The sequence below is a fragment of the Lithobates pipiens genome, unplaced genomic scaffold (assembly GCF_037356315.1).
Source record: "Lithobates pipiens isolate NorthernLeopardFrog02 unplaced genomic scaffold, aLitPip1_a1.2 Scaffold_13, whole genome shotgun sequence".
Classification (NCBI taxonomy): domain Eukaryota; kingdom Metazoa; phylum Chordata; class Amphibia; order Anura; family Ranidae; genus Lithobates; species Lithobates pipiens.
In genome coordinates, this window is record NW_027507718.1 from 200073184 (window position 1) to 200145272 (window position 72089).

The 72089-nt window shown below is 43.8% G+C and overlaps 2 protein-coding genes across 2 annotated transcripts; one reads left to right on the top strand and one right to left on the bottom strand.

Annotated features, from left to right (window-relative positions):
* Positions 1–4749: 4749 nt before the first annotated feature.
* On the bottom strand, positions 4750–58456 carry PRAG1 (PEAK1 related, kinase-activating pseudokinase 1). The gene is made up of 6 exons (XM_077476123.1): positions 58292–58456; positions 27065–27476; positions 24658–26180; positions 15855–16030; positions 10376–11115; positions 4750–8427 (listed from the first exon to the last, which is right to left on the bottom strand). Exons 2-6 carry the CDS (start codon positions 27401–27403, stop codon positions 7399–7401), a joined length of 3807 nt encoding a protein of 1268 aa, XP_077332249.1. The 5' UTR covers positions 27404–27476; positions 58292–58456; the 3' UTR covers positions 4750–7398.
* Positions 40861–46209, top strand: LOC143974581 (acyl-coenzyme A thioesterase THEM4-like). Its single transcript, XM_077476122.1, has 7 exons — positions 40861–41050; positions 41763–41869; positions 43539–43677; positions 43767–43920; positions 44056–44166; positions 44376–44500; positions 45803–46209. The coding sequence occupies exons 1-7, from the start codon at positions 41029–41031 to the stop codon at positions 45847–45849; spliced, it is 705 nt and encodes a 234-aa protein (XP_077332248.1). The 5' UTR covers positions 40861–41028; the 3' UTR covers positions 45850–46209.
* Positions 58457–72089: the final 13633 nt, after the last annotated feature.

A 72089-nucleotide genomic window follows, 5' to 3' on the forward strand; every position in this document is an offset into this window, starting at 1 on the left:
CCAGCACAAGAAACTGATAACTTTAATATACATTCTTTTTTAACTGTACATTATTAGCTTCTGTTACAGGATATAAATCAAGCCCTTTCTTTTATTTCCAGTAATCAATGCTATCTCATCACACCAGACTGACGTCCACTGCCGAAGACTGTAAAATACCTTGCGTACATGGTGTTTGCTCCGAGCCGTGACTCATTCAGGAATTTGTGTAGGAGGGTTTGGGAAAAGGAAGACACAGAAAGGTTAATAGTTGTGCTATTTGTCCCATGGAAACCTATAGGTAACACGCAGCATAAGACATGGAGGAAAAAAAAACAAAAAAAAAAACACAGTTTTCAGAGAATGTCACTAAGGTTCTGACTTGTCTTTCTGCACTTTCAATGAATTTGCACATGTACAATGAACTGGAAGGAAATGTATTCAGCTGTGACTGGAAGGCTATAACACCCACAGGAACCTCCTTTCCAGAACTTTCTATCTCAGCATCCTGCCGTGTTATTCACAGGCCGTAATTCCCACAGGATGGGGACAAATAATTTGTCACAAGCCAAAATTCTTCCACAATAGCTGATTAAAACTGACAAGAAAGCTCTGGAAGAGTCTGTAATGGAATAAATAAAGCTTAGCAATGCCTGACAACAGGGACTTTTACGTCAGATATTGTGTTATGCCTTGTACACACGGTCGGAAATTCCGACAGAAAATGTCCGATCGGATTATACTGTCTGAAAATCCGATCGTGTGTGGGCTCTATTGGACTTTTTCCGTCGGAAATTCCGACAACAAAATCCGATCTGACTTTTTCCGATCGTTTGTAGAGAATTCCAATCGGACAAAGTGCCACGCATGCTCAGATCAAATTACGAGACCAAAGCTATTGGCTAGTAGCCTCAACGTAGTCCCGTCGTAACAAACGAACGTCATCACGTTCCGAACGATCGGATTTTCCGACAACTTTGTCCACCCGTGTGTATGCAACACAAGTTTAGGACAAAATCCGTCTGAAAAAATCTGACGGATTTTGTTGTTGGAATGTCCGACCGTGTGTACAAGGCATTACAGTCTGGGGACAACTGAGTGATTAACTACATTTTTTCCCCCATTTTTATTTGGCGAGCCTATTCTTGTGTATGTGCCCTTACTGCGGTGGTGTATGAATAACTACATGTGTCGGCCATACCAATTTAACTAATTTGTTGGCAACTTAGGAGATTTCCACCAATGTTCAACAACTGCAATCTGTTACCCAGCCCTATGTTTACTTAGGGTAGCCATAGATATAAAAAAGCCTGGAAAATCAGACCATTAAAATAGAAAACAACAACTGTCGAAAGGTCTCCTGTGGTTTCTTATAAAAGGTTTTTCCATAAACTTGCACAACAGTTTTCAGCTAAGCCTGCATGTTTATACACTAAGCAGATACAGGTGGAATCATATCAAGTAAGCAATAGCAATTGTTAAAAAAATTATAACTTTAATTGAAGGAGGAGCAAACCATTATATCCAAAGACACATGATTATTTCCAGATCCAATCAATATCCCAGTTAGATCTGAATCGCATTATATCTATAGTTAGCCTTTATTCTGCAGCTTTGAGGGAATATATTCAGTATAAAGTGGGTGCATCTAAAAATAGTCAAAAGGCAGTGCGACATATTTGTAAATGTTATCTTAAAGTGAATGTAAGCCTTAATGTAAAAGAGAAGTATAGGTTTTCAGAATAAAAAAAATAATACCTCACCTAGGTTGATGCAGCATCGATCCAATGCTGCAGCTGCCCCCTGCCACTTTTAAGAGTGAGCACTGAGCGATCAGACAACTGACCACTCAGCTATTAGGCATCACTGGCGCGCCAGGCTGTGGGAGCGGTTGGCTCAGTCTCCCAGTGGGTCGCTGGGAGGCTGAGCCAGCTGCTGGTCCAGACATCTGGATGGATCCCAACTGTAAAGTCAAGATCTTTCATGAGCCTGGACTGGTTGAATGACTTTAGCCCGCTGTCAACAGGTCACAGGTCTACAGGAAAATAGCTTTGGCCATACTTCTCCTTTAAGAACCCTTTCACACCACGCTGCCCATAGCGTCGGCGGTAAAACGCCACTATTTTTAGCGGCGTTTTACTGTCGGATTTGCGGTGCATTTCGGCCGCTAGCAGGGCACTTTTACCCCCCGCTAGCGGCCGAGAAAGGATTAAAACCCCCTGCAATAGCGGTGTTATTACAGCGCTTCCCCCTCGATTTCAATGGGGAGCAGCGGTAAACACACCGTTCCTTCACCGCTCCAAAGAAGCTGCTGGCAGGACTTTTCCTGACGTCCTGCCAGCGCACCGCTCCAGTGTGAAAGCCCTCGGGCTTTCACACTACAGACAATGGTGTAGCTGTTTTAGGGCGGATTGCAGGCGTTTTTTTCTAATGCTATAGCGTCTGCAAAACCCCCCTGGTGTGAAAGGGGTCTAAAATTTACTTTTCCCAGTTTTTCTAAATTTCACATTTCTTCTCCCAGACATATCACAGGAAGACTTTAAAAAAAAAAAAAAAAAAACAGATGAGTGTAATGTTGTACAGAGGTGCATCTCATGCTATCCATCTTGAGTGACAACACTGCTCTTCCGCTGATACAGTACAGTGAGTGAGCGCTGTCAGCCTGAGACAGGAAATGTGACAAGATCACAAAGTGCATAATAAAAAAAAATAATAATTTAGACAACACTTGTAGTAACTGGTTTGCTGGAATAGATTACTTTTTCTTGTGTTAGGATTCACCACATACTGCATTGTGATGTAGGCTCTATGGCAGGGGTTCTTAGGCTTTTTAATTTGAAGCCCCAAATAAGAAAATGGTATACAGTACTGGGACCCAAGAAGAGACATTTTACAAATATTTCTGCAATTTTGTCCCAGAAAGGGGCTTTAATGAAACACTGCTATAGTGCTTTACTGAATAGAACTTGTCTACTGGGCACTTTTACCCTCTTCTTGCCCAGGCCAATTTTCACCTTTTGGTGCTGTCAAATTTTAAATGATAATTGCACGGTCATGCAACACTGTACTCAAATTAAATGTTTATTGTTGTTTTCACACAAATAGAGCTTTCTTTTGGTGTCATTTTATCACAACTAGTTTTTATTGTTGCTAAAATAAAATTTTTTCATAGTTTGTTATAAAATTTTGCAAACAGGTAATTTTTCCCCTTCGCTGATGTCCACTGATGAGCATTGATAAGGCAGCATTGATAGGCACCACCGATGTGCACCAATAGCCAGCACTGTTGGGCACTGCCCTGATTATCAGTGTACATGGCCCTTTAACCCAAGCCAGTTATTGATTCTCCTCACGCGGTGAGCGCGAGGAAAGGAATGCCGATAATCAGCTTGCGTTTACATTGTGTTTGTGATTAGACACAGCTAATCACGTGGTAAAGAGCTGCTGATTGGTTCTTTACCCCATTTGGTGATCAGGTGATGCCCTACCAGAACTGTCCAGACACTCTGTAGCCATCATTTGGCCATAGCCCGGTCAGTGAGTGGTTTGATATGTTTCATAAGCTTCCCTAGCCCTGTTTTAAAAAAAAAAAAAGAACTAAAGGCAAAACCTTTTTTTTGTTTCACGTAGAGTGGAGAGGGATTAGGCCCGTTTTACACTGGAGGACTGATCAGACTGTCCATTATCCTCTACGGAGTGGTGGCTGTCAAATAAACATGTGTCTATTTACACCCGCCAATATCCAATCTGATCCACTAAAAACAGATGGATGGGATCTGCAGGTGGTCCATTTACATCCGACTGTCCATAGAGGACAGCAGGCTGTGTCTGTGTCCACTCTGCATAAGTTGAGCGGACACAGACCAGCCACTTGCCTCCTCAGTGGATAGATTCCCTGCTGAGCAGGCCGAGGCCGCCCCTTCTGAAAGGGGCAGAAGAAAACCTGTCGGTTTTTATTTCGGTCTGTGGCCCTGGTAGGAAGAGTCACCCTCTTTATTTGAGCAGTTTACTGTTATCATTAAGCGTGAAAATGAAAAAAAGTCTGTCAATGAGGATTTTCATTTCAAAGGGATTTCCATTTCTGGTTTTGCCTAAGATACAGGAAGTTTAAGCCCTTGTACACACGGTCGGAGAATCCGTCACAATGTGTCCTATCGGACCATGTCGGATAATCCGACTGTGTGGTATGCATCGGACTGATTCCGTCCGAATATCCGTGGGACCCAATTTTCCAACATGTTGGAAATATTTTCCGACCAACTGGTTCGATCGGACATACTCCAATCATGTGTAGAGAATTTTGATCGGACCAAGTGCCACGCATGCTCAGATAAAATTCCTACATCAAAGCTATTGGCTACTAGCCTGAATGTAGTCCCATCGTAACAAAATTACGTCATCACGTTCTGAAAGATCGGATTTTTCGACAACTTAGTCCGACCGCGTGTATGCAACAGTTTTGGACACAATCCGTCGGACTAAATCCGACGGATTTGGTTGGCAGAATCTCCGACCGTGTGTACAGGGGCTAAGGAATTCTCCCCAATGGAACACAAATGGCAAATAACAAACCACTGACAAGAGTCAAAACGTTCTCCTACTCTATCCAAAGTAATAATAATAAAAAAAGTTTAATCTTTAAATGAATTCCAGTTTGCCATTTTATTTTGTCCAGCTTGATATCATTTCACAAAATGTCCTGGCTCAGTATAAACAAGTGAATTATGAAAACAATCCTAAACAAAAAGCAAGCGGCACAAAACTAGAAGCTCCGGTTTTCAAAAACATGTTTATTTTCATTTCTATTTTTGAACAATTGGCACATGAAAAGTACAAAACTCAAACAGTGCCAAATTTTTTTTTTTTTAAAACATCCTTCTTGAGTACGAAAAAAAGGTGTGTAGGTATAAGTGATTTGTAAACAATAGTTTTAATTGCCTTTGAAGCTACCAACCCATTGCACTGCAACTTGATTAGGCTCCTATGACAAAAACTTGACAGATAATTTTAATTTACAAAAAACAGTTGTACAAATATAATATACAAAATCTGCATAACTACAAAAGTGAGTTAGATCACTAATTTTAGCAACAGGCATATTGGGTAAAAGTAAAATTATGCAGCTATCCTGGCTACTTAGACTTTTGAATATATACATATTTACTAGGATCAGGATGGAACCACCTTGATAACAGCGATTAAAGGGAATCTGTTGGGATGCTGGTTTATTACAGCTGAGACTTCCAGCCAGTTCTGCTGCCAACCAGTGCCTGGAAAGCAAATGCTGTGCCAAATCAGCAGCAGAGCAGACCTATCAAACACCGTGACATGACGCTCTGGAACTAGCAATGCTGTCACAATTCCGTCAGTCTCCAGTACTGAATGGGAATGGAAAATTTGTCCTGACAGGTTGCCTCCAAATCTAATTTCACACGGTCATTCATACAGCTGGTGGCAAATGTGTCAAGTGTTTATAGAGACAGGAAATATAGCTGCTGAAATGTGCCCAACACCAGCATAAAGAGTAAGGGAAAAAAAAAAGGTCAAGAGGCAACCCATTTCAAATACAAGTCCACAAACATTTCACATCAATATAGGTATTAGGCTAATGTGAGCATCTCAAGGGCCAATTTACATTTTGCTGTTCTTGCGTCACATTATTGTGCATTGTGTTAAAGTAGCCTATTCAAATTCAAGTTACGAAGCATGTTACGGTGCCATTCCAAAAGAATGGTACCACACAAGACAAAGCATGTGTTGTTCTTTAAACATGCACTGCCATAAAGCGTACTTTGACAAAACACACCTCTATGGCAAAGTGTAAATAAGCCCTAAAGCAATCACATTTGTGAGTAGAAAAGAAGAACGGAGTTAAATTAATTGTTTATAATTTAAAGAAAAAAATTTGTGAAACAAACTGGTGACCTGGATGCACCTACTGCTGTTTCTGTGCTAAATTAATAAAGTCCATGTAAATGTACACTAGAAATTAAATATAGAAATGGCGGACTTGTGATTTAAAGTAACTGTTACTATAGGGTCACTTTTAACTAAGAGTTTTTTTTTAGCCTTTTTTATACATACCTAGTTTTTGTCCCCTATTATCTGAATACAAACTATAGGCCATTCACAGGAATCAGGCTGAACTTTTTAGTGGTATTTCCCTCTTTATACAACATGACCACCCAATGAATAAAATACAAAATGAGAAATGCTTAAGCAAAACCTACAATGTTAACTGTAAAAGGTACAGAGGCACAGATTAATAACTTCTTGCATTGCAATGAGGATAAATCTCCAAATATATGGAAAGTACAAATTGTAAAAGATTTGGCTGTTAATAAAATATTTCAGTCCCTATGTGTCCTTATCCAAAATTATGTATAAGCGTGGTGTTGGTCAGAATGCCAGCGAGAAACAGTGCCAGCGTAGAAGAGGGTTACCTTCGTTTGTGAAAATGGACTTCAATAAATGTTGGATGAACATATAAACTTATGCAATTTCCAACAAACTGCTATTCTAAATACTAATTGATGAATCGGGCACATGTCAGTTGCAGAAAGTAAACATATGAAATATGTAAAAAAAATATTGAAAATTCAAATACTGGTGTATCACTTGCATAAATTGCAAACATTTGGATGTTAAATCATAGACCAATATGTTAAACATCTATGGTTTATTTATTATTGAAATTGAACGCCTCAATCCCCCTACTAGGGCAAAATGCAGGTGCCCTGGGTGATGTTACAGTAGACGTTTCAGCTACCAAGAGGTATGCAATGACAGCTTATGTCTTTCAGTGACTGTTAATGTGTGTAAACTGTAAAGGATAACTGAGCCTAAACACAAGATAATTTACACTGAAAAATACACAGAAATGTTTCCACACTTTCAACGAACAAAGCAATTATTTAAAACAGTGTTATGACTTTATGTGTAGCTACAGCCTATTGTCTAAATGAACATCCTTCCAAATGCATGCATGTCAGGGGAGCAGTTACAGAGAAGCTGATGGCAATGAAAAAAATTGACAGCAGGTCAGGTTTGTGTAGAACCCCTACCGAATTTTTCGGTTATCCTAAGTTCTAATAACTTCCTGGAAATTCACAAAAGTATCTAGAAATGTCACCAATAAATCTCATGTAGGTTGAGTTTTGCATTAGTAATCTGTTATTTTTTCCATTTTACTCCAGCAGATACACAAGTCATTCATCACCAACAAAATACTGTATGGAACATTCCCAGCATGTTTCTCATAATAAACAGTAAGAGACCCTACAACTTTGTAATGGCATCCTACTTAACATAAAGCAGAGAAACAGATTCTGCTCCAAGGCTAAAAAATGAATTGTTCCACAACCCACTACTAGCCTTGCTGTAACCAAATTGCAGACCGATTCCATTATCTGGTTTCCATTATGTAACAAGTTTAATAAGTTTCAGTGTTTTATAAAGGTAGCATGGATCAGCAGATGCCAAGTACTGGCAGCAGAGCCAATCCTCCAGTGAAATATTATGCTCTGGTTCCAAAGCTCGCTCTGCAAATTTCATCATCAGGAGAGCTCTCTTCATATCAATCCAGTTCTGAAGGGCACAGTGCAAAGCTTCCTCGTGGCTAAATGGCTGGTCAGTTAAGTCTTTCCTTGGTCCCCACAACAGACACTGAAGGACACGCTTGGCTTCTGAAATGCGTATACGTTTGATTGGATCGGCTTCTAACAACAAATGTGCAAGATGCTGCAGCCCACGAGAATATACGGATAGGTTTTTAAGAGGTGGCAAGTCCTTCTGGCTATACTCATGCTCATGAAGACTTGTGCGGACCTCGAATGGGTTGGACTGGTGGAGAAGTTCATAAATAAGAATCCCTGTCTGGAACTCATCAAACTTTTTGTACTGGGAGGCAGCCATGATCTCAGGTGCCAGCCTGGTTTTATCCTTTTTGACTTTGGAGTCTTCAGATCCAGGTCTCTGCTTGGCTTTGGAAAAGTTGCTGACGATAAGTCTTGGAATATACTTGCCATCTTTAATCTTATCAGGTGTGGTTTGAAAGTGGGCTAACAGCAGATTATCTAAGCAGAGGTCTCGGTGAATAATAGCATGTTCCTTCAAGTGCTCCAAACCGTTGCAGAGTTGTAGTAACAAAAGGCAAACCTGCCGTTCATAAATTTCTGGCTGAGCTTTATGGCTGCACACAGATTCCAGAACAAAGTCTGCAGCTGTGCAATAAGGCACTTCTCGAGTAATGACTACCACACAGTCTTCCTCAGTTGAGGAAGCCTGAGAGGTATCCTTATTTGTACAGCCCCTGGGTGCATCTGGTGGACGTAATAAACTTGAAGGAACGGTGGCAAGAAAATGTCCACAGTCTTGCTGTATATTGAAGTGTACAGGTAATGATAGGTTGCTGTTTAGCGGAGTATTTGTGTCTTCTGCTCTACACATCTGCAAATTAAAACACAAGAGAAATATTGAATAAAATATTTTGGCAGAAAGATTAGCAGATGGGATGTACAGATGCATACATAATTCAGAAGCCAGTTAAAGAGTCTTTCAATATAACCATCTTTTTTATTTTTATTTAACCATGCAAGAATAATGAGAACTGATACAATTTACCAGGTCAAGAATAATGGGATAGCGCAAATTCAACTGCCAGTTATAAAGCATATTTCAACAGTCCTGGCTAGAGAATGCAGTTGGTTGGGCACTATGGGTCAATGCGCAACTTCTATACTCATTGCACTACTTTATTACCTGATGCCAATAATCTCATGATTCAAGTGAAGCTAAATGTAGCACATGGGAAAATGTCAGTTTTCATTTTAAAATAATGCATTTTCCAGACTCAGTTGAGCCATTTGCAAATGATCTCCTAGGCAGTGGCCAGATAATAATTCCTTGCATTTAAAGCATAATTATCCCTATTGTGGCAAAAGTAATGCTAGTAAACCCTAGAATTTAACACACAAGCTTTCATTGTCCTGATTTGAGATACTACAGATAATTTCTTACATACAGCATTTTAGTTTTCATTTAATGTAAAACCTTTTGTCATACAGAATGCAAAGCATAATCATTCTAAATTACAATCCTTGACTTTGGATGGGTTCTGGCCTTTTTAATGCAATGTCAATAGGTGAGGCAATTCATTATTAAAAAGATAAAAGATTTAAAAAAGTGGAAGTTCAGTCAAAAATGAACTCCAAATATTCTGGCAGCCACATTCTAAGCCCTTGTACACACGGTCAGAGAATCTGTCGGAATGAGTCTTATCGTACCGTGTCATCAGATAATCCGACTGTGTGTGGTATGCATCGGACTGATTCCGTCCGAATCTCCGTCCGACCCAATTTTCCAACATGTTGGAAATATTTCCCGACCAACTGGTCCGGACGGACCTAATCCGATCATGTGTAGAGCATTTTCATCGGAACAAGTGGCACGCATGCTCAGATCAAATTCCTACATCAAAGCTATTGGCTACTAGCCTGAATGTAGTCCCATCGTAACGAAATTACGTCATCACGTTCTGAAAGATCGGATTTTTCGCCAACTTGGCCCGACCGTGTGTATGCAACAGTTTCGGACACAATCCGTCGGACTAAATCCGACGGGCAAAATCCGACGGATTCTGTTGGCAAAATCTCCGACCGTGTGTACGTGGGCTAAGACTAAACTATGTAGCCATGTAAAAAGCAAAAATCGCATTATATGAGAGATAGATAGAGATATATATATATATATATATATCACACACACATTCATTTTCTGCAGCCGATCCGGTCTAGTCTCCAACAGCGGATGCTGCGTGGAAGAGAAAGCTGGGAGGCGATGCTACCCCATAGACTTACTATCTTACTATGGGGCTTCCGTTGGCAGCTGCCTCTCCTGCACACGCCTACACAGAGAAGCCACCGCTGACAGCTCAGTGTGGGACTAGAGCAGTTGCAGAAAAGGTATGTATATAGCGATTTACTTTACAGGGATAGATAGATTAGTTTTAGACTGTAAAAACACCTTCCTAGCATTGCTGGCTGCGGCCATCTTGGGCAAGGGCAGATGATTCATGTATCCATCTGCTCTTAGCTCAGGCATACAGGCAGGAGGGTGTGCTTAGCTCAGCAAGCCCCTCCTTCCCTCCTGAAGACTCTTGGGATATATGAAATCATTTGCCTAGGCATGGAAACCAGGGGGTAACTGAAGAAATAAAAAAAAAAAAGAAGTTTAAAAACAAGTAAATATGATATACGGTACTTTACTATCTATTTACTAATGCTAGCAGCATAAGGAAACCTTCTGCCTTTACATCTCCTTTAAGTGTGAATTCAGCCTAATGCTGAAATCGGTAGAAAAGCTGAACTTTTGCTAATTCTAAACATGTCACATTTACCTTGACTGCATAGTTATTTGTTGGGTCCTTGGCACATGTCGCACAATAATAAATAGCATCTCTAGCGCTGCAGCATGGCTTGTTGCTTGACAACTTAAAGAGTGACCAACTGGTCTCGTTGAAGTGCAGTTCCTTCTTTTGGTTTCGCATGAAGTAATCCTCACATTTATTCATTAAGCGCCTTGTAGACTGGGCATAAAGGCCACTAAGCTTAGCATACATGCCTTCTTTGCTGTCTATATTGCTAAGCAGATGATGGAGCTGCAGGCTTGATGCAGATGATGCTTGGCTGGAGACGCTCAGTTGAGAGGTAGAATGGGCTGGGGTTCCCCGGCTCTGAAGACAGTTCCGATTTCTAACCTCATTTCTGTGTCCACTGCCTCTGCAGCATTGTTCTAAGGATTCGGAGGAAGAAAACATAACATGCCTCTCCACAGGACTTAATGGATATCCATGTGATGCAGACTCTTCACCACAAACATTGTTTTCAGATTGGCTTTGATTGAGTCTTGGACTTTTGGGGCCAACTCCATTTTTTGATGGAAAAGCCCGTCCCCAGGAAGAGTTATCAGGAGCTGAAATAGCCCTGTTCATGGACTTCTTTATGGGCAATGGTGGAGGCTGCACAGGTCCATGTTGAGCTTCCATGCCAGAGTCCACAGAAAAAGAAACTTGGGCAAAATGTTTTTTCTCACCACTTGAGGAAACTGATGGTGAATTAATAATTTCACAAGACTGACCTAGGAAAAAAAATAAAAAGATTTTTTACTATGACTTTACTGAATGTGTATATTCAAAATGCAAAACTCATAAAAACAAGAAGTATCTGAATGTTGGTCTTTTAGAAAATAAGCAGTTGTTACAAATGACTTAAATTGGTTCCCCTTTTAATTTTTGTTCATTCAAAATTGTGACCACATAATATATTCTGAGAATCAGTCAACTCAAAACTAATAAGTAGTATATGCAATCCCCAACAAGGACCTTCATTTATTTGGTCCCCTTTGGTCTGTTAAATAAATCTTCCAAAGTGTTTGGTTATAGCTGTTTAATAAGTTCAAAAAATGACTTGTTGATCCTTCCAGAGATCTTATGAGCTGATAACTTCCTGTTACCAGTTAAATTGCTCTCAGCCATCTCTAAGGACTACAACAGCCCTCTTTAAGGAAGAATAGGAGAGAAGATACACAAAATTCCATGTTCTGATACAGAAGGGAGAGTGAGCACTATCATACTAGGACTGGAAGTGCGTTACTGGCAAAATCTCCAGGTAAAAAAAAAAAAAAAAAAAAAATTTTAAATTGCAGCTGCCGCTTTTAAGGACCAGCAAGCTGCACTATATTCCTTTTTTGGGGGGGGGGGGGGGGGACTAAAGCATCTGTTAACCCCCCCCAAAAAAATGGATCCTGTCCCTTTAAATCATTTTATACAGTACAGCACAGTGATTGTGGCATTTGGCCCCCTGTAACACCTGGTTGATCCTGCCTGGCTATTCCCTCCGCCCTGTAAACTGAATATGGTTCATCATGGCTGCTGAGCCCTGACACCGTGGTCAGTTTACGTGCCTACCGTCATCCGCAGCCCTCCTGTCCTCCCCCCTCCCTGCCTGTCTGCCCCTGTGTCAGCCCCTTCCGCTTTTGCTGCTCTCATAACTGTTAAAACTTTAAATAATCCCCTCTGTGTCCTAATAACAAGTGCTCCCGTCTGTGGGCTTTATATATATATATATATATATAAAATAAAAAAGGCTCCTTTACTGGATTTCATAGCGGGTCCCTGCGATCACATCACCAGCTGGCTCTCTCCTCGTGTCCTGGCTGACATCAGTGGGGAATCTTGGCCCCGCCCACTGCATCTGTCAGCTGGGCAGAGGAGAGAGCCATCTGCTGACGTGATTGCAAGGAACTAATGTGAAATACGGTAAAAAAAAAAAAAAGAGGTGGTTTTTAAATAAGACACACAGACAGGAACACTTGTTATTAGGACACAGAGGGGCTTATATAAAGTTATATAAGTGGGTGAAAAACCATTGTATCACCTAATTGCTACTTCTGCAGTAAGAGGTGTTTCAAATTAGCCCCAATTTCCTTATAGTGGTTGTAAACCCTTACAAACCACTTTGACCTACAGGTAAGCCTAGATTAAGGCTTACCTGTAGGTCCAAGAAATATCTCCCAAACCTATACGGTTTAGGAGATATTTGCCCGAAGACGGGCACCGCTGTCTACGGCGCATGCGCCGTAGACAGCGGTGCGCAGGCGCACTGAGCGTGCCATTCTCGATAACGAAGATGCCGCGTGTCTCGGCTCCCGTGCGCATGCGCGGGAGTGACGTCATCGCGGCTTCGCCGAATGACAGCGGCGGAGCTGCGAGACCCACCGAGAAGATGGATGCGCCGGACTACAGGGGACAGCAGTGACTTCGCTGGCTCCTGTGTCAGGTAAGTGACACATAATGGTCCATTATGCTTTGCCTTTGCAGGGAATGAAAGAGGAAGTAAACTCATCAGGGTTTACTTCCTCTTTAAAGTGGTGTTCCACCCAAAAAAAAAAAAAAAAAAAAAAAAACACCACATTTGGAATTTTTTTTTTTTTACTCACCTCTAAATGGCTGTTGCCAGGGGTCCCTCGTAGTCTGCCTCCTTCAGTGCTTGGACTCTTGACGTCACTTCCCCTCAGCACAGGAAGGGCTCAGCTCTGCCCCCTCCCTCTTGTCAATCATCTGAGACACGCAACAGGTCCCAGATGATTGCGTGGCCAATCACAGCGCACGGCCAACCACAGCTGGGCACCCACAATTACAATGTTGGCGTCGCCGAATGGAGGGGGAGATGAGCAGAGCTTCGATCCCCCACATCGCTGGACCCTGGGACAGGTAAGTGTCCAATTATTAAAAGTCAGCAGCTGCAGTATTTGTAGCTGCTGACTTTTAATTTAATTATTTTTTAAGTGGGAACCCCACTTTAACTTAGGGTTGCTCCCCTTGTGGCATTCTCCACCATATGAATTTTGTAAAACATAAATTAGTGATAGCTGTGCAATGGAAAACTAAAGCCCCATACACACGGGCCAAATATCAGGTGGTACCAGCTGGTTCAATAGAAACCAGAGGACATTTGGCCCATGGGTACGGCATCTGGTACGGGTTCTGCCGAAAGGGCATGACTGAAAAAGGTTTGCCGATCGGCATCTGATCGCTGACCAGTGTGTTTTGGCAAGGGGGTAGTCCCCTTGTCAGAACAAAATTGCACAGTGGGGGAGGTTGCTGTACTAACATCGCATAGTTGGTACATCAGCTCCTCCCGAACTCTTCAGTTTTTTTTTCATTCAGCCCGCTGGGTTGAATGGAAAACTGCTAGTGTGTACCAGGCTTAAGTCACTAAGTAAATTAAAGTCATTAGCGCAAAGCCTTATGACAGAATAAATGGACATTTTTGTATTTATCCAACAGACCAGACTGGAGCAAATAAGAGAAGATCGTTTACATATTTTTAAGGTAAATTGTGTAAACTGTATGTCTTTTTAATGATCTGAATTTCACTATAGCAGCACAGTTTTAGTAAGCTTATCAGTAGACCTGCTAGCAAACACTTCTTTGTGCCAGTACAGCAATCCATTTGTTTGCGTTGCTCAGGTAAGGAGAGCAAAACACATTCCATAGCTGCCTTGTGACAAGAGGTTCATTGGAATCAGATATTGAGTACAGACAGGGAGTGGCAGCTTGTTGAACACTGTTCTTGCAGCTTATTTTATTTTAAGCACATATTCTGAGGGCAGATGTTGCAATAGAATTAACGGAGGCTTAGAGGATCTTCAAATCGAAATGCTACCCCTTGCATAACCTTACAAAGTAAGATTTTCACCTTGTTCATTATCAGGAGACCAGAAGAAAAGTAGCTTACAAGGCTGGCTGACAGCTGTCAAAGCCTGAGCCGGCTAACACAAAGAATACAGTATACTATGGGAAGATAGCACCTGGTACTTACCTGAGCAAGAGATGAAAGAGACCCATTTCAGAATAGCAATAAATCCACGATTGTTTGCCCTTCACTATTAAAATGGTTGCAATATAAATCAATCCCATTAAGGCATAAGGGCTACATGCATTTTAAAGTACAGGGAGGTATAGGGCTGCAATACTGCAAATTCTGCATAGTAACACTCCCTCCAGACAAGCCCTGTCATATTTGTATTGCAGCTTCCAGCAGTCATTCATGTACACTCAAGGCAGCAAAGAGCAGATGGACTTTGGTCATTTCGCAACAGATAGGCAGGTATGAGACAATGTTTATATACGCCCTAAGAAGTATTAGATCACCTACACTAATTTCATTTTTAAAAAGGAAAAAAGTTGGCCATAGGACAAACTTTTGCAAGGTCATTAGCTCAAGTTATAATACACAGCTGCATTATGATAACAAATGCTGAAGTTGTAATGTTTATTTTAGATCCGTAAAAAAAAATAAAAAAAAAAAATAAATATTATATATATATATATATTACACGCCTAATGTGGCGAGGAGTGTTTAAAGCGTAAAATTTTCGATCTTAACCAGGAGCGTGATCTATGACAATATAAATGAACATCACTAAACTGACGTCTAAACTGCCCAATACAGGTAATGTTGTGAATGTCATAATTTCAGTGCTTGTAAAACAAAAAAAAATTGCCTGTGTGGGATTACTTTTCAGGAATGTTGCATGCTCAGACAGTGCAAAACATGGGTAATGTAGACTTTTGTGTCACAGAACTCAGAGTGAAAATGTATTTAGAGATTTCAGCTTATTAAACAGCTCCTCAAATGGTAAGTAGCATATCAGTATTGCCAATAAGCCTCTTCTCCATTCCCATTTAAAGGAAATCTGTACCAAGGGGAATATGTATGGTGCCACTAAAGAAGTCAAAAATAAAATGTATATGGTGCAGTAACCTAATGTAATCAATTAGGATTCATCTTGCATTGAATTACAGCAGTTGTTGCACTTGGTAAGCTGCACATTCAAGGCAAAGTGACAGATTTTCTTGAAATCTCATCTCCCACTGATACTCAGCTTTGCTACACAGCAATGCTGTTCATTTCTCCGGAAAAACCCAGTGCTTATGGTTAGGGAGGAGTACATGACCTTCCCTTTCACTTAGAATGCAATGCTGGGGCCTGAGCAGGCCAAAAACCAGGCCGCCACACATGGTGGAAGGGTGGAGATCATTGACCCTTTGGAAGCTAGGATGTTAGGATTACATAGGGTTTGGACTTATGGCTCCAATGGATGACCGAAAAGGTGTTCATTTTTCACACCGCAATACAGACAGCAATGACAAACGTACAGCTTAATCCAACACTTTCTTTTAAAGTGGGCTTAGAGACAGACAATGAAATTATTTAAAGGGATGAAAAAAATCTTACTCAATAATATGGTCTGCATTTTAAACCAAGCATTTAAATCAAGCATTTTATTTACTGCAAACAATACAAGCATACCTCCTTCACTGCATGTCCTGGAATCCAAGCTGTCCAAAGAACCTGTACTGAAGCTGGCGTTGATGTTCACATTTGAGTTGCTCACATTTGTGCCCTTAAAAGATTCCCCCAAGCTTTCCACTGAACCAAGACTTATATTTTCCAGTTCGGAGTTACTCTTTTTCAATTTCATTTGCCTTGAAGAAATAACATGGTAATGTCAATATAAATAATTAGGTTAGAGGTGGTAACAACAGTTAAATTAAGGCCATAAGGTATCAAAGGCTTAATGTGAACTTGTGCTTTCCCAGGCTCACTTTAATTCCCCCTCCACAGCAGCACCTACTCAGCTACCTTCCATTCCCCGTGGCTCTATTCAGCCACCAGAAGCAAGGAAGGCATTCCCTGTGGTTACTCCATGCAACAGTGCTGAGCCAATCACCATGCAGCAGTGCTGGGGTGGATGGGGAGCGAGCTGTATGCTCCTCTATACCTAGAAACGTGGGTATATTCTTTGCTCCAGTTGGCTGACCAAAATGGTGGGGGGCAAAGAAAAGGCAAGAGTGTCAGCCTGGAAAAGGGGGCATAAAAAAAAAAAAAATCAAAATTATATCATTATATATATATATATATATCACAGCTTTGCCTTAATAACAGATTGCATAGATCCACTACTCCAGTTAATAATTGCAGGTATAAAACACCATGTACAAAATGGACACATCCTTTGACTATAATGTCATGCTGGTAGGTTAATTGGCTTCTGTCTAAAATTGGCCCTAGTATATGAATGGGAGTTAGGGACCTTAGATTCTAAGCTCCTTGAGGGCAGGAACTGATGTGAATGTACAATTTATATGTAAAGCGCTGCATAAATAGACTGCGCTATACAAGTACCTTAAATAATAATGATAATAATAATAATAATAATAATAATAGGTCCAATTAATAGAAAACAGCAAAAGTATCTTATACATCCCTTCCCAATGATCTCTGCTGCTCTGATCCTCTGCTAAGCTCTGAGAATCTCCTATGCATGTTTCTGAAATATCGAAGCCTACCCAGGAGGAGGAAAGTTCTCTCCCATCCTCACATCATTGTATTCCGGCTTGACAACTGGCCACTTGGTGTGTAAACGTACCCCTTGTGGTCAAAAGTTTACAGTTTTTCTTTTTAACCATGTGCCCTTTAGGGCATGGAAAGGTAAGTACAGGATGCCTACTCTGCCTGGCCTTATCTGAAAAATACAGGTTTACTGAGCAGAAAAAAGGGACTTAACTTGCATTACTATAGCTGCTTCACTGGAACTAAAGGATTCCCTTGCAATCAAATTTTCTACGAAAAAGGACTTTGTCTAGAAGAAAGTCACATACGAGTATGAGTACAACACAAATTCCTAAACTGAAAAGAACAGGATGTGTAAATGGGCAGATCCTGCTCTCTATCCTGTAACTGCAAAATCAAGGAGAAGAAAAACTGGTTTTCCTTTTCTTAAAAATGCACTTTTCAAGCGAAGCAGAAAGAAAAGTATCAGTGGTGCCATGTTGAAGCCAATATAATGCACACCTGCAATGAACACGTTTATATCACAATAATACAGTACAGTAATACCTTGGTTTGCGAGCATAATTTGTTCCAGAAACATGCTTGTATTCCAAAGCACTCATATGAAAGCAAATTTTCCCATAAGAAATAATAGAAACACGGATAATTCATTCCACAACAATTTATTCATATAAAAAATTATGGAAATATGAGCGAAAGATCACATTAATACTGTACAGTAGTAAGAATACTGTAACTCTGTTAGAAATAAAAAACCGTTTTAATGTAAAAAAATAATAATAATAATTATACTCAGAATGTTAAGGTGTGTGGTGCTCATCCATGTAAAGCTGCAATGTATATTACAGTAAAGACGCTGGTGTACGGTATACAGCTTTGGGGGCGATGGTGGTTCCCAGCTCTTCCTGGAGAACTCAGAGACACTCGGGAACTGTTGACATCACTTCCGGGTGCTCCGAACGCACATTACGCCTTCCCCACCCAGCTGGGTATGTCTCTCGGTGTCTCCGACAGCCTTACTGTAAATATACACCAGCGGCTTTACATGGATGAACACCAGACTCCTTAACATTGTGAGTGTAATTCTTTTGTTTTTACAGTAAACTACTGCTCGTATAGCATGACAATTTTTTTTTTTTTTTTATGTTGCTCGTCTTTCAAATTGCTCATATAACTTGTTACTCGTAACTCAAGGTATTACTGTATATGGTATATATGCAACATATGATGTGGGTTAAATATTTTCGCAAATACTGCAGATGGAACTGGAGAACTTAGGAAAGCAATAAATTCCAAACAATATAATTCATGGTTGAGGTAAAGAGAAATCCAGGGACAGGAAAAAAAAAAAAAAGAGAAGAAGAGGAGAAGAGACACAATACCCCTTCAAAAACAAATCTAAACTTGTGCTTGGGTAATTATGTACATATTTTTGAGCGATTATACCTGGACCATGTACAAAATGAAAAGATAAAAAGCTAAAGTCTCTCTAGAAGTATGTTGTAATGTAATGTAGGCCTGGTACAATTAAAGCATAACTACACTGTATCTAATGCCCTATACACACACACACACACACACACACACACACACACACACACACACACACACACACACACACACACGCACAATAGGATTTTCCAACAACAAAATCCATGTTTTTTTCCCCAGGGATGTTGGCTCAAACTTGTCTTGCATACACACGGTCACACATAGTTGGTCGGAAATTCCGAACGCCAAGAACCGGGGTTGACGTACAACACGTACGACAAGCCAAGAAAAGTTCAATAGCCAGTGCTGCTCTTCTGCACGATTTTGAGCATGCGTGGCACTTTGTGCATCGGAATTGTGTACACACGATTGGAATTTCCGACAACGGATTTTGTTGTCAGAAAATTTGAGAAGGAGGTCTCAAATTTTGTGAGACGGAAATTCCCATGGAAAATGTCCGATGGCGCCTACAAACGGTCAGAATTTATGACAACAAGCTCCTATGAAACATTTTCCGTCAGAAAATCATATCGTGTGTACGGGGCATAAGGGCCACAAACCAAAAATGCTTAATTTAATTCATTTTTAATATTCATAGCAAACTTGCCCATCCATCCAAGTCTCCATGCTTCATATTGCTAAGAAATCACTTTGAAAAACACCCCTTATCATTTCTGGCTGTGGACATTTTGTTTAAGGGCAGAGAATTTATGGAGCATCTACTTCCTGGTATCCAGCTGTCCTTAGCTCAGGAATGCAGGCAGGAGGGTGTGCTTAGCTAAGAAAGCCCCTCCTCCCTCCTGAAGATGCCTAGGATGTAACATAATGTTGGCCTAGGCCAGAAACCAAAAGAAGAAATGTGAAAAAAAAAAAAAAAGTATATATATATATATATATATATATATATATATATATATATATATATATATTTTTTAGATATGAAAGTATATGATTTAAATTCCCTATCGATTTACTAATGCTGTCAACATAAGGATTAAAAACAGTCAATGTTGACTGAAAGAGTGATGTTTTGCTTAAGGCCGGGTTCACACTATAGCGATGCGGGAACGCCGCGAATCCGCGGCGTTTTCCCGCATCGCACACCTCCCGCCGGCAGTTCACACTGCCCTATGCGGACGGCTGGGAGTGTCAATGTTATGTTAATGACACCCCCAGATCCGTCGGCATATCGCAGTGCGATCTGCCGACTCGCACAGGAATCGGATCGCATGGTGTGAACCCCCAATGCGATCCGATTCTGTTGCGGACCCAAAAAAGGGTCCCGTGCGAGTTTGCTGCAGGAGCGCTGCGAATTCAGGCATACTATCTGTATGGCTGAACTCGCATCGCTACGGAGATCGGATGTGATTTGCTGTGCGAATCACATCCGGATCTCCCCCCGCAGCGGTGTGAACCGGGCCTTAAGGAGAAGGACTTCATGTCATGAAGGATGTGTGTTATCCTTGGAAAGCTATCATTAAACCTCCTCCTCATAAAGTTCCTTGATAGAGTATTCATACCCCTTGACATTTTCCACATTTTGCCATGTTACAATCAAAAACGTAAATGTAATTTACTGGGATTTTATGTGATAAACCAACACAAAGTGGCACATAATTGTAAAGTGGAAGGAAAACAAAAATTTTTTTTACATTTTTTTTTACAAATAACTAATTTGAAAAGTGTGGCATGCATTTGTATTCAGCTCTCTGCTCTGATACCCCTAACTAAAATCTAGTGGGATCAATTGCCTTCAGAAGTCACATAATTAGTAAATAGAGTTCACCTGTGTGTAATTTAATCTTAGTATAAATACAGCTGTTCTGTGAAGCCCTCGGAGGTTTGTTAGAGAACCTTAGTGGACAAACAGCGTCATGAAGGGAAAGGAACACACCAGACAGGTCAGGGATAAAGTTGTAGAGAAGTTCAAAGCTTGGGATATTTTTTTTTTAAAACCTAACCCTGCTTTAAAGATCTCACTGAACACTGTTCAATCCATCATTTGAAAGTGAAGAGTATGGCACAACTGCAAACCTACGAAGACATGGCCATCCACCTGAACGGACAGGCCGGGCAAGGAGAACCTTAATCAGAGAAGCAGCCAAGAGGCCCATGGTAACTCTGGAGGGGCTGCAGAGATCCACAGCTCAGGTGGGAGAATCTGTCCACAGGACAACTATTAGTCATGCACTCCACAAATCTGGCCTTTATGGAAGAGTGGCAAGAAGAAAGCCATTGTTGAAGGAAACCATTAAGAAGTCCCATTTGCAGTTTGCAAGAAGCTATGCGGGGGACACCACAAACATGTGGAAGAAGATGTTCTGGTGAGGCGAGACCAAAATGTGAAACATAGTTGTGGCAGCATGATGATTTTCTTCAGCAGGGACAGGGAAGCTGGTCAAGAGTTTTTTTGGAAGATGGATGGAGACAAATACAGGGCAAGCTTAGAAGAAAACCTGTTATGTCCCATACACACTATCAGGTTTTCTGCGTATTGTTTCCTTCATGTTCACCAAAACCATGTAGTGCAAGGGCCTGCCTGATTGCATACAAATTGAAACTCCTAAGGTTTGACCTTATATTATATGGTTTTGGTAAATCTGAAGGAAAAACTCAGCAGAAAAACTGATAGTGTGTATGGGGCTTTATAGTCTGAAAAAGACTTGAGACTGGGGTGGAGGTTCACCTTCCAGCAGGACAATCCTAAACATACAGCCAGAGCTAAAATGGAATGGTTAAGATCAAAGCATATTCATGTGTTAGAATGGCCCAGTCAAAGTCCAGACCTAAATCCAATTGAGAATCTGTAGCAAGACTTGCTGTTCACAGACGCGCTCCATGCAATCTGACAGAGCTTGAGCTATTTTGCAGAGGAGAATGGGCAAAAATGTCACTCTCTAGATGTGCAAAGCTGGTAGAGACATCCCCAAAAAGACTCGCAGCTGTAATTGTAGCAAAAGGTGGTTCTACAAAGTATTGACTCAGGGGGGCTGAATACAAATGCACGTCACACTTTTCACACATTTATTTGTAACCCATGTATAATTTTCCTTCCACTGTGCCACTTTGTGTTGGTCAGTTACATAAAATACATTCATGTTTTTGGTTGCAACATGACAAAATGTGGAAAATTTCAAGGGGTGTGAATACTTTTTCAAGGCACCGTATTTCTATGTTCTTACGGTAAAATGAACAGAAGTGATCATTGCATGGGTCAGAAATGAAGTCTATTTGCACAGAGTGCCTCATGGTCTACATACTGATGAAGCCTTTGGGAGCTATTGTTGAACAAAGGCCATGCTACTTGAAGGCTCAGGGCTACAAAATGGAATGTGACTAGGCCTCCTTCCAGGACCTTTCCATGGAGGCTGTGGGAAAAGGTGGAAGAGACAGTCCACACAGAAGGTAGTAGGTCATTGTAGGCCTCTGGATTCAAGGACACAAGACATTCTTTGCATAGCTCACATCCCCCTCTTACGCAGCTCTGCTACTGAGAATTATAAAACAAATGCCATGTAAGGCTTTGAAGTTGCTTGACACAAAAAGCACAGCCTGGACCCTGTAACTGGAAGAGGTTTTGTCTCTGAGAAGTGCGTCTCATTCAGTGCCAGGAAAAAGTGTGTAGAAAGGGCATGCCATCTCCATAGCAGCTACTGAGATCTAAAAAATGACTCATATGATGGATCACTTACACACTGCAAAAAGTACAAAAAGCAAAGCCAACGTATCTTAACAACTCATTAGCCGATGCACTAAAAAATAAACAGCTAGCTATGTTGCTACTAAAGAAAGATGTCAGAATAGTTTTAGTAGCTGTTTTGGAATAACATGTAAAAAGGAAAAAAAAAAAAAAAAAAAAAAAACTAAGAATGCATGGGAATTGAATATGCTTAGATTAAAAGTAATACAGCAAAAGGTGACAGAATGGAGAAGGATGTGCTACTATCCACCCATCATCTTCTTTGCCACTGAAATTGCTACTAACATATATTAAACAGGCAAATCTCTGTAGGTATATATTCCCTAACCCGAATTCCCCTTATAAATCTAATTATTACATTATATAAAACTATCAGTTTACTTCGCAGATCAAATTTCGATATTTTACCCCTTGCCTAAAATACAAGAACGTTGAATTTTCATAAACAACATAAAATAAGGTCAGAGGATAAAAAAAGTTCTATTTAAGGTACGGTCATTGTGAAGCCTGGGAGAGATGTGAGAAATTTAGATAGCGTTCACAGTCTTCTGTTGATTTAACCAAACAGACAACCTTTTGTGCCTTGGGAGTCAATGATCCCATTCATCTTATGACACAGGTCAGTGACAGGAGCTATCAAGTCACACACTTGTATATGGTGTATAGATATACAGCCAACCCCGCTGCACAATGCCTCTAAGGAATGTTGTGATGACTGTTGGGAAGAGGGTGATGAGATCTCCCATCAGACACCAAGTTACACACATCATTAAGGTGAAAGGACCTATTACATAATAACACAGCATTACAGACTTAGACGGCATAAGCTCCTAGTGGAAAGGAAAAGTGGAAGTGAGATTATAAATACCGTCTCTGTTATATAACTTTTAAGTACAGGCTACCTTGGTATAGCCTCGGTCATTAGGAGTAAAGCCTGTCTTGAGATGTACAAATACCAGCAACATACATATGACTTCAGCCAAAGACTGACTGGGATTAAGAAGTCTTTATTATTCTCCAACTAAAACCATTTAGGTCTAGAAGTACAGGTTTTTCCAGTATGACATACCATAAAGATATAACCTTGCCGCTCAAGTTAGTAACCATGAAGATATCTTGGTTTTAAATGTATACTAGCAAAAGTGGTCCTTTTCATTGAACTGGCTGAATACAGAAGTAGTAGTCACCACCATAGTGGAGAGGTGGTGAGAAGATAGGGGTAAAGCACAGAGATGAGAGTAGGGATTGGTGTGCAGGTGTGGTTGGGGTTAGGAGGATGGAAGTCAATTACGGTGGCAAGATCACGCAGCAGAGGGGGCAGCTTGTAGAGCTCAAAGACACAGTGGTGGAGAGATTTCAAGCATTGCTGAGATGTGTGGGGGCAAAAGAACGATCATAGTGTTGGTGAGAAGGGCGGCTGCAGGTGAAGTGGTGAGTGGTGCATCTGCAGTCCTCCAAGGGTGGTGATGGTGGTGTGAGCTGCCAGACAGTAATTAAAGTGTGTAAGTTGCAGCAGAAGTGTTGACCTGACACAGCCAGAAACTAGAAGGTAGTGTCCTGTTGCAGCAGACACACCTGCTACATAGGCCACTGTTTTGGCAAAAGGATAGCAATATCTGTTGTGGCCTTACTGAAGCTTCTAAAGTACCATTCAACTCCAGTTTGTATATGCTTAACACTTTTTGGGGAGGAGTGGGTACCTGGTTTTGACAGGTACCCACTCTGACTTCCAGTCAGACATGCCTCAGCATTCTGAGCCAGAAGTTTGCCCCCCCCCCTTCTTCTTTTCCCTGCTGCCTTCTGGGGGACATCACAGGTCCCAGAAGACTGCGGGACCATTCACAAAGCACACCGTGCTTCGTGCATACACAGTATGAAACCAAAAAGGCTTCACTACCGGTTTCCCTTACTTAAAATGTTGATGCCTGCACCTGAAGCCTATTGAAGATATGGCTTGGGTGAGGACATCGCTGGATCCCTGGACAGGTAAGTGTCCTTATATTAAAAGTTAACAGCTACAGTATTTGTAGTTGCTGACTTAATTTTCTCTTTAATTTTATCAGTTATAACTTTTAAACACATGGTAACCCCAAAAATAACTAGGGGGTGGAGTTGTTTTCTGTGAAACATATACAAGTAAATTTCTTCAGGCATAAAAGTTTTCTAGATACTGGTTTCAGCTTTCATTAGACCAGTATGCTCTGGTAATGAGAACAGAAAAAAAACATCTTGTATCCCCAGGCTACAAGCAGTGAACACATTAATACAATCCACATTCCTGTAGTTATAAGGCGAACAAGTAGCTGTTTACGTTGTATTCAACTTTCTTCTGCCCCGTGACTACCAATTATTCTTACCAGCAAGACATAATGAAAGTATAAAATTACTGTGAGCCATATACAGAGATGTGCTAATAAGAAAAATTGCATTCCTGAAATCGAAAAATGTTTTATATTTAAAACAAACATCTTATTCGAAGGACTACTAGAAATCACATCAAAAGTCATTCTGCTATGCTAATGGTAAGCCAAGAAAAAAAAGGTAGTCCACTGGATTAGGATCACTTACCTGGGCTGTTTCTTTGGTGGAGGGGGTGGCGGTTGACTGCAGCCTTCAGCTTCACTATTTACTTTTGAAAGTTCTACAGGACAGGAAGCAGATTTACTCATGCCTTTTTGACCCTTCAGGTCATCCAAGGTTTCATGGTCATCATTATTAACAGCACTGGCTGCAACAAGCTGTGCACTGCTTACATCACTTGTCCTTGACTGTAGTGAACCAGATGACGTCTCCTCCTCTTCTTCTTCATCAATCCTGCACTGTTGGCTCCATGTTGTTGGGAGGAACCTTTGCCTGCGTTCGCCACTCGCTAAGCACCTGTCATTCATCTCTAGAGAGTCCTTTTTATGGGAAACCGAGGATAAGATCCCAGACGTATGTGTTGGGGAGGACACTCTGGGAAAATTTAATTCATCAGGTTTGTTGGATTTGGATGGTACGGTGAAGCTGGTACTGACCTGGTATTTCTGAGATAAAGAAGAGTGGTATTTTCTATTCTCCTCGGATTTTGCCTGGCCCCTTTCACCCCAAACAAACGTGGGTGACAGACTCAGATTCTCGACAGATGATGGACTACTGCATGCCCATTCAACTCCAACCGCAGAGTCTGGACTGCTTAAATAGATTGTTCGATTGTCTTCTTCTGTGTGAGCAGCCATGACAGTTATCCTGGCGGCCACATGTGTCAACGACTCTTGAAACACTCGGTCATTGCTTACTAAGCGTTGATCCTTGTTTGCATTCTCCTCTGGTTTGTTACCAGTCTTCTCGGTCTGTCCTACACGTTTTGTTACAGCTTTATCTAAAACAACTTTTCTTTTAGTGCTCTCAGCATATATTGGCTCATTGTTTTTGTCATCTGCAGGTACTGTAGATGAGTAAAACTCAGATGTCTGGGAACTGGCAAAAGTTGGTGATGTAAGGGGACTGATGCATGACAGTGTCTCTGACTGGTTGTCTGACTCAGATTGCAGTGATACTTTCATTCTGCTAAAATACGTGCTCTTACTAGATCCCACATCTGAAGTATGGCAGTTCCTGCCATCGTTCACAGGTCTCGTTTGGTTCCAAAATCCTGCAGCGGTTCTGACAGAAGTTTCACAAGCTGCATTGCCTCTAGAAATAACAGATCCATTTGTTGACGGCCTGTCAGTTCCAGAGCTGTAACCACTGGCAGTCTTTGAAGAAACCAAAGCTGATTCTTCTTGAAAGCACTTGAGTTTTCCAATTTTTCCATCACTGCTTTCTCTCGAAATCTGGGTAAGTTCCTGTTGAGAAGGTGGCAACTTTTCTTTGAGAAATACAGCTTTGTCTACTTGACCACCAAAGTGGCTCACATATGTCAAATTGTGAACAGCATTTATTTCAATATTTTTATCAGGACTTGCCAGTCCATTGAAAACATATTTTGATGGATCACTGGGAGAACCATAGCTGTGGTTAAAAGGCTTGCCAAAGTTATCTAAAATAACTTTTGAGATCTCTCCCGATTTCAAAATTGAATTGCCCATTGAAGACACTTTCCAACTCACCTAGGGTTAAAAAGAAAAACAATCAAAATATATTTTTGTAATGTAAATATCATGATATTGAATAATATGCAATCATTTTGGAATTTATCTTGAAGGCATTAATATTTAAAAGTTACAGATTAAATATTTTGTATTTTTCATTAGTCTATTGCTTTTGCTTTCATAAACACAAGCACTAAACATGAATAATAATTTTGTAAATTTGCCATTCACTATTTGCCATCTAGTATATTCGTTTTATTCCGTCACAAATCCTAAAAATATAGGAATTATGCCAAATATCAGGATAACGGGCAGGGCTATGCACTTTATTATTTTCAAATCAGTGGCCAACTGTTCGATTAAAACCACTAGTTATAGTGCAGAGACTGCCTAATATTATGGAGCCATTTATTCCAAATTGCATACAGTTGTTTCAGTCTTTTCTTTTTTGGCCATCATCAGTGCAGTGTATGGTAATCATGGTTTCTATGGAGTAAGGCTTGGGATCCAATGAGACAATATAGCCATACAGATTATACTGAGAATGAGTCAAAAAGACCCCCATTAATCAAGCAGGTTTTTGGAATATGCGATGAAATGAAATATGTGAATACCTTCCGCTTTAATTTTCTACGCACTGGTTCAGTGGAGGGGCTTTTTAATTCCTTTTATTTCTTCACACTATAATTTCTCAATCTAGTCAATGCAGCTCATGCACAGTCATTAGAATTCAAGCACACAGCAGGGATCATTATTCATTATTTACCTTTTTTACTGGACACCACTATGTGCAGTTACAAAATAAATAAAATGTGGAAAGTAAATTGTTAAGGACACCCTTAGTCCCCCAGGGACTTATCCCCTTACTGTTCTGCCCACTCCTCCATCACATAAACATATACCTGAGTTAGAGTCTCCGTGCTGTTCATCTGGGCCCACTCCTCTGTAGTATCTGAAGTAATCATAGTTGGTTTTACTGCTATGGTGGGCTTTGAATAAAGAGCAGCAGTTATAATGTCATCGTCTTGGTTGTTGCTGTCTGACTTGGTCCGAATTCCATTAAGACTTGGCAAGGCTGGCAAGTTGCTGGTCTTTCCATCTGAGGGTGCTTGAGGCTTGCGGTGGTCACTTTTTGGATGAAAGCAGTTCTTGCATGATCCGGGTTTCCAGATGTGTTCCACAAACTCGTTGCACACAGACATTTTCAGGCCCGGACCGATCAATGTGACGGATCTGTGCATACTAAAGCCAGGATTACTTGTCTCATCTTGTGCACAGCAATGTGCAAGGAAAATAAAGGTCTTCGTCACTAGTCTAAAAGAAAACAAAATCAGTTTTTATTCAGAACTACGCAACTTTTTGCCATAGGTGATAATTGTGAAACCCAATGTGCTAATTAACATCTGAACTCTATAAATGCATCTAAATAAACAATTGAAATACATATAAAAGGGAGCCGATTTACCTGCCGAAGGATTTGTATTCCTGCTGATACAATTCTAAGATTTACAAAGCTCTGCCACACAGCATAGCCCTGTCTGGCAGGTAACTGGAGAAGCAGCCCACTGAGGAGTTCATCCCCCTGTCACTCTGCTCCCTCCTCCTAGAAGTATGTCCCTTGTTAGCACATGGGTATTGGAACACAGTTGACTGAAAGAGAACACTGCAATAGGCTGATACCAAGTCCCATTCAGATAGAACCCTACTTTTGTTTCAAAAATACATTTAATAATGTATTAATGAATACAGAACTGCATTAAAGTAGTTCTAAAGGATCAAGGTTTTTACCTTCATGCATTCCTGGCATGAAGGTAAAAACCCTTCTGTGTGCAGCAGTCCCCCCCCCACCTCCTAACACTTATCTGATCATCATCGCAATCCAGTGATGTGCACAAGAGCGTCAACTCTCTGGGGACACTCCCTCCTCATTGGCTGTGGCTCCAGTTGCTGTTAATCACAGCCAGTGATCCAATGAAAGAGGGGCTGAGCCGAGCTGCGGCTGTATGTCTAAATGGAGATGTAGAGCAGCGGCTCAGGAGCGAGTGTGCTTGGGTGCTCCCATTGCAAGCTGCTTGCTCTGGGGGCACTTGGCAGGAGGGATGGGCCAGGAGAACCAGCGGGAACCTGAGAAAAAGAGGTTTGGGGCTGCTCTGTGCAAAACCATTGCACAGAGCATGTGAGTATATCAGTTTTTTTTTTTTTTAAATGCCTTTAATATTACGTTAATGCTACATAGTAGGCGAGGTTGAAAAAAGACACAAGTCCATTAAGTCCAAACTATGTGTACTATACTATGAAAGTATGTACTTTCGATCTGCCTGGACTGTTTAGATGGTATAACACACAAGGTACAAGGAAAAAGTGCAATACCCACTGCAACAGATAAGAATCCACTTTACTGGAGTCAGACCAGTACAGAACTCATAAAGACACTAAGGCTGCATTCACACCTGAGCTATTCAAAATTGCGTGTTTTTACCCAGATTTTCAGCGTTTTTGCCACGATTTTGTTCAGGTCACCAATGTAAAAGGCAGAAAACTGCCTGTAATCTGCCCCAAAGAAGCTCATGTTCTTTTTTTAAATTTACAGGGCGTTTTTCATGCGTTTTGCTTCAGGTGACATAGAAATAAATGAAATTTTACTTGTTGGGCGTTTGAGGCATTTTTTGGCCGTTTTATGAGCTGAAAACGCTCAGGTGTGAATGCAGAATTAAGCTAAAAACAAAACAAAAAAACGCTAAAGCCTAGTATCACTGCTAGTTTTTTTTGTTCAACCCAATGGGGCTGACAGCTCAGTTCAGGGCTGATGTACTAACAAACCGATGTTAGTACAGCAATCTACCCTGCTGTTCTAACATGTTCTGGTGAGGGGGCTGCCCCCCTGTCAGAACATTCTGGGCAGCACTCTCAGCCATTAGTTAAGAGCGCTGAGCGGGACCCAGCTGCCCCTTTGACAGAAGCCGGCTGAACGTCCAACTTTTGTCCGACCAGCTGCAGTACACACAGGCCGAATGTCGGCTGGTTTCTATTGAACTGACCAATGCCATCCAACATTAGGCCCATGTGCTTGTTAAAGCAGATGCCCAAGGTTTGTAGAGACCAACAATGAGAGTCAAGAGTTCTAACTATCTCTGCCATGGTTATTGCTACAGTATTTGGCTGTAGACTAAAAGTTCCAGTCACTTATAATACTATTCATTTTCACTTTGGGAGTAAGACCATGTAGAAATGACTGCGGCCAAAAGATAGGATAAAAAAAACAGTGACCACTAAAAGAATGGATGTTCAAAAAAGTGTTGGATACATGTAGATATATATTAAAATGCTAATAAAATAGGAAGCAAAATGAATACTATAAAAAAAAATTGCAAAAGTCTAAAACAATTCAATGTATTACTACTATACTTTAGATGTTTATTTTTTTACCACTTGTTTTTCTAAACTATCCAGATTACACATTTCTACATGTAGATGTTACATACAGTTGTTTCAGGCTTTTCTTTTTGGCCATCATCAGTGCAGTGTATGGTAATCATGGTTTCTATGGAGTAGGGCTTGGGATCCAATGAGACAATATAACCATACAGATTATACTGAGAATGAGTCAAAAAGACCCCCATTAATCAAGCAGGTTTTTGGAATATGCGATGAAATGAAATGAAACATCTACATGTAGAAATGTGTAATCTGGATAGTTTAGAAAAACAAGTGGTAAAAAAAAAAAAAAATCTATCAACATATAAAGTATAGTAATAATCCATTCAGGTCACAAGTTTCAACAATATCAATTTGGTCTAATGGACATCTTCAGTCTTTGTGTGGCTTGGATAGAAAATTGCTTTTCTTCTTTATAAAACCACAAAAGAAGCCCAAACTCACACTATTGCCTCCAAAAAAAGACCCACTGTTGTGACCTTCAATGGAAAATAAAAAAGTGCAGGTCTGGAAAGGTTTTAATGCCATGAAATGATTAGCGTGATTCATCGAGTACTTAGCTGAAACCTGGAGGAAGCCCGACCCTTTGTCTTATGAATCACCGTTACTTTCATGATGTGTCATGCAAAAGATATGTAATTCAGCTTTAGGCAAGTTTTATCAAACATGATCCCACCCCGCCATCACGTCTATTCTGTAGAGAAAAAAAAAGGAGTCTGATAATGAATAAGATATCAGCCTATGCTAAAGCAGCAACACCCTTGTGTTCTTGTCAAAACAATTAGGTCCTGCCTCCTGTTACATTACTTTTGTCGGTTTAATGACAATTACCTGCAGCACCTTGAGCATTTACCATATCAAAAAGTGAGCTTTACCATTTCACAGCTGCTTAGCTTTGCTGATTCAGCACTTCAAACAAGTGAATTCTGCCCCATAAAAATTGGAACTACCACTATTTTCATTTTCTAGGGCAGGGGTCTCAAACAGGCGGCCCTCCAGCTGTTGCAAAACTACAAGTCCCATGAGGCATTGCAAGGCTGACAGTTACAAGCATGACTCCCACAGGCAGAGGCATGATGGGACTTGTAGTTTTGCAACAGCTGGAGGGCCACCAGTTTGAGATCCCTGTTCTAGGGTATCTACTTTCAGAAATGATATAATATGTGTAATCTTCAGGCCTAAAATGATTTTTTAAACTTGTGCAAAAAAACGCAAAAGAATTTACATAACGTGTAATGGTAGGCATCCTCCCATAACACCTTATCATTGTACTTTGAAAACCACGAGTCCTTTTGACCTGTGGTTTTCAATTCAGATGTTGACTTGCTAATGAGTTCTACACCCAACCCCCAAACTTACAAAAACCAGCAACACTTTTTACTCGTCCTACCTAGAAACGCCGATAGGATTATCATTCACTGGGGTCATGTGTCACATAAACTATTACACCTTCAGACAACTGCTGATGAATTGCATGATCCATCCTCCTGTGACAAGTTTAAGGCAAATAAATCACGTAAAGAAAACACAACTAATTATCAGCTGCCTTTAACTAGTGTTTTGGAGCCTGACGCTAAGACCCCTTTCACACTGAGCTGCGGCCGCATTAGTGCTCAAGTGCTGTTCATTTTTAGCTGTGCTTTCCGGCCGCTAGCAGGGTGCTTTTAACCCCAATCAGGAGTTAAATGCGCCCGTGTTTCGGCACTACCGAAGCGCTTTTCAGGTGCTTTAGAAGCGCTGGCCATTCATTTCAATGTACAGTGCTCCCAAAACACCCCAAATTATTTTAAATTATTAAAGTCCCACAAGGGCACTGCTCCTATTTTTAGTGGCACATTTTTGCAGTGCCATTTGGCGGCTAACGATTTTACCCCCGCTAGTGGCTGAGAAAGGGTTAAAACCACCACAAAGCGCTGCTGCAGCAGCGCGATGCTGGCGGTATAGCCACTCTGTCCCATTGATTGATTGCATACGCTGCTCCAAAGATGTTGCTTGCAGGAGTTTTTTTTAACGTCCTACAAGAGAGACAGGAAAGGCTCTTTACAGGCGCTATTTTTACCGCTGTAGCGCCTGTAAAGCTCTAACCGATCTTCTGTGCAGCTGTAACAGTGCTCAGAATCTCTTCTCCCCCATGCTCTGGTGGTCTAAGGTCCTCTGACATCATCACTGCACTGGACATGAGGATGCTGAAGGACAATCCACTGATGGGGAGAGCACTGTCTACCAGGGAAGAAGTGGATCAGGTAAGTAAAAGTGCTTTTCCCTCCCCTAAACAAAACTAGCACTTAACTCTTGCAGTGGAGGGACAGCCCCACTACAAAGAAGGGTTTTTAGGTTTTCTGGAGTTGGGATTAAGGCCTCTTTCGCACATGCGGACCGTTCAGATCCGCCTGTCAGTTTTTTCAGTGGATCTGAACGGTCGCTCCATACAGCTCTATGGAGCGTTACATGTCAACGGTGACATGTCCGCTGACATCCAATCCGCCCAGATCCGATTCGTAAAATCCAGACGGATGCAAACCCTATTTTCCATCCGCCTGGCGGATCAGATCCAAGGAAAAAACGGACAGGTGGTCCTCAATCATCCGATCCCCCCATATGGGAGTGCGGAATCTGACAGGTCCGACCCTGCACAGAGTGCAGAGACGGACTTATCATCCGCAGGCTCAACAGAGTGATCCCCGCTGAACAAGTGGATGGCTACATACGGACAGCCCCATGCGAAAGGGGCCTTAAGGGGCTTTGTACAAGATAAATGTGCAAAAGAAAAAAAAAAAAACCCACACATGTATTTATACTTATTGAGATCCTTGGAGTACCTTTAAAGTCCTGTTATGTCCATGCCTAAGCTTTTTTATGCGCACCATCTTGCTTACAAGCACGCCATATAAAATAAAAGGTGTACTGGTCTTGGGTACAAATTCAGCTTAACAAGCTGAAAAGCTTTGTCTGTGACAGTAAGTACATTGAAAAATATTCAGTGACCAGCAGTTACCATTCAGCTTCTCATTGTGAAGCCAAAGAAGAGGACAATTCATGAGTTTTACGCAATCCCTTGTCACCTAAACCAGGCTGCCGTGTAATTCATGCATTGTGCATTTCCTTTCATGAACAGCTTGCTGTAAAAAGCAGTGCTGAGAGCCCAATAAACTTAATAGCTGTTGTTCCACCATGAGCTTAGGCGTCTGCTCTTTACACCAACACATGACCACTGAAAACTACCTGGTTAAGAAAGGTATTTGCTGCGTAACACTTGGCATACCAGATGGATGTAGCTCATTCTTTGCTCAAGAACAACACCCAGCTTTTATTCATTTGGGCATTTATGCAGAATGAGCGTCATTCAACTTTAAAACTGCATTTGCACCTGAGCGTAGTGACTTACTGACATTTCTTATTTGAGAGTGTTTGAGTGTTTTTAGAAGCGTATTACAAGTGTTTTACAGCTTCAGGCATTTTTGTTTAGCCAATAGAAAGCACTAAGGAGAAGAGATTAGGGGTGGAGAGCTGCGGTCTGAGCAGAAAACGAGCAACAAAATGCGCATCTCGCACATTTTCAGGCGCTCCCATTGAAGTCTATAGGGCCCAATCTGCCAAAAAGAAGCTCAAGTATTTTTGAGTGACTGGCATTATGCTTCAGGCGACAGAACACTCACATGTGAACAGAGGCAATTGAAATTAATGTGATTTGGCTTGCTGAACATTTTAGATATACAAGCTTCAAGTAGAAGATGGCTCAGGTGTGAACAGGGCCTTAAGCTGGCCATGCACTGGTAGCTTTGGCTTGTTCAACCTTCAGACTTAAAAGCCAGTTATAGATAGTTTGAATCTCGGCCGGTTCAGCAGGGACTGGCTGAGATTTGAGAAAAGTATGGCCATGCTGAATGTAGTCAATGTACCTAAGTTGATCAACTTGGGTACAATCAGCCTGTTAGATTTTACATGCAATTATTGCTACTGGCTGTTATAGCAGTAATCCATGTGTTCTCCCTGCCGGTAAAACAATGGCTTTGCAGAAGCGATCGCCCCCATCAACACTGGCTTTAACCCAAGGTTGTACAAAAGAAAATCGCTCTGTCTATGGCCGGCTTTAACATCTTCCCGCCTGGCCTATAGCGTATTGACGATCAGGCGGAACTTTTCACCTTCTTCATCCGACGTCCTCTCAGAAGGTGCTGCACAGCGTCGCGATTTGTCACTGACTGTGTTCACGTGACACAGCCAATAACTGGTTGCTGCACGCCCGCTGTCAGTGTCATGTGATCGCTGTGACCAATCACAGCAGATCTCATGACAATTGTAAACAATGGATGGCTTCCTTTCATACCATCGACTGTATACAGCCATGTTGCTAGCTGTGATTGTACCATGTGATTGTGATCACTGACCAGACAGGGCCAATCACAGCCCATCTGTACCATGTGATTAGCTTTGGCCAATCACAGCAAAACGACATTGATTGACAGAATACCCAAACACCTGCATCTGATTTCTTCAACAATTTTCCACCCAGCTCCTTCAATTTTTAAAAATAAAATAACAATTTAGCACTTGGAGGAAAAAGGAAGAATGTCGGGCAAGAGGGTGGTGACAGCTGACAGGGCCACCCACTAAGCAAATTTTGTCTGGTTCCTAATGAAATTCCCTCAGCTTCAATTTGAGACTTTGTAGCCTTTAGAATATGATGCAGAAATGGACACAGTAGATAGTCCTATAATCAGTGGAGAATCACTGATAAAATCAATAGTCTGCCAATGGAACGTCAAGAGCAACACTGGCCACGTTAACATTGCTAGATGTTTCAGCGATATGGATTTTATGTTTAAGGAGTGAAAAAACTGCACTTTCAGTGAACAGTGGAGAAAACGGCCCAGCGGATAGTAGAAATGTTGCAAATTGATTCAGAATATAGTACATGGCCAGCAGTACTCGCTTTACCATGACCTATAATGCCATCATTACTTTGTACACGGCTAGAAACTGTATCCATAGACATATGATAAGCATCACCTGATCTAGCTGGGGGGTACAGATTGACTAAACAGAATGGAAGGAGCACCTTTCACATGATCTCAGCTGAAAGGTTTGGGCCAGGGTGTGATATTTATAAAAGCAGAGCCTGGATAAACGGCAATTTTCACCTTTGGCTAGAATCAGGTGACAAATGCTCCAGCCTCTGGTCGTGTGACCAACATTGAAGGTAAACATCTAATGTAGCTTGCGTTGTAAGATAGAACAACTGGAGGGGCAAGAACAAAGGATTGTCACCTTGTAACAGGAAGTGCCTGAAATTACTTATGCTAGGATCACCAGGTATAATGTTATTGGTTAACAGGGAGGCAGGGAGTATTTGATTCTGAGAATGGAGTTTTGTACAGGTGTATCCTGGTTTCTGTTTTTTTTTTTTCGATTTCTTAGTGTTGGCAATTGAAATAAGCCTTGGTGTAGGCATTATAGAAAGATTTTTTTAGGATGGTGACTAAAAGAGTATGGGTGAAAAAGCAATAAGATGGCTTAGCAAGTAACATGGGGACTTGTTGTAAATGCTATTTGAAGGCATGCACGAGTTTACTTTAAAAAAAAAAAAAGCCTCTGATGTACACAATTGATGTGAGGGTAAGCCAGCCATACGTGGATCGAAATTCAGCTGGCTCAGCAGTGACTGGCTGAGATTTGATCCAAGTATGGGAAGGCTGGTTGTGCTCACGTTGATCTATCGATGAACTTGTGTACAACCAGCCTGTTGGGTTTTTGCCAATCAGCGTCGCCGGCTATATCTGGTGCACTGATCAGTGTATTCTGATTGTGGGGGAAGTTTCCCTGCTGTCAGAATACAATATCAAAGTGGGAAGAATTCCCCCACCCCATTGGTTGAATGGGTTGACTGTGTTAGGCCTCAAAGAAAAAGTGATAAAACTACTGTAGGTTGCAGTAGATAAGATATTACAATGCAATCTGCTTCACATGTGTGATGTGACGAATGGGCTCATTTCAAGCAGAAACGGAAATTTGTGGCTGCTCTGGTATGTCAGATCTGGAAATAGTTACAGGTGTAAGTCATTTATATGGAATTCAGTCCAGATACTTTAGTTTCCTAATGTAGGTTGTAACTTGTACTACGCAAAATTATAATTAGAGATTATATATCAGCTATAACATTATGACTTCCCTTCTAATCGGATGACAAGTCCATGTCCACTCTGCATATGCAGAACAGACATGAAAACAGCACACTCTATGGGCTCTCCAATCCAGAAGGGGACGGATCCCCTTTTGTTTACCGTATGTGCCGGTGTATAAGATGACCGGGCATATAAAACGACCCCCTAATCTTACTGTTGTTTAAGCATTTTTTTCTTGTACTTACCGTATAAGACGACCCCCTTCCAAGGCTTCCGACGCTTGATATTCCATCCTTCTTGCTGGAGCAGGAGCTGGCGCCATATCCTTCTTCCTGCTTTTGCTGGAACCAATCACGGCGAGCGATGTATTCTATTAATGAATACAAAGCCTGCTTGGATTGGCAGAGGCTGTATCATCATCAGCCCGCGCCTCTCTGACTCTCAAAGCCAATCCGAGCAGGCTACAGAGTAGCCTGCTCGGATTGGCAGAGGTTGTTACTCCAATCCGAGCAGGCTCTGTATTCATTTGAATACATCGCTCGCTGGGATTGGCTCAGCGGTATATACTGTATGTAGCCGAAGCTACATACAGTATTACGGAACCCTCAGCAGGCATCGGAGGGGCTGATCCGGCGTATAAAACGACCCCCGATTTTCGGACAGTTTTTTTAAGTGTAAAAGGTCGTCTTATACGCCGGCAAATACGGTATGTTAGTGAATCGCACAAGCCCGTTTACATTTGCCCCTCCATAGAGGTGAACGAGGAGGGTCTGATTGGGTCAGACTGATCTTGTGAAAGGGGCCTAAGGCTGCTTTCACATGTATATGCTTCAGTTTACCCAAAATAGACCTATTTAACAATCTAGCTTTCAGGCAGATCATACATTCAAAGATCACTCACCAAAAATGAAAGGCTTTGAAGGATTCTGACTAGGGGCAAAACAAGTAATGGTTACTCTTCTTTTTTTTTTAAACAAACTTGTCATACTTACCTCCTCTGTGCAGTTGGTTTCGCACAGAGTGGCGCCGATCCTCCTCTTCTGGGGTCCCTCAGCAGTGCTCCTGGCTCCTCCTCTTCTTGTGCACCCTGCCGGAGAAGCGCTCTCCCTCGGTCATCCATGCAGGTGCGCTCCCGTGTCCTGCTGCTGCGTCCATTGAAACAGACAGCAGGACTTGGCTCCGCCCCCATTTTTTGTGTCATTGGATTTGATTGACAGCAGCAGGAGCCAATGGCTGCGCTGCTATCAATCTATCCAATCAGGACACGAGACACTGGCTGGAGCTGGTGTGCTCGTCCTTGACACAGGAATCGGGCTCAAGTAAATAAAAAGGGGGGCTCTGGTGCATTACAAGAGGTTTTTTTCACCTCAATGCATAATCGATTATGAAAATAGTTGCCAACTATTTTCATAATTGATTAATCAGCCAGCCTATTAGTTGGCCTGCATACAGAATGCATTATTTGTTTACAGATGAGGAAATACAAATGTTGATTTGACATCACTAACGATTAGAAAATCGAACGAACATTCATAAAATTACATTCTTTTTTTTTTTTAAGGAAGACATTGTTTTTGTATGGCCAGCATATAATATATTACAGTTCTGTCTGAAAATCGGCAAAAACAGTCTTTAATTTTTTTTTTCTTTAAATAAAAAAAATTGATCTCTGAGTCAGATGATATTCACTAGATTCAACCTCTAATAGTATATACAGTATATCTCCTCTAATCGTATATATTATCTTCTAATAGTATATATACACAGTATATCTCTTCTGCCTGTTATTCTCAGAGTGGATTAGAGATTTTGCTCCCTAACCATATAGTTATTTATATTTACCACTACATATTGATATTTAATAAATTGCCTTTTTTTTTTTAAATCTTTGCATATTAACTAAAAATTATACCACTTTTTTTTTTTTAAGGCTAATATCCGAGTAGTCAACGCGATAATCGGCCAACTAAATCAATTATGAAAAATAAATGTTAGTTGCAGCCCTAATCCTGACATCTTTGTTGACCTTCCTTTCAATCACTGCTGTCAAGTTGCTCCATCAGGACTTGACAAAGGCTTAAATATGATGTATCTTTATTGAAAGATCCAAGTTTTTTTTTCCTTTTTCTACAGACCCATATTTAAGAAACGTACTGGAAAATCGAATTGTGAGCAAAAGAAGTTAAAGTGGAGGGCCACCCTGAAAAAAAAAATACATAAAAAAAAAAAAAAGAAAAAAAATTATTTTTTTACTTACCAGAAATGCCTGTTGCTAGGCACATCATCCTAGTCTGCCTCTTCCTCCTCCGCGGAGATCTTCTATCTTCTCTCCGTGCGGCGTCTTCTGGGTAATGGGTCACGCTGTGTTCTGGGAACTGTGTGTCCCACAACACAGCGCGCCCCATTCACAAAGCGCTGCGCGACTCACGCATGCGCAGTAGGAAACGGGCAGTGAAGCCGCAAGGCTCCACTGCCTGTTTCCCTTAGCCAAAATGGCGGCGCTGGGACCTGAGAGCTGAGGGACGGGTCGGCCTCGGGTGCCTGACATCGCGGGCGCCCTGGACAGGTAAGTGTATTTATTAAGTCAGCAGCTACAGTGTTTGCAGCTGCTGACTTTTAATTTTTTTTTTTTTTTAAACCGGCCCTCCTCTTTAACACTACTTTGACTCATTAGCTGAAAATGATTGTCATTTCGGGGTAAAAGTTAGGATTCCTATCCCGGTGTGAATTGAGCCTAGTGCGTCATATTATCCAATGTAACCTTGGCCAAGAGAATTTGATTTACTAGCAGGACGAATATGCAAACAGATCACCCATAGTTTAGGGCAAACCTGTAAACATAGGCAGTTTATTTCAGAAAGTGTCTCTCTGTGAAAACAAGGCTGGAATTCCTGTGAAACTCTATGTGCGGAGCCTGATCAGCTCACATTCCTGCATCCCCTTCATGCACAGATACCGCTGCCTTTGTTCTAAACTGCTGGGGAGATTCCCATTCTGGTAGGATCTTACATTCCACACCAAAAATAGGTCAAGGCACAATTTTGAAGCCAAGCATAAGCAAGCTGGCTGGTAATTACCATGTCCGTTGATTTGAATTAGTCTAAACTGAACCTAGGGCTTGTTCACACCATAGTCCATGTATTAGCATATGCATTACATGGCTTTTTACAATGCGTGACTTGCATGCTATAATGATCCGCTGAAGAACGTCATAAAATGTAGAATGTCCTATTTTGTTTTCTGTGCCAACCAATGCAACACAATAGGAAATAAGACTATGGGGAGATTTACTAAAATTGGCACACACTGAATCTGGTGTAGCTCTGCATAGAAACCAATCAGCTTCCAGGTTTTATTGTCAAAGCTTTATTGAACAGACTGAAGGTAGAAGCTGATTTACAATAGGTTTTACATGTCCCATGATAGATACCCATGGGCGATTGTTACCCCACACTGGGTAACTGGCTTTGATAGAACTTAGCACAACTTTTTCAAAATACAGTAAAACCTTGGATTGTGAGCATAATTTGTTCCGTAAACATGCTTGTAATACAAAGTACTTGTATATCATAGCAAATTTCCCCCTAAGAATTAATGGAAACTAGAGCTGCACAATTAATCATTAAAAAAAATCGTGTTGATGCTGCATCTGTCCCCCACCAGCTCCAACACTGAGAACCGAGCGATCAAAGACTGCTAATTGTTTGATTCTCAGAACTCCGCCAGCAGAGAGCTGGTGACTGTCAGTCATCACTGTCTGCTCCCCCTCCCCCAACTCATTGTAGCGCTGGGCTATGGAGGGAAAAGGAGTGGCTGGCTCAGGCCCTCAGTGGCTCGCTGAGAGGCTGAGTCAGGTGCAGGTCCAGGGTTATGGGTGGATCCCGACCATACTGTCGTGATCCTTCCACAACCTGGACTGGCTCTGTGATGTCAGCTGAGTGTCTGCTGAAAATGGGTCAAAGGAGTGCAGAACGAAATGTGTTCCACAGGAGAAGTGCAGCCAAACAAGCTTTGGCTGTATGTCTCATTTAAAACAAACAAAAAAAAAAAAGTTTTGCCTACAGTTATGCTGAGCATCACTGATCTCTATGCAATCAGGTGTTCATGTTTACTGGTTACTTATTCTGGATCTAATAGAGATCAATACATTCTTATGCACTGAAAACGCAGCACACAAGTTTTTTGGCACATAGAGCATGCAGAAATTTCCCTCTATCAAACAACTGCCTAGTTCAAGGGTATGCAGCCTCAGCACTCCAGCTGTTTTGGAATGGCAAGTCCCACAAGGCACTGCAAGACTCACCTCCTCAATGGGACACAAATAGTAAAAATGCTCAAACAGATAGAAAACTTCTCACATAGAATTCACTGATTCTCAGGCCCCTTTCACACAGGTTCTGTCCAATCAGGTCCACCTGTCAGTTTTTCAGGCAGACCTCATCGGACCCTCCAGTCTCTGCTATGGTGCGGCAGATGTCCGCTGACACCCGTCACCATCCGATCCTGTCCTATTCCCAATTGGTCCGGCGGATCAAATGAAAACAGACAGGACAGGCAGTCCATATCCATCCAATTGCCTCATAGAGGGAGTGGGACTGTATCTGTGTCTGCTCTGCAGAGCTGCACGATTCTGGCTAAAATGAGAATCACTTTTTGCTTAGCAGATCGCTCACAATTCTCTCACAATTCTCGCAGCCAGGGACATCTTTAAGGCAGGGGAAAAGAGGCAGCTGGGCCCCGTCATTGTTGTGGGGCCCATAGCAGCTGCCTCATACTTGCCAACTATCCTGGTTTAAATTCTCTGGTCCCTTGTTTTAGTCCCATGCTGTGTCCCGATATCTCAGTGTGAAGTGCTGGTACTAATGCTGCCCAGCTCTGCCCTATTGCTATGTACAGATGACTCATCTGCAGACCCTGTGTTTACATGTAAATACCAAGAAAATTTTTGCCCAGGGTCCAGTCAATATTAAAGACGGTGTTGTAAAATTTCATGCGACCCGTGATTTTCGCTCACCCCGTCACTTCCGGTGAGGCTACGTCATTCGCACAGCTGACGGCGGGCCTTTACTGCGCATGTGTCAATCCCCTGCCCTTAACAGCGCATGCGCTGTAGATTTATTCTCACGGTGGAGAAAAATTATAGCCTCGAGTGGGCGGAGACTTGCGGGTGGGCGGGCGGAGCTGAACAGATGCTCAGGACGTCAGCAGCAGCCCCGCCCACCCTAATAACATGCCTCTGAATATTAAGTGGTGGTGAAAAATCATACTCAAGTGGGCGGAGATTTTCTCCAGGCGGAGGCTTCAGGAAAATGTCTCCGGAATCAGGGACAGGTGTGAATAGAGACGAGTCCTGGAAGATGCTGATAAAAGGGACATTGGTGGAATGGAAGGGGTTTGGAGAGGAGGTGGGCAGAGGAGCTGTTTTGGTCTAAAGCAGCAAAAGAATCACAACTCCCAGCAGGTGAGGGGGGGCTGAGTTCTGGAGCTTGTGGGCTTTGCTGGGACTTTGTAGTTCAGTTCTAGGTGGAGGAAGGATACACAGAGCATGCTGGGATATGTAGTGCTCCGGTGTGGGGGAGGGGACATGCTGGGATATGTAGTGCTCCGGTGTGGGGGGACGGGACATGCTGCGATATGTAGTGCTCTGGTGTGGGGGAGGGGGACATGCTGGGATATGTAGTGCTCTGGTGTGGGGGAGGGGACATGCTGGGATATGTAGTGCTCCGGTGTGGGGGAGGGGACATGCTGGGATATGTAGTGCTCCGGTGTGGGGGGACGGGACATGCTGCGATATGTAGTGCTCTGGTGTGGGGGAGGGGACATGCTGGGATATGTAGTGCTCTGGTGTGGGGGAGGGGACATGCTGGGATAGGTAGTGCTCTGGTGTGTGTGTGTGTGTGTGTGTGTGTGTGTGTGTGTGTGTGTGTGTGTGGGGGGGGGGGGGGGGACATGCTGGGATATGTAGTACTCCTCCAGTGTGGGGGATAATGTATAGATTGATGTCGGTGTCCCCGTCTCATCTCCTTCCTGTCTCCTCTCTCAGGCACCATGCTGTACGAAATCTCCAGGATCATCCAGGGCGGCGCTGCCGTCTGCCGCCACGCCTCCACCGCCGCCGCCGCCAGGGTAGAGCATGAACACCTATTCCCTGTGAGTACTGATTGGTTGGGGGAGGGGTTAACCGCCTGGAGTGTCCCCAGTGGGGGAGGGGCATGCCACCTAATGTGCGCGCTCTGCTGCCGGACGGAGCCCCATAGACACTATGCCTCTCTGGATATAAATTTGGATACATTTGTAGCCATTCGGATGTATCTGAATCTCGGAGATGAAATGGTAACACATTTTTGTTGAAATTTAATTTACGTTCATCGTTTTCTCACCCATTCCAAATTATTTATGTACGACTTGGATTCGGATCGTTTGGGGGGAGGGGGAGAAACAAAAAGGTCAACCGATTCGAATCCTGTGTCAAGAAATAGCTGGTTGCTAAAGGGGGGGGGGTGGCCGCCGCCGCCTCCTTAACAACCAATGAGTCATCAGCTGTCAGCGGGCTTCCCTACTGGCTGAAATGTAAAACACCCCACCCCCTTTGTGACATCAACAGCCCAGCGTTACCTGGTTGGTGATGTCACAGGGGCGGGGCCACCCCTTAGCCATGTAAGAACCGTCGGACATTCAACAGCGTGGAGCGTTCGAAAGGGGTTTTTATTTATTTTTAAATTTTTTGGGGTGGAAAGGGTAGGGGTACTACGTACCTCATACTCATTCACATAGTTGGAGGTAGTGTGGGATCTGGGGGGGACTCCTTTGTTTTTTTGCCAATACCCCCCCCCCCCCCCCCTTTCCTTGCCTGCCCCCCGGTCTGCATCGGATAAGGGCCTGGGGGGGACTTTTTATTTACTATTTTTGATCTATGTACACCATACTCATTCACATAGGTGGGTAGGGCGGGATCTGGGGTCCCCCCCCCACAACCACCAGCCAGGGTTGTTGGAAAGAGGCCCTTGTCCCCATCAGCATGGTGCTTAGGGCAGGGCCCTGGTATGGTGACCTGGTATGGTTTGGGGTGGGGGGGCACTTGCTCATACACCCCCCCTTCCCCCTTTCCTGGGTTGCATGCTTGGATAAAGGTCCGGACCCCTATGCTTTTTTTTTTTTTTTTTTTTATTCCTCTTCCCCATCGGGGGGGGGGGGGGGGGGCTGGTGCCCATGCAGGGTTGGTTGTTGGGGGGGGGGGTTTGTTTTTTTTTCCAGGATTTTCTATTGCCAGCACTCATTTGTTTTTACGTTTCAGCTGTCAGTGGGGAATCCCGCTGACAGCCAACGAGTCGTCGGTTGCTAAGGACGTGGCGGACGGCGCCCCCAGCCCGATCCTTAGCAACCAGCTATTTCTTCACACAGAATTTGAATCATTGATCGTGTGGTGTTTGTGTTTTGTTTTGGGTTTTGTTTTGTATTGTTTTTTGTTTTTTTTATTTTTTGTTTTTTACGAGTTCAAATTGTTTTTCAAAAAATTGTGGAATCCGTCAGAAAATGAATAAACAAAATTAAAATTTTTAACTAAAATTCTGAAACCAAAATTTGGTAACGTAAGAAATTTGAATGTTCTGCACACACCTCTAGTGCCGCTCACACCCTGACCGCGGGACGGTGATCGCTGTCAGTGGGAGGTGATCCCAAACATCTGCTTCCTATAGGCTGAATATCCACCAAAGACTCCACCCAGAATGTCTTCTTTTTAACCCTCCCAATCATAGAAAAGCCAAAGCGAAGGGCACAGGTCTGACATCTGTTTATTTATTTATTTTTAAATCTGCAGGCCGCCCTCCAACCGCGGGACTACGCCGTGCCCAACCCCACCTGGAACCCCGAAACCAAGAGGCTGTACGAGGAGCTGAGCCGAGACCCGAGCTGGAGGAGACTTCCCTCCTACGAGGAGTTCGCTGGCAGCAGATCGAGTACAAGAATAAGAATAGTGTTTGGCTGTGGTGGGGGATGACATTAGAGTGTAAGCTCCTCTGGTGACCTCTGACCTCCTCCTGTACAGGTATGAGCCTGGAGGCCGACGGGGAAACTCGTTTCTTCACCAGGAACCTGGATCAGGAAGGAATCGGCTTCGAGTATTGTATGTTCTATAACGAGGCGGAGAAGAGGACAGTCTGCATATTCCAGCCCGGGCCCTATCTGGGGGGCCTCGCAGGGTGAGCGTTATTTTCTTTTTTTTTTTTTTTCTTTTTTTTTTTCTTCGCAGAGCCTACCCTAACCAGAATCCTTTGGTTCCTCGGGCTCTCCTTGTTCTCCTTCCACCTCTCGCGTCCCCTCTTGCCTTCTTCTAGGTACACACACGGGGGCTGCATCGCCACCATCGTAGACTCCACCGTGGGGGCGGGAATTGTAAACGGCATCGGACCGGCTATGACCGCCAACCTGAACCTCGACTATCGGAGGTAAGCGCCCAGGGGGGAGAAGAGGACCTACCTGACACTACATGGTTGTCAGGAGATTGTACAATCGATGGCCGGCGGTGATGATGTGGTAGTGACAGGGGAAGAATAATATTGGGGAGACTCTCGCGGGGGGGGGGGGGGTAGGAGTTGTTGATGTTCTGAAGCTGTGATAGCAGAGAGGTGTAATGAGGTTCTCTTTGTGTCTGTAGTCCGATTCCTCTGGGATCCACAGTCCTCATAGACAGCCGAGTGGAGAAGGTCGACGGTCAGAAAGTCTACACCAGATGCCAGGTCCGCAGTCATGACAGCGCTGTGCTTCACAGCGAGGCCACCGGTGAGGACTACTGCTGGGAAATCTTCATTCTGTAACTCCATTCCTTCCTCTCTTGTCTCTCCTGTCACTCATCTGTGGTTTCTGATCTGTCGCTCCTGTCATTGCTCTTCTGTCCCTCCTCCTCTGCCATTCCTGTTTCTTGTCTGCTGTTCCTGACTCTGCTCCTTTGTTGCTCCTCTGCCGGTGCTGGCGTTGCTCCGCTGCCATTCCTGTTTCTTGTCTGCTGTTCCTGTTGCTGCCCCTCTGCCATTCCTGACATTGCTCCTCTGTCCCTTCTTGTTGCTGCTCCTCTCTCCTTCTTGTCTGCCGTTCCTCTGTTGCTGCTCCTCCTCTGTCTCTCCTGTCATTGCTCCCGACGTTGCTCCTCTGCTGTTCCTCTTCATTGTCTGCTGTTCCTGACGTTGCTTCTCTGCCGTTTCTGTTATTGCTCCTCTCTTCCTCTGTCATTCCTGGTGTTGCTCCTCTGTTGTTGCTCCTCTGTCCCTGCTGTTGCTGCTCCTCTCTCCCTCCTTCTCTGCCGTTCCTAGCATTGCTCCTCTGCCATTCCTCTTGTTTCTTGTCTGTTGTTCCTGTCGCTGCTCGTCTGCCGTTCCGGTCGTTGCCAATCCTGTCATTGCTCCTCTGCCATTCCTTTTTGTTTGTTTCTTGTCTGCTGGTCCTGACACTGCTCCTTTGTTGCTCCTCTGCTGTTCCTGTTGCTGCTCCTCTGCCATTCCTGACATTGCTCCTCTGTCCCTCCTTGTTGCTGCTCCTCTCCTTCTTCTCTGCCGTTCCTCTGTTGCTGCTCCGCCTCTGTCTCTCCTGTCATTGCTCCCGACGTTGCTCCTCTGCTGTTCCTCTTCATTGTCTGCTGTTCCTGACGTTGCTTCTCTGCCGTTTCTGTCATTGCTCCTCTCTCTCCCTCCTCTGCCATTCCTGGTGCTGCTCCTCTCTCCCTCTTTCCCGTTCCTGGCTTTGCTCCTCTGCCATTCCTCTTGTTTCTTGTCTGCTGTTCCTGTCGCTGCTCCTCTGCCGTTCCTGTTGCTGCTCCTCTTTCCTTCTCTGCCATTCCTAGCGTTGCTCCTCTGCCACTCCTGTTTGTCTGCTGTTCCTGTCACTGCTCCTCTCTCCCTCCTCTGCCATCCCTGTTGTCTGCTGATCCTGTTGCTGCTCCTCTCTCCCTCCTTCTCTGCCATTCCGGTTTCTTGTCTGCTGTTTCTGTTGCTGCTCCTCTCTCATTCCTCCTCCTCCTCCCTCCTCTGCCTTTTCTGTTGCTCTTGTTGTTGTTCTGACAATTTACACTTTTTTTTTTCTCTCCTCCAGCTTTGTACGTTATGTTGAAGTCAGGAGAATCTGAAGCCCGACTATAATTTGCACATCTCAGACCTCAGGAAATGTTACAGATTCTGTTGGTTGGCAGCTGCACTTTGTACTGTAATGTATCCTGTCTGTCACTAGAGGGCAGCAGATCCCGTACCATAGAAACCCTCCTGGGAGAACTTTTTTATAATGTACTCACCGCTCTCTTGGATTGATCTTTTGTAGCGGTCCCTTTTTTCTAGGTGCAATGACCTCAAACCCGCCCCCACCATGTACCCGTTTTTGTACAGCCCTGTTCTTTGACTCCTCCCAACCAAATGTAATTAATAATCGTTCATAATTATTGTATGTGACGTTTATTTAAACTGAATAAATACAGAAAATATTTTCACAGCATTTCAAGTGTTGCAAATACCTTCATTGTATCTTCTTCATCCTGGGGACCGTTCCTCCTCTCGCTTCATCCTCGGGACCGTTCCTCCTCTCGCTTCATCCTGGGGACCGTTCCTCCTCTCCTCATCCTGGGGAACATAACTCCTTTTGCCTCTTCGAGGGAACCATTCATCCTCTCTCCTCATGCTGGGAACCATTCCTCCTCTCTTCTCACCCTGAGGACCATTCCTACTCCTCATGCTGGGGACCATTCCTCCTCTCCTCTTCTCACCCTGAAGACCATTCCTACTCCTCATCCTGGACACCATTCCTCATCTCTCCTCATCCTGGACACCATTCCTCATCTCTCCTCATCCTGGAGACAATTCCTCCTCTCTCCTCATCCTGGAGACAATTCCTCCTCTCTCCTCATCCTGGAGACAATTCCTCCTCTCTCCTCATCCTGGAGACAATTCCTCCTCTCTCCTCATCCTGGAGACAATTCCTCCTCTCTCCTCATCCTGGAGACAATTCCTCCTCTCTCCTCATCCTGGAGACAATTCCTCCTCTCTCCTCATCCTGGAGACAATTCCTCCTCTCTCCTCATCCTGGAGACAATTCCTCCTCTCTCCTCATCCTGGAGACAATTCCTCCTCTCTCCTCATCCTGGAGACAATTCCTCCTCTCTCCTCATCCTGGAGACAAGGATCCTGGATGAGGAGAGAGGAGGAATTGCCCCCAGGATGAGGAGAGAGGAGGAATGGCCCCCAGGATGAGGAGAGAGGAGGAATGGCCCCCAGGATGAGGAGAGAGGAGGAAGGGTCCCCCAGGATGAGGAGAGAGGAGGAAGGTTCTCCAGGATGAAGAGACACAAGAAAGGGTCTCCAGGATGAGGAGAGAGGAGGAATGATCTCCAGGATGAGGAGAGAGGAGGAATGATCTCCAGGATGAATAGAGACAAGAAAGGGTCTCCAGGATGAGGAGGGAGAGGAGGGATGGTCCCCAGGATTAAGAGAGGTATCTCCCCAGCTGGACACAGACACCAGTTCAACCTAACAATGGTTATCCCCATCTTGTCCATGCCATGTACAATCACCCCCCATCCTCTCCATGCCATGTACAATCACCCCCCATCCTCTCCATGCCATGCGCCATCATCCCCCATCCTCTCCATGCCATGTGCCATCTGTTATCCCCCATCCTCTTCATGCCATGTGTCATCATCCCCCATCCTCTCCATGCCATGTGTCATCACCCCCCATCCTTTTCTTTGTTCTTCTCCTGTTAGACACATCCTGAGCCCGGAAGTCCCATCTTCTCCCCCATACCTGAAACTAGACAAGAGAAGTTGGCATTGTCCTCCACCTGAGGCTGGGGACCCCTGAGTTGGTGGACACTTTGGGGGGGGGGGGGGCAGCCTTGTATATGGGGATTCCACCATTCTATGGATCGGGGGCCCCTGTATATTGTTCTCTGCAGCCTTGTCAGCCGGTCCCAGCCACATTGCTACCCATTAATAGACGCTCACAGACCAGCACCTGGTAGAGACGTGGCAGGAGGGACTCCTAAGGGTGAGTGATGGCATGTAAACCTGCAAGACCTAGTGAACCCCTAGAAGAGTGAGTGTGGCTCCACCCACCATATTCTGGGGTCACCGATGAGTCCGGACTCCATATTCTGGGGTGTGGGGTCACCAGTGAGATCAGCCTCCATATTCCAGGATCACCAGTAAGCCCGGCCTCCATATTCTGGAATGTGGGGTCACCAGTGAGATCAGCCTGCATATTTTGGGGTCACTGAGTCCGGACTCCATATTCTGCACTGTGGGGTCACCGCTGGAGCCAGCCTCCATATTCTGGGGTGTGGGGTCACTGGCCTCCATATTCTGGGGTGTGGGGTCACCGGTGGAGCCGGCCCCCATATTCTGCACTATGGGGTCACCGGTGTAGCCGGCCTCCATATTCTGGGGTGTGGGGTCACTGGCCTCCATATTCTGGTGTGTGGGGTCACCGGTGTAGCCGGCCTCCATATTCTGGGGTGTGGGGTCACTGGCCTCCATATTCTGGTGTGTGGGGTCACCGGTGTAGCCGGCCTCCATATTCTGGGGTGTGGGGTCACCGGCCTCCATATTCTGCACTGTGGGGTCACCGGCCCCCATATTCTGCACTATGGGGTCACCGCTGGAGCCGGCCTCCATATTCTGGGGTGTGGGGTCACCGGCCCCCATATTCTGCACTGTGGGGTCACCGCTGGAGCCGGCCTCCATATTCTGGGGTGTGGGGTCACTGGCCTCCATATTCTGGTGTGTGGGGTCACCGGTGTAGCCGGCCTCCATATTCTGGGGTGTGGGGTCACTGGCCTCCATATTCTGGTGTGTGGGGTCACCGGTGTAGCCGGCCTCCATATTCTGGGGTGTGGGGTCACTGGCCTCCATATTCTGGTGTGTGGGGTCACCGGTGTAGCCGGCCTCCATATTCTGGGGTGTGGGGTCACTGGCCTCCATATTCTGGGGTGTGGGGTCACCGGTGGAGCTGGCCTCCATATTCTGGGGTGTGGGGTCACTGGCCTCCATATTCTGGGGTGTGGGGTCACCGGCCTCCATATTCTGCACTGTGGGGTCACCGGCCCCCATATTGTGCACTGTGGGGTCACCGCTGGAGCCGGCCTCCATATTCTGGGGTATGGGGTCACTGGCCTCCATATTCTGGGGTGTGGGGTCACCGGCCTCCATATTCTGGGGTGTGGGGTCACCGGCCTCCATATTCTGCACTGTGGGGTCACCGGCCCCCATATTGTGCACTGTGGGGTCACCGCTGGAGCCGGCCTCCATATTCTGGGGTATGGGGTCACTGGCCTCCATATTCTGGGGTGTGGGGTCACCGGCCTCCATATTCTGGGGTGTGGGGTCACCGGCCTCCATATTCTGGGGTGTGGGGTCACCGGCCTCCATATTCTGCACTGTGGGGTCACATATTATAAGATCAAAAACAGGCAGTGGTAAAAAAAAAAAAAAAAAATCTTATAGTAAGTGCATATAGTGGCTCTCCTACTATGTATATTCATTGTGGCCAAAATTGGTGTGTTTCTTGCGTAGGACCGCTGAGCCTTGTTGTTCACAGCTTGAAGCCATGATTTTTCTTCACCAGTGAAGAAAATCTTGGGGTGGGCGGGGACGTTCTCACCATCTGTTCAGCTCCGCCCGCCCACCCGCAAGTCTCCGCCCACTCGAGGCTATAATTTTTCTCCACCGTGAGCATAAATCTACAGCGCATGCGCTGTTAAGGGCAGGGGATTGACACATGCGCAGTAAAGGCCCGCCGTCAGCTGTGCGAATGACGTAGCCTCACCGGAAGTGACGGGGTGAGCGAAAATCACGGGTCGCATGAAATTTTACAACAACGGCCCTGCTCGCGACGTAACATCATCTTTCACATTAAAACAAAAAAATTGGGCTAACTTTACTGTTTCGTTTTTCTTTTTTTTATTCATTGAAGTATTTTTTTTCCCCAAAAAATTGCGTTTGAAAGACCGCTGGGCAAATATAGTGTGACATAAAATATTGCAGCAATTGACATTTTATTCCCTAGGGTCTCTGCTAAGAGATATATATATATAGTTTAGGGGTTTCAAGTAATTTTCAAGCAAAAAAATATTGATTTTAAAGAGGGAGTCCACCCGAAATTATTAAAAGCCAGCAGCTATAAATACTACAGCTGCTGACTTTTAATAAATAGACACTAACCTTTCCTGGGATCCAGCGATGTCGGCAGCCGAGGCCAAACGATCGCTCGGCTCTTGGCTGCTGCCGCCACCATTCTCGGTGAGGAAATCAGGAAGTGAAGTGTTGCGGCTTCACTTCCTGGTTCCCTACTGCACATGCACAAGTTGCGCAGCGCAATGGGAATGGTGCGCCCTGTCTCTGGGACCCGTGTGTGTCCCAGCAGACAGCGCGGCGGGACAGGAAGAGGCATAGACTCCCGTGGTAGTCTATGCCCGGAAGTGGGTGCAAATACTGTCTTAGACAGGTATCTGCACCCCCCTCACCCCTGAAAGGTGCCAACTGTGGCACCGGAGGGGGGGGGGGGTTCTGATGAGCGAAAGTTCCACCCTAAACAAGTGTCAGAAAAAGATTTAGACTTTAAGTGGTTAAACTTCTTGCATTTACAAAAAACTTGGCAGTCTGCCTGGATTTTTTCTTTACACACAGAAGTTTATCCCTTTGATCTAAGAAGGTAGAGTTTCATGTTAAAAATGTGGCAGACTGCCCAGATGTTTTCTTTTGAAAGCTGAGCGAGCAGATAAGTCTCTCCACTTGTTATATGAAAGAATTGGCAAACTCAGCAATATAGGATCGTCAGGGGGGTTGAATCGAGATCACGATTTTTTAACAATTAATTGTGCAGCTCTAGCGGACAGGGACTTGTCATCTACCTGCTCAGAGGAGAAATCCCCCTCACCAAGCAAGTAGATTCTGCTTAGCGGGGGCACCCATGTGAAAGGAGCCTTAGGGCCAGTTCACACCATAGAAACGCAGTCCGGATGCATTCCAGGTGCCTTACTGCATGCATGTTTTCAATGCATTCCAGTGCATTTTTCCCCCCTCTTTTTTCCTAACCTAAAATAAGGACATATGTGTTCCAGTGCATTTTTGGTGCGTTCCAGTGCAGGAAAAATGGAGCATGTTCTACTTTTTTTTCCTGGAACTGGAATGCACTGGAACTGCAAGCACTGCTGTGAACTATGCCATTGAAAACCATTTAATCCACTTTCCATGTGTTTTTGTTGCAGAAAATAAAATGCACTGGACTGCAAGTGACATGAATTGGCCCTTAGAGTATATCTACAGCCAAAACAATTCTATTTTCTAAAAACTGGAGACGTTATTAAAACACCCTTTCAGTTTGCTTTTTTTACTGCGGTCTGGGCTTCTGCTGGAAAGTTTCAATTTACTTGACTTAATGACCACCGTCTTCAGGTCAAATAGAGAGAGTTATGGGAAATCCAAACTTAGGCTGCTGTCACCAGATCAGGAATAGAAAGCAAGTCATTCAGTGGTGACACCTATTCAGGTGACAGCTGTCTAGGGATCATCATACACCTTACAACTCCACTATAATTTTTGTGCAATCAACTTTAAATTATCCAGAACTTTGTAATATGAGGAGTCCTTGGGGTCAGTTTAGATCTATGCACATGCTAGGGCTGCCACCTCATCCCTTTAAAACCGAACACATATTAATTACAGTTAATTTACGGTTCTGAGGCTAATTTAATGCAAATAAGCCACTAAGTGAGATAATTACCACCGTAATCAGCCACAGAACCTGTGTAATATGTATTTGGTTTTAAACGGATTGCAACCCTAAGTGTGTTTTGTTTTTAGTAGTGTTAGGCAGGTGCATTTTCCTACTTTAGTGCGTGTCCTTTATGACTTTTTATGTGTTTGATGCATGCCAACCCAAGTTTTCAATTCATTTGTTACTTTGGAGTGGATATGGTTTACAGCCAGTAAAAGATATGTTACCAAAGGTGAACCTGTTACACCCATACTAAGGGTGTAAACATGTTACCAAAGAACACCTGCCTGCGCCCCCCCCCCCCCTCAATCCTATGCTGTGACAGCAGGCGGGGGATCTTCTCCCTGTACCCCCTGTCACAATTTAAAAAATGTGTGTGGTCATGCAAGGCTAAACCCATATGCCCACGTTATTCATTCACAGTGACCTGTGAATGAGAACTACTATAGTAGCTTAATAGACTATAATAACTATAGTCAGCCACCTCGGCAGATGGCTTGTAGTTCTCAATGAACTGCGAGGGCGCTGGTGAGCACTCTTGTAGTTCATTGATCTTCTTCCCAGAACGGGAGGTACAGGCAAACCGCTGTACTGAGAGTGCTGACATTGCACCCATGATTTGCTGATTGTGGGTACAGGCTCCTTAGAAAAAAAAAAAAAATTAACTTTTTTTTTTACTTTAAAAATATGTGCATTTAGCACCTCCACGTTGAAACTGCATGATACTTTTGCACAAGCCCCCGAAAACATGCTGTGTCCTAGCACGTCATTAAAAATGAATGGCACGTCTGCTAAAGAGCAGCATCGGGGTGCAGGAAGGAATGCGGTTTACATTAAATTCCTGCACATGCGTGAATCTAGCTTTATGGGAAAGTCGGACATATGTGCCTTAGCGCATTACAATACATTTTTTCCATACGCAGCAGTGTAGTTTGACCCCTAATGTGCAGGCTCCTGAAAAACACACAGAACATAAAATAGTGCACACCATCTGCAGCTTGCCCCAGCATGTGCTATTAGCACACACCAATTTGCTGACTGTGTTGTCTATCGCCCCCAGCCTTTGTTATGCAGCAGGTGAAATGATCAGCCTATGGACACAGGGTGGGGGAAATCCCCTGCAGCTCTGGAATGTTTATGGCATCAATAAAATTGTAAAAATGTTGACTCTGTCACCAGATTGTGTTTACAAATCAAAGATAAATCAGAATAAAAACAGCTTTAATGTAAATGATACAGAAAATAGTATCATGGATAAATTCCGCACAGGCTGGATCACAAAGTTTACACACTGATAAAAATGCCAACCCAAGTTCAGAGGTCCCAGATAAAACTCCAACCTCGCCTACTCCCAACGTTAGACAGGCAGAACGGAGCAGAATCGCAGCAATCCCAAATTGCATAGCAATTGCAGCACAAGATGCTCTTTAAGCACCAATATCCTTCAATAATGGCACCCGAAACGCAATGCGATTCTGCTGCCATTCTCAAGTGCCACTTTGCCAAACTGCACCTCCACAAATCATGTGAAGCTTCTCGCCCAAAAAGCAGCAGGATCTTCTTTTTAAGTGACACGCAAAATCTCGTGAAAATTGCAAAATAAAAATTGCACAATTGTTCATTCCCGCTATGCAATGGTGTAAATGGGGTCTCAATCTATGGCCAGTAAGGATGAGCTTAGGCATGTTCACAAACTGCACGTGCAGAGCCCACCAGGAAGTCGGCACTGTGCTAATCACAGGCAGCGAGACATTGTCCCGATGTGTGGCTGCAGAGATCGGGACAATGTCTCACCATCTGTGATTAGCACAGTGCCGACTTTCTGGCGGGCTCTGCACGTGCAGTTTGTGAACATGCCTAAGCTCATCCTTACTGGCCATGCACAGCCTGAATCTTGGACGATTTCTACTGAATCAGCTGACATTTGAGCTGTGGGTGACACTGTTGCCACCACCTGGATCAAAAAACGAAAAAGTTGAAGGAGCTGGGGGGACAATTGTCTAGTCAGATGCAGTAAATTGTTGGGGTATTCAGCTTGTTGTGGAATTCGGGTGGCATCCAGTCACTTGATGGGGTATTCAGGGGGCATCCAATCAGATGCAGATACTGTTGGGGTATTCAGGGGGCATCTAGTCATTGTTGGGGTATTTAGGGGGCATCCAGTCAGTCACTTATTGTGGTATTCAGGGGGCATCCAGTCACTTGTTGTGGTATTCAGGGGGCATCCAGTCACTTGTTGTGGTATTCAGGGGGCATCCAGTCGCTTGTTGTGGTATTCAGGGGGCATCCAGTCACTTGTTGTGGTATTCAGGGGGCATCCAGTCACTTGTTGTGGTATTCAGGGGGCATCCAGTCGCTTGTTGGGGTATTCAGGGGGCATCCAGTCGCTTGTTGGGGTATTCAGGGGGCATCCAGTCGCTTGTTGGGGTATTCAGGGGGCATTCATTCAGATGCAGTCACTGCTGGGGTATTTGGGGGGCATCCAATCAGATGCAGTCACTGTTGGGGTATTCAGGGGGCATCCAATCAGATGCAGTCACTGTTGGGGTATTCAGGGGGCATCCAATCAGATGCAGTCACTGTTGGGGGTATTCAGGAGGCATCCAATCAGATGCAGTCACTGTTGGGGGTATTCAGGAGGCATCCAATCAGATGCAGTCACTGTTGGGGGTATTCAGGAGGCATCCAATCAGATGCAGTCACTGTTGGGGGTATTCAGGAGGCATCCAATCAGATGCAGTCACTGTTGGGGGTATTCAGGAGGCATCCAATCAGATGCAGTCACTGTTGGGGGTATTCAGGAGGCATCCAATCAGATGCAGTCACTGTTGGGTGTATTCAGGAGGCATCCAATCAGATGCAGTCACTGTTGGGGGTATTCAGGAGGCATCCAATCAGATGCAGTCACTGTTGGGGGTATTCAGGAGGCATCCAATCAAATGAAGTCACTGTTGGGGGTATTCAGGAGGCATCCAATCAGATGCAGTCACTGTTGGGGGTATTCAGGAGGCATCCAATCAGATGAAGTCACTGTTGGGGGTATTCAGGAGGCATCCAATCAGATGAAGTCACTTGTTGGAGTATTCAGCTTGTTGTGGTATTCAGGGAGCATTCAACACTTGTTGGGGGTATTCAGGGGGTATCCAATCAGATGCAGTCACTGTTGGGGGTATACAGAGGGCATCCAATCAGATGCAGTCACTGTTGGGGGTATTCAGGAATTCAAACAGCATCCAATCAGAAGCAGTCACATTTGGGATATATAGACAGCTGCAGGTGTTGGCTGTCAGAATACAACAGGGAAGAGTCCTCCATTCAAACAGTTGAGTGTGGTTTGGGGCATTCATTGAGCTCTACATAGCTTTAGAAAGGTAATTCAGATGAATCTTCCTTCTTATCCATACATGCAACAATAAACGAATGATCAATCACAGATCTGATTACTTCTTTTGATCTATTGATAGACTGAAATTCAGTTTCGTTGAATCCACCTGTCAGCCCCCTTTCACACTGATGAAGTGCGGCACCCGTGGGTTCGGTGCCGGTTAGCTGCACTTTCCCATAGAGTTCTATGACGTCCCGGGTTTTGGTATTCTTTCTGCAAGGAGGACGTATTGTGGGCTTTTAGAAAGTGCAACAAAACTGAGAGACATAATAGAGGTCAATGGGAAGAGCACCAAACCTACGGGTACATTGCGGGCAAACAGCATTGCAGCAGTGTGAAAGGGGCCTTATTTGTATGTTCAGATTTAAACAGTCAGAACAAAATCTGTAAAGATGGAATTTTTTGTCATTTGCCATTTGGTAAACAATTCTTTTCCCACTCACTGATTTACACAACACGCATGCCTATTAAATCGAGACATTTTTGGCTCATTATTTCCATATTAGCTGCCCCCATCACATGAGTACTTTGATCTGATTCAGCAGTAAAGACTGTTAGCCAATGAAAAGATGGTATTGAAATCTGATGGAACCTCTTTAGCATCTATGTCTAGCCATTATCACAAAAAGGCGGATGGCCCATTTCAACACTAGTGATCAGGTGGCACGTTGTTAAAGTAACCATTCGCAGGATTGTAAAGAATGTCCCTATGGAATCGCTCCCTCTGTCAAACTTCCCTCCCATCGCCAACAATTGACATTCAGGAGCACTCTGGCGACAGCTCAATATCTCGCCAAGTCTGCTTACAGAGGGTGCCATTCCATAGGGACAGACAAGTTACCCGTTTGCGATCTTGCTGCTGATGATTTTTGACAGATTGCCAACAGCAGGTTCATCGATATGATCTGACATCAACCTCTCTGTAGTAATGGCTGGGCATAGATGGCAGACAGGTGCCACCACATCTATACTCAGGTAAAAAAAAAAAAAAAAAAAAAAAAAGGAGAGAATATATAATGTATTTTATCCATTCAACTCAATGGACCATTTGGTATTTTTCTCTCATGACTATTTTTAGTTTTAGGGCCAGTTCACAGTAGAGCTGCAAGAATATAGGAAAAATGAGAATCACCATTCTTTTGCTTAGAATGAAGATCACGATTCTCAAAAACTGTTTTATTTGAAAAATGTCCAATCCTATCCTCACTACTATACACAGGTCCCTGCTGGGAATTCTAGTCCCCCATAGAGAATAAGTCATGCTGGGGAGTTGCAGTCCTCAGTGTTATATGTCCCTCCCCCCACATAGGGGCATGCTAAGAGTTGTAGTCCACCATAAACCAGAATCATGCTGGGGGGGGGGGGTTATAGTCTCCCATAAGCCAAAATCAGTCATGCTGGGGGTTATAGTCCTCAGTACACCACCTCCTATAGGGCCTTATGGCAGTCAGTCTTCAGGTAGTTTATATTGCCCCTATAGGGCCATAATCCCCAAACAACAGTAATGCTGGGGGTTGCAGTACCCCATAATATAGAATCAGCCATGCTGGGGGTTGTAGTCCTCTGTACACCAGCCTCATTACTTAACAACTCACCCTATAGGGCCATGCTGTAGTCCGCTCCAGTCCTCAGTACTGCATGTCACCACCCCCCTAGAATGAGCCATGCTGGGAGTTGTAGACCCGCATTGCAGTGCGCACTCACTGCTGTTTCCTGGCCACTGTACCCGCCCACGCCCAGGCAGCGGCCCGCCGCATCACGTGCTCTGATGACTGGCGTCAGTTCCGATATCCGCCATTTGCATTCCACACTGGTTACGTGGAACCGGCGGCACTAAACAAAAAACGCAGGTCATCTAGACTTTAGATCGCGTGGGGGGTGAATCGAGATCGCAATCTTTTGGTAATTAATCGTGTACCTCTAGTTCACACCATAGAAACGCAGTCCGGATGCGCTCCAGATACTTTTTTGCATGTATGTTTTTGATGCGTTCCAGTGCATTTTTCCCCCTTTTTTTCCCTTAACCTTAAATAAGAACATGAGTGTTCCCGTGAGTTTTTGATGCTTTTTACAGCGTTCCAGTACAGTCCAGTGCAGGAACTATGCAGCATGTTCTACTTTTTTTTCTGGAACTGCAAGCACTGGTGTGAACTATGCCATTGAAAGCCATATAACCTACTTTCTATGCGTTTTTGATGCAGAAAAAAAAAAAAAATATGCAATGGGCTGCATGTGGCATGAAACTGGCCCTAAATGCATCCTGTCTGACATCAGCCATCAGTGATATGGGCTGGGTACTGATAGTAGACAGGTGCCACCAAACCTACTCAGAACAAACATAGATCTATACTTAGACACACAAAAAAGAAAATTATATATATATATATATATATATATATATATATATATATATATATATATATATATACACACACACACACACACACACACACACACAGAAATTATATAAATATAATAATAATATAAATTCTAATAAATGATATATATATTATATACACACACAAAAATTCTATAAATATAGTAATAATAATATAAATTCTAAATAATGAGATATATATATATATATATATACACACACACACACACATATACACAAAAATTATATAAATATAATAATAATATAAATTCTAATTGAGATAGATATATTACACACACACACATAAATGATATAAATATAGTAATAATAATAATAATATCAATTCTAATAAATGATATATAAATCTATCTGCCTCAATGGGCCAGTTGGCTTTCTTTCTTCCTTTATGTTAATGCCACCCCTCTGACATCAGCCCATCTGTAACGTTAACTAGCCCTAGACAGGTACTAGCAGATTTGGAGATCCAGCCACTGGCGATTTGTCTCTAGCGGAGTCGCCTGTCAGGCTTTTACTGCCAATGGGAACATTCTCCCCCTGAATCTATCCTGGTGGCCAATGGCCTCTGGTCTATGAAGCGATGGCAAATCCAACAGGTTAGAGTTGTCACTGAAACAGGAAGTCCTAACAATTCTTCTCCTGTGGACACCTTCACCAATGACATGCTCCCTAACTTTGCAGCTTTCTATCTCTGAGACATGAAGCCAGGAGGGATCTAGCCAAGGAGACATAACATATAAAATAGGTCTTTCCCCATTTTCTATGCTATGAAGAAAGTAAAACGTACCTATAAAGACTATAGGAAAGCCTGGTATGTGGGTGCTGAGCCCCAATAATAATGGTCTTAGTGACCACAGAGGTGAGTGGGGATGGACTAGTGAGAACTTTGCTCCATCCCCTGTGTGTGGCACAGCCTTCTCTGCCAACCTGTCCGCAGCCATGAGGGGCTGAGGAGAAAGTGATGGGGGAGTGCCCAGACATGCCCTGCACCCTACACAGCATTGTATGGGCTCCGTGTCCCGACATGTGTACAAAGGTGTTACCTGTGTGCCTTGTAGGTCAGTCTTCAGTGTAATAATCCAGGAGGAGAGAAGGGGAGGACCAGCACTCACACACTGACCCCAGCCAGTCCTAGTATCCGCACTACTCAGGAGTAATGAGAGAACAGCGCTACCCTGCCTGACAGCACTACACTGTGTGTGTGAGCTACTATTCCACTCAGGAGGGACGGCCTAGGGGTGGAGCCGCCGGGGGCAGGGCCAACCAGCGCTGTGTTCTACTAACTAAACAGAATAGAGGGCGGGTGTGAAGCCGCCGGGGGCAGAGCTAAGCGCTACTGTGTGCCTGGAGGAGGGGGCGGGGATGGGTCCGACGGGGGAGGGGCGGGTTAAGCACTATTGTATTTAGTGAAGTGAGGGGGCGGGACCAAAGACGAGGTTTGTTTCCTGTGAGTTCTCACATTCTTTACCTATAGACTGTGCTCGGTGTACCTCCGGGCTCACTTCCCACAAATGGATGGACTTCAGTGACACAAGCACATGGCTGGCCACAGCTGTCTCTATCCAAGTCACAGGCGCGCTTCTTCATTGGTTGGATCTTCCTAGAAGAGCCCTGTAATGAGGAGAATAGAGTCTGACATTGCTCAACTACTAAACTAATCTTTTAGCCTGACTCAGCCTTGTCACCTCCCCTTTATTCCTGGATGGCTGCTGTACTAAGTCTTTGTGCAGTGTATAGTAACCAATCAGCTTCTAGCTTTCATTTTCAACTTCTAGCCTAGATCCACACTGGGGCATGTAAAACACCATGTGATTTGCCTAGGAATCGCACTGCATGTGATTTACATAGGAATCGCACTGCATGTGATTCGCATAGGAATCGCACTGCATGTGATTCGCATAGGAATCGCACTGCATGTGATTCGCAGAGGAATGGCACTGCATGTGATCCACACATGAATGGCACAGCATGTGATTTACATAGGAAGGGCACCACATGTGATTTACATAGGAATTGCACCGCATGTGATTTACGTAGGAATCGCATCGCATGTGATTTACATAGGAATCGCACCGCATGTGATTTACATAGGAATCGCACCGCATGTGATTTACATAGGAATGGCACCGCATGTGATTTACATAGGAAGGGCACCGCATGTGATTTACATAGGAATGGCACCGCATGTGATCCACACAGGAATGGCACCGCATGTGATCTACACAGGAATGGCACCGCATGTGATCCACACAGGAATGGCACCGCATGTGATCTTCACAGGAATGGCACCGCATGTGATCTTCACAGGAATGGCACCGCATGTGATCCACACAGGAATGGCACCGCATGTGATCCACACATGAATGGCACCACATGCGATTCACCCAGGAATCGCACCGCATTCCTGTGCACATCACACGCAATGTCTGTGTGGTGCAATTCCAGCCATATATTTTGTATGGCTGAAATCACATCCACACCAAAATGGCACAGGATCCTTTTTTCACCCCCGCATCTGAATCGCATCGTTTGATTCTGTTAATCGCACTGCGTTTTGAGCTCCTGTTTCAGAGTGTTGTTTAGATAAGATTGACACACGCAGCAAATCGCATGGGCGACTTGGACAGATTGGATCCCATTGGGGGGTGGTCTGGATGGGGCCTGGGCTGAGGCTCTTCTCACATTCCACATACAGGGTTTTGTAGTGATGTGCGGCTTATAGGACTCGTCTCTCTTTGTATTGGTATCCATGGAGCTGGGATGAGTTTCCTCCTCGCCTGCACTCCCAGCAGCTGACAATAGAAGAGAACTCGGAGCCTTGAGCAGCACCCGTAGTTTGGCATGTAGCCATTCAGACATACGTCGGGGGCTATTATGTAGTCATGCGTTTTAAAAAAAAAAATAGCGCAGAGATGCATCTTTGGATGAACAGATGCAAACACATGTGACCATGCTTAAACTTACTTAAAAACACTACTAGGCTCATGTAAGGGCGTCTAAAATCCCACTATTACTATAGCGTTATGTTACATGTGTTGGTGCAATGCTGCGTTATGTCCTGTACACATGATCAGACATTCCGACAACAAAATCCGTCTGATTGTAGAACACGTACGACGGGACTATAAAGAGGCCAGTAGCAAATAACTTTCGTCTCGTAATTCATTCTGAGCATGCGTGGCACTTTATTGCGTCGGAATTGTCTACACACGATCGGAATTTAAACAATTGGATTTTGTTGTTGGAAAATTTTAGATCCTGTTCCCAAACTTTGTGTGTCGGAAATGCCAACGGAAAAAGTCAGATGGAGCCCACACACGATCGGATTTTCCGACAACAAGATCCAATCGCACGTTTTCCGTCAGAAAGTCCGACCGTGTGTACAGTGTATTATTCATTCAGAATGTCATTCCCACACATTACAAATAGACATGTGTTACAGCGCAGTGGGCATAGGTTTACTGCCAAAAAGTAGTACTTGCAGCGTTTTTGGTGAATTTTGATGCTTAAGGCGGGGTTTACACTAGAACGCACAGCAGGAGTCCGGTGCGTCTCCATTCACTGTTTCAGGTCCGACATCAGCCCAAATTATGGGCTGAATTCAGACCTGAAATGGACCAAAATACTAGCTAGAGATCTGCCACTAAGGATGAGCTCAGGCGTGCTCGCAACTCCACATGCCCGCGCCCGCCAGGAAGCTGACACTCCGCCTCGCTTATCACAGGTAGTGAGACATTTCCTGATCTGTGCATCCACGTCTTTGGCTCCGTTTCAGGGCCGAATTCAGGCATAGAGTCAGCCCCGATTTGTCCCTGAAATGGGGAACAGGGACACACAGCGCTCCTGTGCAATTCGCAGCGGGTTATAGTGTGAACCCCACCTCAATGTTAAATGGTGTCAGATACTTAATCAGGTGGATGACTTCACTGCTGTGGCTTTGGCAATAGCATCCTATTGCTTTTAAGTTGTAACGTAAATTATGGTGTTTAAAAGCATGAAAACCTCCTAACTTTTTTTTTTTTTTTTTAGATGGGAACGAGGGACAACTACTGTATTAGTAAAATGATGTAGCAAACCCCCCTGCCACGCCCCCTTAACCACTTCAGCCCCAGACGGTTTTACCCACTTCCCGACCAGGCCATTTTTTGTGATACGGCGCTGCTTTGCTTTAACTGACAATTGTGTGGGCGTGCGACACTGTACCAAAATAAAATTGATGTCCCTTTTTCCCCACAAATAGAGCTTTCTTTTTGTGGTATTTGATCACCTTTGCGTTTTTTATTTTATTTTTTGCTATAGACAAAAAAAGAGCGACAATTTTGAATAAAAAACAATATTCCCTACTTTCCGAGTAGTACATTGAAAATGTCATTCACCTATACAGTAATGATATATTATTTCACTATGCAGACTTCCTTGATAAATGTAAACCTCTGTGGTGTTGTATAATGTAAACAGGAACTCATTTATACAATAAACTCTGCGCTTTCTACCCAGGAAGGGAAGTGGTGTCAGCATTTCCCCTGAGAATAATTGTAATATCTGGGTATTTACTAATGCTTCCTTTTTTTCTCTGTGGTCTTTTCCCATTTCCTTCTTTTCAAGGCCACAGAAGCCTAATGTGCTGCGTTCCAGTCTTTAACAGCCTAGTGTGGAACCTTTGTACTTTGTGTTATCTGGTTTTGTACAATTCAAGGAACTTGCAATCATCGTGATGATTTATTCAATTCTGTTACTGAAAAATTCAATTTTTAACAAGAAAATCCACCTTCAGAGGTCAGGCCAGGCTAAATGAAATAGAGAATGCAAAAAAAAAAAAAAATAGATCTATCTATCTATCTATCTATCTATCTATCTATCTATCTATCTATATCTACCGGTATATCTATATCTATATATATATATATATATATATATATCTCAAGGAAGCAGAATGAACAGTATGGAAAAAGTTGCTTATTGAACCCCAAAGTAGAGGTTGTAGCTGATCCCCTGGACCCCTCTTCTTGTGTGCTCCTATCCTGGGCTTTCTTATTTAATCTCCATTCTTCATATATATTTACCTGATTGGTATTGTCACCTTTCCTTTTCCACTGGAACAGAACCAGGAGCTACCAAGGTTAGGTAACACGTTTTCCCTACATTAGTCAACCAAAATCATTTATACTAAAAGTGTCAACCTGCCTGGAGTTTGCATGTTCTCCCTGTGCATGCGGGGGTTTCCTCCGGGTACTCCGCTTTCCTCCCACACTCCAAAGACATGCGGGTAAGGTAATTGGCTTCTGTCTAAATTGGCCCTAGTATGTGTATGTATGAATGTGAATTATGGACCTTAGATTGTAAGCTCCTTGAGGGCAGGGACTGATGAGAATGTAAAATATACGTGTAAAGCTTGGCATACATTGACGGCGATATATAAGTAACTGTAATCAATAAAATAATAAATACAATTTGTAAATGGAAAGTAGTGAAGGGTAGTGGCACCAAACATGTCAATTCAAGCAGCCTGGGGGTGTGGGGTGGGGGTTGCAGGATTAGCAGCACACGTCCAACAGTGGTATAGGATTAGGGATCATAGTGTGAGAACAGAGTGTTAATAGATTTTCATGTACAACATGTTGACATTCTCCATGAAATAATCTTACGTGCTGTTCTACCCTTTCGAGAGTCATGTCTACGAAGATGCAATAATCCCTCTAATGTCTAAACTACAAATACAACAGACCACAGTCAGCAGGGCATAAGGGCCGGTTCACACAGGGGGCGACACGAGGCGACACGACTTGCCGTGCCGCGATCTGACAAGTCGCCCCCGTTCTGTACAATGGAACCGTTCTAAGAGGAGCGACTCGAGTCGCTCCGTCTTAGAAAAAAGGTTCCTGTACTACTTTTGGGCGACCTCGGGGCGACTTGCATTGACTTCTATACAGAAGTCATTTGCAAGTCGCCGCTGAGGTCGCGGCAGGTCGCGGCGAGGCAAGTCGTGTCGCCTCGCATCGCCCCCAGTGTGAACCGGCCCTTAGAGTAGAGTTTTTTTTATTTTTTTTTTAATTCTTCTCTATCAGAGAGCCACACTTATAACGTGTTTAACTATCAACATTTCCGTCTGTCGCTATTCCCTATTTTGTACCCTCACTGAAGAACCCCATAGAAAGACTCTGATATGCCTTTTTTGTCTAAAAGAATATCATTGCATTTTGGTGTGAATATCTTGTGCTTCTCAAGTTCCAAGAAATTTGATCATCATAACTTTTTTTTTTTGTTTTTTTAAGTTTCACTGTTTCCAATCTAATAAAGCCTCCAGATTACATGTACACAAATTCTGATGAAATATTTTTCCACCAAAGCACATACTATGTTAATAAAGATGCACAAATGTCCATAGATCCGAATGTTATTCAATAGATCTGATACATCCCAAAAATAAAAATGTTCTGATCTTTAAAGATAAGAAACAACATTCCAACCCTTATGTGGTAAGGGTGGGACCTCACATGAAAAGAATCACATGGTGGGTCCAGGGTGAGCCTCACAACTATGCTTGGAAAGTAAATAAAAATAAACATTTAAACTGGAGGGTATAGATCTAAATCATTCCACAAGATGACTGCCCGTGTTAGCCATTCCTTTAAGAAGGGAATGTTACTCTCCTATTTTGAAGATCCATAGAGACTGCTATTTCCTCTTACTTATTTTTGGTGAGATCTTTCTGTGGCCAGGAGAGAAAACATGATGGGGGTGGTTAGATGTAGGTTGGAAGTTGATGGTTAGTAGTTAGTGCCAAACTGCACTAGAATGAGGAGCATTGTTCTTTAGCTTGGTATTCAGGGAGATACATCATCACCACTGAGACTCAAATTAAAGAAGTCCCTTTTGGAGGAACCAGTTGTTGGTTGGATTGATAGTTTGGATAGTTAGTCTTTTTTGAAAAAGCCTATGGCGTGCAAAACACACCCAAAAACTTCCACCCGTTGCCACAAGGAAGGACCTTACCCTGATCCCCCGGGGCGTTAGGCTCCTAGGCGGGGACTGAGGTACCAATACATGGCCCTTCCAGCTGAAGCCAGACGACCGCCTTTCTCTGGAAGGTCTGCCGAAATAGACCCACCCAGGTACTAGGGTAGGGGCTCCCCCGAAGGGAGACCCCCCAAAGAGAGGGCGAACCAAGCCAGAAGGCCTATGTCCACCCTCCCACAAGACTTTCAGGGTTGGCCCGAGGACCGACACCCTACTCATCAAACGTGCAAGTGATGTGACACACAACAATCAAAAAAGAAATAAATAAAGTGGGGAAGGGATAGTGAAGAGGAGAGTGAAAAGGTGGCCATTGTGTAAAACAATGGCCAGGCCGGCAATAAGGCACGTTCTTTAGCTCTGTAATAAGACAGATATGTCATCACCAAGAACTTCCTTTTTGGAGAACTAGTTGTTACTCTTATGGAGAAGAGTTTTACGGGGCACCTCTGCTGTGCCAATCTATCCTGGATCTTTGGATAAAGAAAGAGAGAGTTTGCACCTTGATAGGATGAAAGAAGTTAATGAACAATTCTTCCCGTAACTGAGAACACGTCTGCTGAAGCAAACTTTGGTCTTTTTTCTATGCAATCCAATCACGTAAACATCTAATTATGCCTATGCACCATTAAAGGTCCTTTGTATGTGGATGAATAGGTATCGGGTGAGAGATGGGGCTGCAAACCAATTGCCTACAAGTAAGTAAGGAATACCTGAGGGATTCAGCTAACTTTTATAAGTTACCCCACTATGGATATTTCCCCCCGTCTGAGGTCCTTTGTGAGTGAATTAGAAATAGATGCAGAGTGTGATTTCCTAACTCTCAAAGTACTAGGGAGCAGCTGTCCCAAAAGTTAGGACCTCAGAGCCCAGTTCTGGGGAAAAAAAAACAAATATTTTACCCGGATGAACCGCTGCAGCGTGATAATTGGTATTGAAATTGACTAACCCTGCCTTGTGTGTCCAGAGGGGTCCACAACGTTATACCTATACCATTTTGGATTTCCTATCATGTTTAACAGTTGTCAACAGATACTGTGGGGGTTCATTTACTAAAGGAGTATAGTAAATTCAATTTCAAAGTGAGTTTTCACCCAATACCCAATCATGTGCAAGGAAAATTAAGACTAAAAAATAAAGTAGAAACAAACATTTTTGCTTGCACATGAGTGGGTGATTAAATCCAGCACAACTTCACTTAATACACTAAGCTTAGAGGATTTTTGGTCAGCATAGTGAACAAGGTGACGCTTTACTGACATCAATAATCCAATCATAAGTGAACAAAAATCCTATTTGTAAATTGTCCTACCATATGATTGGCCATTCTTCACAAAGTGAATTTTCACTTAGTTTCATCTCATTAACTATCATCAGTGAAATTCAGAAAGTGAACAAGCTCTACTTCTTAAGTTAATCAGTGTCTATCAGTGGAAAGCATCCTTTGGCTTTCTTCAGATGTAAAGCAATTTAGACAAAGGAAACAAAGGGGGTTATTTACTAAGGGCAAATCCACTTTACACTACAAGTGCACTTGGAAGTGCAGTCACTGTAGATCTGAGGGGGATATACAAGGAAAACAAAAAACATAATTTTTGCATGTACATGATTGGATGATAAAATCTGCAGAGCTTCCCCTCATTTCAGAGCTTCCCCTCAGATCTAAAGCAATCTGCAGAGACTGCACTTTCAAGTGCACTTGTAATGCAAAGTGGATTTGCCTTTAGTAAATAACCCCCAAAGAGTGTAAGATAACTAATCAAACTAAATTACTTTTTTTTGTTCTTTAATTCAGAGTTTTGAGATTACACTTCTTGGGGTTGATTTAATAACCACTTCCCGCCCGGCCTATAGCAGAATGACGGCCGGGCGGTGGTTCAGTTATCCTGACTGGGCGTTATATGACTTCCAGCAGGATAACAGCCACCATGCGCCCGTAGGGGCGCGCATCACTGCGATCAGTGGTGCGGTGTGTCAGTCCGATTGAGGCTCTTTACCACGTGACTAGCCATGTCCAATTATGGCTGATCACGATGTAAACAGGAAGAGCCATTGACCGGATTTTCCTCACTCGCGCCTGACAGACGCGAGTAGAGGAGAGCCGATTGGTGGCTCTCCTGACAGGGGAGTCTGCGCTGATTGTTTATCAGTGCAGCCCCCCCGGATGCCCACACTGGACCACCAGGGAAACCACCAGGACCACCAGGGAAGGGGGCAACATGTGGATGGCCCGGTATGTACCCCATGGCCATCCACATATGAAAAAATATGCACAATAGATGCAAACCAGTTCCCACAATGGGCACTGACTGGCAACATTATGGTCCAGATCAAGTGGTGCCCAGCAATGCCACCCATCAGTGTCAGTGCCAACCATCAGTGTCCATCAGTGCCACCTCTCAGTGCCCATCCATGCCCATCAGTGCCCACCTAACGGTGACCATCAGTACCCAACTGTGCCACCCATAAGTACCCATCAGTGCCTCCTATCAGTGCCCATCAGTGCCGCCTATCAGTGCCCATCATTCCCACCTATCAGTGCCACCTCATCAGTGCCATCTCATTGGGGCCACCTCATTGTTGCCGCCTTATCAGTGCCCATCAGTGCAGCCATATCAGTGCCCATCATTGAAGAAGAAAACATACTTATTCACAAAAAAAATTTACAGAAACAAAGAAAAATGTTTTATTTTTCAAAATTTGAATTTTTTTCTAAATTTAAATTGTCTTTTTTTATTTGTTGCGTAAAAAGTAAAAATCCCAGAGGTGATCAAATACCACCAAAAGAAAGCTCTATTTGTGGGAACAAAATGCTAAAAAATTTGTTTGGGCACAATGTAGCGTGACCTCGCAAGTCATTCAATTTGCGACAGTGCTGAAAGCTAAAAATTGACTTGGGCAGGAAGGTGCGTAAGTGCCTGGTATTGAAGTGGTTAAAACTGGAGAGTGCAAAATCTGGTGCAGCTCTACCAGGCATGTACTGGCCATTGGGACTACCGGGAGTTTCCCGGTGGGCCAATGGCTCAATGGGCCACTCTGATGTAAGGGGCCTGGTGATGGGCCACTCTGATGTAAGGGGGTGCTGATGGGACACTCTGATGTAAGGGGGCTGCTCATGGGACACTCTAACGTAAGGGGGTGCTGATGGGACACTCTGATGTAAGGGGGCTGGTAATGGGACACTCTGATGTAAGGGGTGCTGATGGGACACTCTGTTGTAAGGGGGCTGGTGATGGGACGCTCTGATGTAAGGGGGCTGGTGATGGGACACTCTGATGTAAGGGGTGCTGATGGGACACTCTGATGTAAGGGGGCTGGTAATGGGACACTCTGATGTAAGGGGTGCTGATGGGACACTCTGTTGTAAGGGGGGTGGTAATGGGACACTCTGATGTAAGGGGGCTGGTGATGGGACACTGTTGTAAGGGGGCTGGTGATGGGGTACTCTGATGTAAGGGAGTGCTGATGGGACACTCTGATGTAAGGGGGGTGGTAATGGGACACTCTGATGTAAGGGGGCTGGTGATGGGACACTGTTGTAAGGGGGCTGGTGATGGGACACTCTGTTGTAAGGGGGCTGGTGATGGGGTACTCTGATGTAAGGGAGTGCTGATGGGGCACTCAAAATGTGGGCTGGTCTGGATGAAGTCCAGGGCCAAATGTCTGTCCCAGTCCAGCCCTGAGCTCTACACCATTTGGCGTCCAGATTTTGCACTCTCTAGTTTTAGTAAATCAACCCCACTGGGTCTTTATGCATTGGCCTTAGATACAAATGGTTTTCATATGGCAATTGTACTTTAAATTCAAAACATAACTTTGTTATAAAATATAAGTGATTATTTACTCAATATAAAGTCTTGTGTATAGAAAGAAATAGAAAAAAGGTCTATGTTGTCCATTGCAGCCAATAATAGTCTTTGTTTCACACTCCATCCTTTACTAAAAGCAAAACTACACTGCATCTGAGCACCACAAACCAAACACGCTAATTAATTCATTTTTAATATCTAATGAAAACAACCCTGTTCATCCATGTCTCCATGCTTCACTTTGAAAAACACCCCCTGACATTTCTGACTGTGGTCATCTTGAGTAAGGGAAGACGATTTGACTTCATTGAATCCATCTGCCTTTAGCTTAGGCATGCAGGCAGGAGGGTGTGGTTAACTGAGAAAACCCCTCTTCCCCTCCTGAAGACTCTTGGGATGTATGACATATTCTGCCCAGGAAACCAGGAAGTAACTGAAGAAATGTAAAAAAAAAAAAAAGTAAATATGATATACTTCCCTATCTATTTACTAATGCTAGCAGCATAAGGATTAAAAATAGTCAATTTTGATTGAGAGAGTAAATTATGTCTACCATTCACAAATAAGCTGGCCCAAACAAACTATTTCCATTACTAAGTTACATTTTTCTGCTGTCCATGCCAAACAGTATCGTACTGTAGTATTAGCTATATGCAGTATGCAAAGCTGTGTTGGAGCAGCATTACAAGGCGCATATCTGCCGCAAAGCAAACAAGGCGTTTGCTTTGGATAGAATTTTTTAGGTGGGGCGGTGCCGGAACCTGGACTGGAGGAGCTGCTGGAGCTGCTGCTGTGCACCCACACCCAGACAGGACCTTCCACCCCCAGGGCTGCTGTCAGCAGGAGGAAGAGGACACTGCAGTCCCGTAGAGTACAGATACCTCCACCAGGACTGTTGAGCTTCCCAGTGCCCGTGCCAAGGTGCACCGTTCCCCATGCCAGGCACCTCTGTTGTTTTGCCTCTCCCACTGCCATCCAAGTGCAGGTACCCCCATCAGGGTACAGCTACAGCTACTCATGGTGGAAGCGGGAGGAGGAGGATGATGACCTGGAGCCCCTTATCTGCCCCTGTAAGAGGGGCAGATAAGAAGAATACTGCCCACAGCTGCTCCCTACGAACACTCTAAGCAGGTTTGGACTCAGTGGCAGGTAGGCAGACGCAGAACACAGCCTCCAGGGCCACCTGGCTTTCCAGTAGGGGGACCCCCCTCTTTGGCATAGATGGTTAAGGGAGGTGTTTAAAGGGGATGTCTTCTACTTTTTGAAGGGCTTTGAATTCAGTCCTAGTACAAATATTTTGGACTCTATTTTTGCAAAGAAAGAGCACCTATTTAATGATTTGCTTCTTTGTTTTCTATTTTATTACTTTCTTTTAAAATTGGTCGGCTATTTGGTGTCACCCAAGGCAGAGGCTGCAGATGGAGAGGTTGCAAAGAGTCACATGTAATTTTTTTTTGTCTCCTTGAAGCTCACAGGGCACAACTCCATATGTGCACTTAAAGGGGGAGTCTGCCTGGTATGTCCTGGGGTTAACTTAACTTAATCCCATCCTTGCATGGCTTTTTTTTTTCATCACAGACTCAGTCAGCCATATAGCCACCAGAGATCTCAGATAGTCCACCAGAGACCCCACATAGTTCCCAGAGACCCCACATGGCTCCCAGAGACCCCACATTGCTCCCAGAGACCATCATTATTCCCAGAGACACCACATAGTTTACCAGAGACCCACGTGGCTCCCAGAGACTCCATATAGCTCCCAGAGACCCCACATAGACACCAGAGACCAAACATAACCACCACATAGGTGGAGCTCTAATAGGAGGTAGGTAGTAGTTAGTACTACTTCCTATTAGTCTAATAGGAAGATGTAGAGTCTATAGAGGAAGGTGTGGAGTTTGAAGATGCAGGGGTGGATCTTAAACAGGAAGGGGTGGGGCACATTTAGCCTTGCCTAGGGCAGCACACAACCAAAATATACCACTGAGCATTATCAACTACTTCCAATCTGCTGAGGGCATGTTGGCTCAGTGCTTCTGAGCCCTTCAGAGGAGGCCTTGCATTTTTACGAATGAAAAAAAGACTTCCTCTGATTGTTCCAGGATGGAGAGGAAGGCAGATAATATCACAAATTTCACCTCAGCCATTCAGAGAAAGTCTTTTATTCATTTATAAAAATACAAGGCTTCCTCTGAAAGGCTCAGAAGTAGCCTGTGATGCTGTCTGGAACACAGCAATGCATACTCTTTGCAGTAGCTAGTGTTACTACAGTAAGATATAGCACTGACAGTGGCATAAGTACTTAGTCATGGAGATAGTTCATTTGGGCCAGCTTGGCTCAAACAAACTATTTGAAATGAAAGGAAACCTGGACTTATGCTCCGTACACATGATTGGAAATTCCGCCAGCAAAAGTCTGATGTGAGGTTTTGGTCGAAAATTGTGACCATGTGTAGGCTCCATCGGACTTTTGTTGGTGGAATTCCTGCCAGCAAAAGATTGAGAGCAGGTTCTCTATTTTTCCAACGGAAAAAGTTCCAATCGGAAATTCTGATCGTCTGTACCAATTTTGACGTGCAAAATTCCTACGCATGCTCGGAAACAATTCGGCGCATGCTCGGAAGCATTGAGCGTAATTTTCTCGGCTTGTCGTAGTGTTGTACGTCACCGCGTTCTTGATGGTCGAAAGTTCAGATAACTTATGTGTGACCGTGTGTATGCAAACCAAGCTTGAGCGGAATTCTGTTGCAAAAATCATCCAAGATTTTTCAGACAAAAACTCAGATCGTATGTACGCGGCATAAGGCTGGCCATGCAGGCTGAATGAGCAGGTCGAACATAGTAAGTTTATCGATCAATCAACTTGGGTACAACTGGACTCTCTTCTCCCTCTCCTCACTCCCCCCCAGGAGAAGACAATTGCTCGGCAGGAGGCATTACCCTTTCAGCACTGTTTGTGTTGATGGTGGAATCGTGGTTGGAGGGAAGAAATTTGCACCGTGTATAGCCTGCCTTAGGCTTTAAAGCGGAACTAAACCCATCAATTTAATTGCTTGCCAAAACAGTTACATTCAAGGCATGCTGTGAATGATAACAGTCACAATTGCTTGTGCTCTAAACCGAACCGTAAAGCCATCAAAAGTGTTAATGCTAATGACAGTCTGCATAATATATGTTTTTTTATTTCATAGTTCCAATTTAAAGTTTATTTTTACATTTTAGATGAAATACATTAATCACATAATTCTCAGTTCCACAGTCATAATAATGTATGTATAATTAGGCAGCGTGCAAATTTGAAAAACTTCCTAGGCTTTGAAGCCGTTGTTTAGGTTGCAGTCAATCAAGTAAATCTCTCTTCTTACTCATGCATTAGTGACACTAAAGACATTTCAGTTGAACAGAACACCCAGGGCAGATGCAACAGGCAGAACATTCCTACCAGCACCTGCTGCCTGATTTACAAGTTTTATGTGGGATAAACAGTCAAACAGTATTCCAACTGCGCTACCTGACTCCAGGCTTTTCCTGTTTCTAAACAAAGATCCCTATTCACTGCTCCTTGGGCTAAATATGCATTGTATCAAAGCTTTGACTTGTAAGCATGAATTATTGTTGTATGTGATGTGAAAAAATGTACATACCATATAGTATGTGGAATGCAGAGAATTTTACAACAAAGAGCACCACATGTTTATATTGCCTCTTCGGGGCAGGCTATGAATTCTAATGTTTCTATTCTGTTAAAGAAAACCCATGCTGAAGGAAATACATGAAGGTGGCCATTGCTGGCCATCTCTTTTTATTGATAGTAGCCTGGCTTTCACTAGTCACTGACCTGGAACAAGCATTCACATAAGGAATGTCAGAGTGAAGTCAGAAATCCTAATCTGCATGCTTGCACGAGGGAGTGAGTTAAGGCCCGTAGACACGACTTTTTGAAAACAAACATGCAAATTAGTTGTTTTAAGGCAACATCCGACCGTCTATACGCACCATCGGACAAACTTTTTCGGTT

Coding starts and splice junctions, on each gene's coding strand:
- PRAG1 (XM_077476123.1), bottom strand. CDS start 27,403: ATGCACAGATCCGTCACATTGATCGGTCCGGGCCTGAAAATGTCTGTG. Junction 26,181..27,064: donor GCACGGAGACTCTAACTCAG/GTATATGTTTAT, acceptor TTTTAACCCTAG/GTGAGTTGGAAAGTGTCTTC. Junction 11,116..15,854: donor CAGGACATGCAGTGAAGGAG/GTATGCTTGTAT, acceptor TTTTTTTCCTAG/GTCAGTCTTGTGAAATTATT.
- LOC143974581 (XM_077476122.1), top strand. CDS start 41,029: ATGTCTCCGGAATCAGGGACAG. Junction 41,051..41,762: donor GTCTCCGGAATCAGGGACAG/GTGTGAATAGAG, acceptor CTCCTCTCTCAG/GCACCATGCTGTACGAAATC. Junction 44,167..44,375: donor CTGAACCTCGACTATCGGAG/GTAAGCGCCCAG, acceptor TTGTGTCTGTAG/TCCGATTCCTCTGGGATCCA.